Source organism: Lactuca serriola, chromosome 3, assembly GCF_051521515.1.
Source record: "Lactuca serriola cultivar US96UC23 chromosome 3, Lser_US96UC23_V15, whole genome shotgun sequence".
In the NCBI taxonomy this organism is placed as follows: Eukaryota; Viridiplantae; Streptophyta; class Magnoliopsida; order Asterales; family Asteraceae; genus Lactuca; species Lactuca serriola.
In genome coordinates this window covers 57,565,619-57,637,707 of record NC_136410.1, presented here as the reverse complement: position 1 = coordinate 57,637,707, position 72,089 = coordinate 57,565,619, and the positions used below count along the sequence as shown (strand labels likewise).

Below are 72,089 nucleotides of genomic sequence, written 5' to 3'. Positions count from 1 at the left end.
ATAGGGAATTCTAGGATGCACTATTTCATAACATAGAAACTTACATTTCACAATTTGAGGAAAATATCGGATTTTCTGGAACAACTTAATTGCTTTTACAAGGAAAAACCGTTTAATTCTCAATTAGAACTCTTATGAACTCACCAACCTTTGTGTTGACACTTTTTCAAACAACTTGTATTCTCAGGAAATTACTAAACAGGTAAATCAACTGCTTTCGAGGACGGGACGCTAAAGCGAGAAATTCAAAACTTATTTTGTCATCATAATGTAATTGATTTTGAAACATGTAAACATATACTTTGGTGTAACTTTTTCAATTATATTTATGATGGTTGTATTTACTTTGAGCACTATTATACACGATGTTGTGATACTGTACATGAAATCCGCCACCCCCGGACGTTTCCGCCATCCTTGGTTTGGGGGTGTGACACCAAGTCAATGGCTTGCTCCTTCGGACGACACCCATTTTACCTAATTTGTCAATGTAAGATTTGATTTTCAGAACATGCGCACTTACAGAGTTTCCATCTTGATTTTTACATGCCAATAAGGCAGAAGTAGTCTCATATCTTTTAACTTGAGGAAAATGTGACGTTAGGAGAGTCACAAGATGAGGAGGTGGAAGAATTGACGAGATGATGTCCAGTTCCACCATTAACCAAAGAAAGGAAAATGTTTTCACCTTAAATCGAATGTGGACGACCATCTCTTGAAGAACGAGGAAAAACATTTCCAGAAGAGCAAGGAAAAACATTTCTAGAAGAACGAGGAAGACCATTTATATCTTCATAAGACATTTAAAGTGGGAGAATAGAGAATTCAAGTTAGTTTATTTTAATCCTTAATTATTAACCCATAAACTAAATTAAGTCTAGGATCCATATTTTCGATTCGAACTTTGAAGAGGGATGCAATAGTCAAATTGCAAATCTATTTTAGGTAGGTAAGTCTTTTACCAATTTCAATTTTATGAAACTCATAGATCTTTTGAGATTCATTAAATCTTATTAATGACATGTTTAATCTCGATTATGCTCTTAGCAGTTGCAACTGGGATGTCGAGGATCACAATTAAGATGTGAATAACCATGCAAACATGCTTGACAACCTCACGGTTATTTATCATCTCGAATTGATGTGCCGGTAAATCACACATGCTCCATCAATAATGATATTTTTTTTTTATTTTTCCATCACCTCAACTTTATAGTCCCAAATTATTGTTCTGGTTCGCCATGCACACTCCACTAACAACATATAAATAGTGATATGTGTTTTCATGGATTAGCATACACTTCACATTTTTCCTAATGTAACTAGAGTGGGATTTATAAAAGGTTTATTTACTTTATAATATCATACATTTAGAGGTTATGTCCAATCAAACCTGTTTGGCTAATGACCTTCCACCATACAAGGGAGCGGTGGGTGAGAGTAGACACCCATTCAACGGTTATTTTATAGGTTGTCATCCTTATCCCCCCCCCCCCCCATTAGAGTATGGCTTCGTGAATGAGGCATACTATTGGTTTTACTGACTTATCATATACATATAATATATTAAACATTTAATCATATATAGTATAAGATGTATTTTAAAACCTTTCAAAATACAAGGTTTAAATATTAATTATCTAAATTAATCATATAAATAATTAATCAATTTAAACTTATCATGGATTTATAATTATCTTTTAATTAATCTTATAATTATTTTTATTATTAAGTCCATAAGGGATAATTCAATTTAAATTAATCAAATAAGGATATCTCCTAGGGATTTTATTTAATCATCTAAAGCATGAAATCGGATTCTAACTGGTTTCTAGGCAGATAATTACCAAATAACAATCACATAAATCAAATTAGGCAAGAAATCCCGAAATTTTGGATTTATATTGAGTTCACGTTGTGACATATACATGTCACGTTGTGAGCTCAGTCTGCCAGATTTTTTTTTTGTTCAATTCATCTCATGTATATTCAATATTTGATAAGCCAAAGCTCTGATACCACTGATGAATTTTATAGAATACAATATCATGTACAATGCGGAAAACACTTAACAATAAGAGAGTACATGCATCCTATAAAGATTTTATGTCATAACACTTTGAAGACAACATACTATGAACAACAAACTAGTATAAGCCCTAATATTATCATAATCATGGGGTTAGGGTTACATACATTTGATTTGTTGTAGTAAACAAATCACTTCAATCTCCTTGTAGTGTAGGTCTTGGAAAGCTTAGCACCAAAAGGATGATGCATTTAATGGCTTACACCTAAACCGTAGAATTAGAAGACAAGATGAGAGAGGAAGGAGAGTAAATTTTCGTTCATATGCTCCTTGGAAAGAGTGGTCATAAAAATTGATGACCAAGGGATCATATTTATAGTTTAGGTAACTTAGAGAAAAAGCAAAATTTGAATAATTAAATAATAGATTTAATTCCAATTTAAATCATTTTCTTATTAACATCCATGAGGCTTTTGGAAACTCTAGAAGGGCTTCTAAAATCGTCCACCCCTTGGATGGTTCTAGAATTGCCTATTTTGTTCAACTATTGAACAATTATTATTCACTCTTTCACCTTTAATTAATTTTAATTAATCCCAAGTTAATTCCAAATTAATTCTGATTAACAAATAACTAATATTAATTGATTTTTCGTTAATTTATTAATCATATAATTAATGAATCAATCATTTACAATTGATCTCACATTAACTTATTTATCACATAATAAATTAACAAATCAATTATCTATTTCTAATTAATATATTAATCATAATATATTAACAAATCATTTCTTACTATTTATTAAACACATAATAAACTAACAAACATATCCTCTCTCTCTCTCTCTCTCTCTCTCTCTCTCTCTCCTCTCTCTAAATGTCATTATTACAAAGTTCTAGTTATGAGGGCAACCCAAAAAGGATTTTGCTTCTAATTAAAAGAATATACCGGTTTAGTTATTGACTTAGACATCTTAATCCAACATGGCCAACTCTCGGTCAAACAACACATTGAGATTTTCCAACCGCTCCACGAATATTTACATTCTTTGTACGTGAGCACAAACATATTCTCCCTCCTACAACTTGCATGCCATAAGAGACTTGACCACTTCATAACGTTCTTTCCTAGCCGCCTTTGGAAAATTTTCAGCAAGGTCAAGGCACACTCATAGGGCTAGTAGTCATCATAGAACTTCTGGAGTTCTGGCGTCCTGGTGGCAACCATGATGCAATCAAATTTGGTAGCGTCATTAGAATACTTGTTGAAAGAAACTATTTCTTCAGGAGTAGCAATGGATTGATCGATTTCAACAAGAGTTTTTTCGAGAAGTTATTCCTTGTTCTCGTATTGAAGAGTCATCTTCAGATTCCTCATCCAGTCCATATAGTTTGGACTAGTGACCTATTCTTTTGACATAATCGATAAGAGAGTGATTTTGGAGCTTTAAGTTGAGTTTTGAGTAGCAGCAGCAGAGTCACTGTTTCCAAACATCTATAATAAGAAATAGATAGTTTTAGTTAGTTGATATAAATCCTTAATATTTTAACTCAAATTAATATTCAAGGCTAGGATCCACAATACAATTCACAATTATGAAGAGGGATGTCGTAATCTAATTACAAATTTATTAAGGTAGGTAAAACAATTCACCAATTTCAGTCTAATATGAAATTCCTAAAGCATTTGAGATTCATTGAGTCATATCAATGATATGTTTAATCTCAAATTATGCTCTTCATTTGTGATTGTGATACCGACGATCACAAATAAGATGTGAATAATCATGCAAACCAACTTGACAACATCATTCATCATCTCGAATTAATGTATCGATAAACCACACACGCTTCATAATAATGATAATTTACGATTTGTACCACCATTCGACTTTATAATCCCAAATTAATATGCCGCTTAACCCCGCACGCTCCACTAACGACTAATAAAGAATGATGTGCGTTTTCATGGATTAGCATACATTTCATATTTTTTCTAAAGTAACTAGAGTGCGATTTTTAAAAGATTGTATTACTTTATATCATTATACTTTTAATCAGAATATGTCCTATCAAAGCCGTTCGAATAACGACCCTCCACCACACAAGAGATCAATCGGTGAAAAGGACATACATTCAATGATCATTTTATAGGTCGTTTCTCTATACCCTCTTTACAACATGGTTTCGTGAATGAGACCTACTATTGATTCGACTGACTTTTCTTATACATATAGTAATTAATCTTATAATACATATATAAGGGTGTATTTTAAACATTTAAAAAATTCAAGGTCTAAAATTAATTATCTAGATTAATTGATTATTTAATTAAACATTTAAAATTAATTATTTAACCAATTAATTAATTAATCATTTAAATCATTTATGGATTTAATATTTATCTTTTAATTAATCATTTAATTAAATCAAGTATAAGATCCATAGGGATAATATTAATTAAACTCATAAAAAATCATTATCTAGTCAACGGTTATCTCATAATATTTAGGGATTTTATTTAATCATCCACAGCAGCAAAATCGAATTTTAGCAGATATCTAACCAGATAATTACCAAATAACAATCACATAAATCAACTTAGGCAAGAAATCACAGAATTTTGGATCTGGTCCATGTTTATGTCGTGACAGATACACTGTCACGTCGTGAACTCTATTTTGCGAAAAAAATTGTTCAATTCAACTAATGCGCGATCAATGCAAGACATACCAATTAGCTCTGATACTACTGATGGGTTTATTAGATTACACCAAAATGCTCAAGCGGAAAATTACTTAACAATTAAGATTGAGCACATGCAACCTAATAGGATCTATGTCTTCACATTAAGGCAACATACTTTAAATAACAAAACCTATGATGAACCATAGTAATTTCGAGAATCACAAAGTATATTTATATACCTTAAACTTGTTATAGCAAACAAGTTAGTTGATTCCATCCTTGTAGACTTGAGAAACGATCACAAAGTAGTGTCTCGAATGGTTTGTACCCAAACCCTAGCAACAAAAACATAAGAGGATAAAGGAGAGTGGTGCGAAAATTCGGCTCTTCTAATGGAGTATCTGGTGGACGAAATCAAGGCATCTAACGGGTCCTATTTATACCTGATAAGATAACCCTGTAAACCATAATCCTGAATAAAATAATATTATTTTAATTTCGGGTGGTTATCCAGTTTCCTTTTCTTAGAAGGAATATTCCAAACGCCCTTTTAGCATCTCCAAAACTATCTACCCTAGTGGAAGGTTATGAAATTCCTTTTTGTTCAAATATTAAACAATTATAGTACACTCCTTATACATTTAATTGATTCTAATTAACCCAGAATTAAATCCTAATTAATTCTAATTAATTCTTAATTAATTATTACTATTTCAAATTAATATATTAATCATATAATATATTAATAAATCAATTTCTCTTTCCAAATGTTATTCTATTCAATTACTAGTTATAAGGACAACCCAAAAAAGATTTTAATTCTAATTGCAAGTTATACCACTTTAGTTATGAATTTAGACACATTAATCCAACAATATGTGGTATTTTGGAAACTTGTTAAGTTTTGTGTTTACGATTTAAGTTTAAATATTTCAGTTTATTCTGGTAGTAATGAGAATAGTACGACGTGCTTGCATGACATCCTTAGATATGTTTTGAGACTTCCATACTTTTTTTATATTATTTTGATACTCTGAATACTGTTTCGAACCAAATAGTGTTTATTTGATCTTTGAGAATGATATTTGAAAAAATGATTTTGATATTAAATGAAAATTTTATTGTGAAATTTAGGATGCCACAATTTGATATCGTTGGTTTGGTTTGAATGATTCAGGCTAGCATTAAGTGGGTTTAAACTTAAACCTAATACTTTGAGAATCAAAAACTCAAAATCCAATTTCTTTTTGTTATGAATCTGAAACTTAAATATATGCTTTTGTTATAAATATATTTTTGATTGTGACATAAATTTAATCCAAAATTAAATTAATATAATCCAAAGTTCTAAAATTTATAAATATGATCGAATATACAATTATTTAAAAGTTGGATAATTTCCTATGTTTTTCAATACTATATGATAATTATTATGATTACGTTATACAAACATAACATAACTATACTTTTGAAATCATATAATTCTTTTATAAGCTAAGTCTATTAAATAATAAGAAAAAATATAATATCAAAAGAAAAAAATAAATCTTATAATCCACATAAGCCGGTCAGAATCTTTACAAGACCATTCCTCCTCCATATCAAATGACACATCAACAGTCCCGAGTCCCAAGTCCCAACCTATCTCCAAAATATCTTCGCAACTGGGCCCCACAATCTTCACCTTCCACCACACAAAATTTTGTTTTTCAAAACAACTCGATGAAATCATGAAACCCCCTCTTGTTTCTCCAGCCGCATGACACGTGGCATTGCCTCTCTCCCATTATTGTCCACAAGTTCCGGCGGTGCAGATTTCTTTTATTCATTGTGTTTTCTATGTCAAAAGACTATTCTACCCTTATACCTTGATGCAAGAAACTTCCTTTCTGTCCACCATCTTATTTTAATCCAATTTTTGAAAAGTTATTGTAGATCAAATACTTAAAATGAGAGCCGTTTAAACTAATTTAGAAATTAGCTTTGGTAGTTTGGTAGTTAATTGTTAACTGAAAACTGTAAATTTTAAATTATAGTTTTTATTTATATAAAAGTGATTTACAAAAATAGGTGTTAGTTTTAAATGTATAAAATTAGTTAAAAACTGAACTAAATATCTTTGAAAAGTTAAAATCTACGAAGATAAAAATATAACTCAAGTAATTAGTTATGAACTTCTTAAGATAAAACAACAATATACATAAATAACCATGAGAGACCATTTGTTTACATATCCTAGTTGATATGTAGTAGTCATACTTGAAAAAAAAAAGTACTTGTCTCTTGTGCAACATTTATAGTTAACATGTTACGAAAACATTATTTCCGTTTATATGTTATTTTCTGTTGCTATAAAAAAGATCCTTTAACATTTTTGTCAAATATATTCGATTTTATGGAAATGTCTTTTATGTACTGCCAAATATCACTACGAAATACCGATCAATTCAACATAATAGTGACTTTCAAAAAAGTAAAATAAAATATAGTTTTCTAATTTATGCATCACTCTTATAGTTTAAATATGATTTTATTTTTTATTTTTAAATTTTAATTTGATAAATATAATTCTGTTATAATTTATATCAATTTAATTTTGTTGGAGTTTTACTATACTTAATTGTTTAAACCAACGGATAACCTTAAAATCCAAATGTTTTAATTAATTCTGCATAATATTTTTTATTATCTAAACTTTTTCTGACTTATGTTTTGGATTTTAGTTATTTGAAATAACAATTCAAAAAGTTACATTCCATCTTGAATGTCATACGTATTTTTTTTTTTTTTTATAGATGTGGATTTAACAATAAATTTATTTTGAAACATGTTTTGTTTTATTTGTTTTATTTTCAGTTATCATTCTTATTAATAATTTAATATTATGAAATGCGTCATTTACTTCGTTTTCCATTTTTATGGAATACAATTTAATATAGTGGCATTTTTGTTATTTTAAGTGGACACGAGGGTATTTTCAACAGTAGAAAGCAAGTTGCCCTTTTTTGCTGTTGGTTTAACATCCCATCGTCTTGCCTTTTTTTCCTCCTTTTATTACGTTACCAGGGCCTTTGAGTGTTCTTTGGAAAGAGAGAGAGAAAGAGTTTTTAGAGAGAGAAAAATTAAGATCTGCGTTTGTGTTTGTTGAAGAAGATGAAGTCCTGCGAACTTTGCAAATCTATGGCTAGGATCTATTGCGAATCTGATCAAGCTAGCTTGTGCTGGAGCTGCGATTCTAAGGTCCATTCCGCGAACTTCCTTGTAGCAAGGCATTCACGGAGCCTTCTTTGCCGCGTGTGCCAGTCTCCGACACCGTGGACTGCTTCCGGCGAGAAGCTTGGGCCGTCGACTGCGTCGGTTTGTGAGAAGTGTGTCGTTGACGCTACTTCTGATGACGATGAAGACAGAGAAGAGAGTCAGGGAGGAAATAATGATGATGACGATGAGTACGACGGAGATGAAGACGACGAAAATGAGCTTGACATGGAAGATGAGGACGGAGATGATTTTCAGGTGGTGCCGTTGTCTTCTACACCGCCTCCGGCAGCGAGTTCCTCCAGCAGTGAAGAATTTTCTAATAGCGATAGAGGCATTTTAATGAAGCGAAAACGCGAGAATGTAGCAGATCTTTCCTCAGAGGTATTAGAATTTCTATCATTCCCTATTTTCTCCGCAATTTTTACATAAATATGTCTTACGCGTCATTTGACTTACAGTTCATATTATGAACCGATGGAGTATAATTAATTCAACAGACTCAACAAGTTGCAAATAATCGATATGATTATGATTGTTGTATTAATTTTGGGTGCTAATATGTCGTTTTTTTGAAATCAGGATGATGTGGATTGCTCATCGGTTCAGAAAAACCAGCGTACGGCGGAGGGTAACAGAGTGACATTGCATCAGTTTTTCCCTTCGAGTTCGGAGGCGATCGTGGAGAGACTTAAGAATTTCCGGCACCGGAACAAGATCTCCGGCGATAACAAGCCTGGACCGGCCGTTGACGTTAGTAAAGCAACGAGAGCCGTCGGATTAGACCTAAACGCATCCGCATCAGCTTCTGATTCGCCGTAGTTGTAGTGTAGGTAGAAACCTAATTAAGTAAATGCTATTATTGGCTAACAAGTAAACAACAATACATCCCCACAAATTAGTTTCGATCAGATGGACATAACCATGGTTTTATTTAGGTTATCAGTAGTGATTGATTCAACAAATTTCTTGATTACGATTTGTATTTTTTTTTTTTTTTTTAAAACTTTGGAAGTTGTTAACGAGGTTTCGGTTGTCAAATGTTGAATCTTTCATGCTCAACTTTGACCTGTTGGAATTTTTTTTTCTTTGTCTATTGCATCTACTCCTCTTGACGTGTTTGATTTCTGTGATATATTTGACCAAAATCATGGACTAATTTTTCTTTAAATCATATTGTCTCTATTTTTTTTATGTATTAATGATTTAATGTGTTAAAGCCAAAATGTTGGGCTTAATAGGTTAAGGGCTGTTTGAAAGTTGATACTTGACTCAGATTGAGTCAATGTCGGACTTGATTTGTATCATAATTCATAAGTATTATACCTTAAAAACTATTGATTTGATTTGTAGCAGTTAGTTGGTTAAAAGTTGAGTAGTTTTAATAGTATTAAAAAAATGTTATTGTTTATGGCTAATGCAATAAACACCCTTAAGTTGACACGAAATTATCGGATTTACACAAAGTTCAAATTTATGTTCGTTTTTGCCTCAAACTTGCATTAAATTGTTCGTTTTTGCCTATTCACCGGTTTCCCTTTAAAATACCAATTATCACTTACTTAGCTGGAAGATATGTGACATTTATCTTTTAAAGACCGATTAAAACACATCTCCATCTCCATTTGATCCCTTCGACCCCCACAGTTAGTTGCAGAGTTGCTTCCCTCTCCAGCAATAAAATGACAACTTCGTCTTCAAGAGCAAGCTTTAATGGTGGTTCAAGAAGGAGGAACAAGAAGGTAATAAGATGTGACTGTGGTGATGTTTGTGGTGTATTAGTCACACGAACCCCTGATAACCCAAGACAAAATTTTTAGGGTTGTCCTAATTATCAGGTAAAAACCTCTACATTTTTGTTCTAATTTCTCCTAAAATTTTCGGGTTGCTCTAATTTTCCAAAGAGGAAAGTATGTAATAGAACCCTAATTCTTTTTTTTTGTTGTAGGTAAAAGGAGGCAATTGTGGTTTTTTCAAATGGTTGGATGAAGAACTAGGTCGAGAAATGAAGATGTCTCATACAGAGCAAATCAAGTCATTGTTAGAAGTGATATAATAGGGTTCTTAGTGGTTATATTGTTGATGCTAGCAATAGTGGTTATTAAGATGTAGCTTTGTTAGTTTTTCCTGTATTAGCAATATATCAAGGGTAATCAAGAATTGTTACATCTTTGTCATGTTTTTTTTCGAACGGTTGAATGTTACATCTTTGTAATCTATTAATGGTAGTTAATTGTTATTCCATGTATATGTTGCACTTGTTTTCTTGATTTACTTGTTAATGGTATGGTATTAAAGGTGAAGTACACTTGGTTACATTCACAATGAAAATAGACTTTACAAGAATTGAATGTAAGGATAACTTGCATAAAAGGAATTGCACTAATCAAAGTACATTGCCAATGCTTATAAAGTAATGCAATTTAAGGGTAAATTGATCTCATTAATGGTAATAAATTATAAAAACAACATACCTACCAAAAACCCTTAACATCCACAAGAAAATAAAATAAAAACACCATGGTTACCATAATTGGGGTCATCTATTATAAACCTTAATAAAATTCATCCATTACATAAGCTTTACTAGCATGTAGCAGCCATCCATTTTGTATATCAAAACATGTACCCAAAAGCCTGAAAAATATCCACAAAAGGCAAGCTATAATGTAACATTAAACAAATAGATGTATGCTGCAAGTAGTGGGTGTATACCAAAACATGTACCAAAAAGGCCTACCTATACCATCCCCACTCCCCCTATACCTAGCTAACTACTCAAAATCTACTGAATAGTTAGATTTGGAACCCCTTCCATTTTTGTCAAAACAAGGCTTCTTCAGTTTTTGCAGGATGATCCTTTCTGAGGGTTTTCTTGTCCTTGTGTGTTGTACATGTCGTTCATCATCAACATCATTTCCCTCTATATATATACTTGATTATCCTCACCATCACCCTCACCTTCATCCTCAACATCACCATCACCCTATCTATCATCCTCACCGGGACCCTCATCATCACCGTCATTTGCCTCTACACCATCATTTATAATACCATCACCCTCATTTCCTTCCATCACACCATAAACATATGGAATATCCTCAACTTCATTACATCATGTTAATCAAAATTTGAAAAATACTTATTAATAAAGGATATAAACAGTTTTATACTAATGATTAGAACTTAGAAAATGATGAAGTCAAACTAACCATCTCAACTGGTGGCATATCCTCCAATTCAAGTTGTACCCCTCTCATGCTCTCTATTTCAGCCATGCTAATCTTGCCCCAAGTAGGTCTGCTACACTTTCTAGATCCAGCTTCACCATCTCTGGGAGAACATTACTTGTATTTCCTTCAGTGAATTCAGGTTCAGGATTACCCTCATTCTCATAATGACTTTTTTCATCAGTGCCTTTAAGAATACCATCCATTGCATCTCCAACCTCATCAAATGTTTTTGTCAGTTTAGGTTCAACATCCTCAACACCTTTGTCATTATTACCTTGAATAATACCTTGAAGAATAACATCCACTGCATCTTGGAATTCATCACCTTTCTCATTATTATCTTTTGGTTGGCTATTAGCAACTTCATAAGTGCACATCATATCAACCACAATATCATCATCAATATCTTCTTTGTCAAACAAATCTTTCATTTGTTCCTCAAATCCCCTACCTTCAATATGACCATCTATACCGACATGCGCGCTCAAAGCCCCTATCTTCAATATGACCATCTAACGGACTTGGGGTTTTCTCCCAAATGGTGTTAAACTGGTAATTAGCTTTCCCGCTAAGCAAGTGGTAACCGGTTGTTTAAAAGGAAACCGGTGAATAGGCAAAAACGAACAATTTAAAGCAATTTTGAGGCAAAAACGGACATAAATTTGAACTTTAGGTAAATCCAACAATTTCGTGCAAATTTGAGGGTTTTTATTGCATTAGCCCTATTGTTTTCAGTAAGAAGTTGAAGAATTATGAGTTTCAAATGAATCTTATTCAAGGGAGATGACGTATATTTTTAACATATATATATATATATATATATATATATATATATATATATATATATATATATATATATATATATCCTACCAAAAATTTCCTTCTTATTTGATCTTGACTTTGTATAGGATATAGATCCGGTAAGAATTTTTTTTTCATAGGAAGGTAAGAAATTTTTATTCGACTTATTTTTTTGGCGAAAAAAAAACAAATGAATCACCAAATGAATCAATAATAACGTGATTCACCAAAAAAAATCTCACAAAAACATTTCGATTATTCATTTTTATGATGATTTTGTTGATATTCACTAAAATTGTCATAAAAGTGAATTTTTTTTCTTGATTTACCTAAAAATAAATCATGAAAGTATTTTTTTCGGAATTTTTTCTTGTGAATCATCTAATGATTCATCTCATTTTTTGCTAAGAAAATATGCATATAAAAAAATTTCTTACCTTCCTACCAAAAATTTCCTTCTTATTTGATCTTGACTCTATATATATATATATATATATATATATATATATATATATATATATATATATATATATATATATATATATAGAGAGAGAGAGAGAGAGAGAGAGAGAGTCAAGATCAAATAAGAAGGAAATTTTTGGTAAGAAGGTAAGAAATTTTTTTTATATGCATATTTTCTTAGCAAAAAATGAAATGAATCATTAGATGATTCACAAGAAAAAATTCCGAAAAAAACACCTTCATGATTCATTTTTAGATAAATCAAGAAAAAAAAATCACTTTTATGACAATTTTAGTGAATATCAACAAAATCATCATAAAAATGAATAATCGAAATGTTTTTGTTAGATTTTTTTTGGGGAATCATGTTATTATTTATTCATTTGGTGATTCATTTGTTTTTTTTCGCCAAAAAAATAAGTCGAATAAAAATTTCTTACCGGATATATATATATATATATATATATATATATATATATATATATAGTTGTTTTTTTAAACGAAAAACGATTCAACAAAAGCCTCATCATAATATTTCAATGGTGACCCCGAGTTCCAGTTATTTTATAGGACAAACTCACCCCCCAAGAGGATTTCCATGGAAAGCTTTCTATATAAGGAGTATAATTGAAAAAAACAAATTTAACAGATTCAAATATTTTAAATCTTGATCTCAAACCTATATGAGTATCAAATCCGATACATCAAATCCAGTTAGACTAGACATCATTTGCACAAAAGAATGTTGTTAGTATAAATAGAATTTATTTCACTTATCTTGGAACGAGAGCCTCCATTTTAAGTGATAATTCCAGCATATGTCGAAGCACAACTGATGTCCAAAAATGCAATGATCCGAACAAAATCACTATTTCTCAAATCATGCCGTAATGTACAGTTTTGGCACCATACAATATTGGGTTTTAGAATAATAAAGTTATTAACTTTATAACTAAATTTTCTTCTATTTTATACTTTTCTAATCAATTTATTTTTATATTTTTTATTATATTTGAATTTACAAAAAGAATCACGAATTTTTTTTAAGGAGATATGAGAAATTATGTTAAAGTGGTGTTGCGGATAAGCATATAGTCATTTTTGTGAGTCATGGTAAAAATATAATGAAAAGTATCGGATTGGTTGAGCAAGTGATCAAGATTATTTATTTTTTCTTAATATGTTTATTAATTCTAATACATTAATATAGCTTGATCGTAAATAATAACCATCATTCCATTTATTTTTAAGTATAAAGTTGTATTATAAAATTCATAATTGATATTAATCAGATAATTTTTAATTGATAAATATATTTGATAGATTGATTGTGTTAATTTAAAAATGTACATACGATCATATATCGTAATTATCATATTGTAAAAAAATACAAATTTAATTGCAATTTTGATTGTATTAAAGAACATTGATAGATTTGTTATTAGAAAAATGATTTTGAGCAATCAAGTAGCGAAAATAATGTAATTATCAACATAACTAGGGAAGAACCCCGCTTTGCGGGGTAGGATAGCCCAAAAAACTTCAAAGCAGACTGAAATAAATATGGAAACATTGGTTAATTTTAGATATTGTTGCAATAAATCAAGACAAGGGGTACAATGGTCATATATTGCTTGAATATCTGTCAAAAGCTGTGATCGATCCTGCAATTGCCTTTTTCTATATTCATATTGAATCCCTTGTTTTTGAAAAATATTTCCATGTAATCCATCAACGAAACCTATTTTACCATAAATCAAGAACTTCATATAAGCAAAGTGAAACTGGTACATATTGAGGAAGAACTCTGAAAGCCATTATAGGCATTTCAAGCATAAATGAATAAAAATTTACCTGTTTAAGAAGCCAGGTTTGTTCTGTTAATGCATAACGTACAACTTATACCAACAGGTGTAATGAGGCTTGAAACTTTGGAGGCACTTTAAGTAAAGGATCTTGAAAGTTAAGCAACTTTGGTGAAACAAATATACAGTTAGTCATATCAAAAATTATAGTACATGGAAAGAGATATGGTAAAAAGACCATCCACAAAGATCTATTGAGAAATCAACACATAAGAAAAATATAAATAAATGGCTCAAAATAACCTCAATACAGTGACTAAAACAATTCTGCATAAATTAGGAAAAATATGAAACTTTGTTGCATAAATGAGAAGATCATTACATGTTGCCTTTAGACATGAAAGACAACAGCCGGGACAGGAAAATCATTTTTCCCAAATACAAAATTTCAGAAGAACGAAATTAAATTTGATTCCATTTTTGCCAAGGAAGATCATGACATATCTATGTTACCTTTTCATATTTTGATTTTGATTTGTTCAGTAAATATCACTACCACCGTCATATTTTCCTGTGCCAATTGTTGATCTACCTTTTGCTGTGACAATAAATGAGATATTAATTCTCAAAACATTCTGGAATTAAAGAAGGAAAACTGAAAGTAAAGTAAAAGAATTAGTTGAAATTAACCACAATAATAAGATACAATATAATCTTTGTTTAAATGAAACTCTCTTATCATTCATACTCTCAACTACAATACTGGTACTCTTAGCATCAAGTTGTAAGTGGTAAATGAGAAATCTCTTAGAATATCCAAAGCAGAAAAAAATATTATTGGTTTTTAATATATTTTAAATCAACTAATAAACAACAAAAAAGATTTTTTAAGCCAATGAAAGGAAAGGAACATAAACCGAACCTGGGTTTTCTTTTGTTCCATCTTGTTGAGCTTGGATTAAAACCTTCTTCTTTGGCTTTCTCCAATATTATTTGAATTCTATTTCTACGCTTAAAAATATCAGTTACTACATGTCATCTACAATACATATACCGACAGATAATTAGGTGTTTTTCAAAATCAGATATGAATATAATCAAAAACTATTAACTCACCTCCAACTCAAATGTCATTCCAATCTGAATAGCAACCTGATCGGCCCCACATTTGGACGACTCCTTAAATCAACTGTTGGTGTTCCCTATTGAAGCTGCAGACACATGAAGTACAATTAGTTTCAAAAAAATTAACATTATAATCTATATTAATTACCTTCAAGCATAGCTAGCTATTCCGCACGGCACATCATCTGGTTGCCAAGAATAAACCAATGCACATGATGCCCTCACTCTTTGTGTCCTCAGAGACATCATTTGGAGCGTCAACAACTTTTTCCTGACAACCCTGTTAAGCATTACAACTCATTAAGTAGCATACTTTTACAGATGAAATCATCTATTCCATTTTGAAATAATGTGTAATATGCTTGTACTTTCAGAAGATAATGATTTGAGTTGTAATGCTAAAGTGGAAAATATGATAATAGGAACTACTCAGAATCTCTCTCATTAATGAGAACTAAGTAAATAAGGTCAAAAAACTAAAAACCACTCCAGAACATATTTCTATTTCCACAAAGTCTTGATTTTAGTTTGATTCGTTATATATCACGGTTTCTACAAATAAATTACCTCAAACTCAAGGGTTGTCAAAATTACTGAAGGAACCCAAGGCGGTGACACCGACTGATCGACAGTGCTGGTTACCCTGGTGGATACCTTATTAGCTACAAAATCAACACATAGGTCAACATTAGAGGTTAAACGGTCAATTAATCTGATAAAGCACAGATTTTGAAGATTGGGATTATGAGGTTGAAAGGTCAATTGATCTGATAAAGCACCAGTTCCTTCCTTCTGATTGCAAACACTAATAATCATGCGGGAAATCAAGACAAAATCGATTCAATAATGTATAAACAAAAATTTAAAAACAATCAACCTTCATCATCAGTTGTTATTGATGAAAGTACGAAACTTTACCCCTAAATGTAACTTCGATCTCAATAAACAAAAGAATTGAGCACTAAGCATCTGCAGGTGTGCTTGTGCTTGTGTACAATCATCATTAAACACACCATTTTTAATAAACTGTGTGCTTAGCTGGCCACCAGAAGTCCAAAACCGACAGTGGTGACGTCAGATTCCGGTGACCATATTTTATGAATAAGAGAAGGGAAGGGAAGAATGTGAAGTGATGGTGGTTGGTAGGTTATTTACTCACCGGAACAGCAACCTTAGCCGACAGTGCGGAGGCGTTATCACTATTGCTGCCGCATAAAATGGGGTCGGAGACCTGCAAGTCGTTGGAGTTGACCTAAGGAAGTCAGATTCGATAGAAGATGAGTGTGGGCTAAAACTCGAATTATAATCCAAAATCCCAAAAACAATCCAAATAAGAAAGAAGATTTTAAAGACGAAGGTGAAGAATATACCTGAGATTAGATGGCGAAGCCTAGGTGACGTACGCTACGGTGGATGTGGGAGAGTAAGATGGTGAGTGAGATGAGAAGTGGTGGTTGGCATATGGCTCACCCTCTACACCGACCGGGAAAGGGAAGCAGATCATTGGCGGTGGCAGTGGCTTTGCGTTCGTAAAATCACCACCAGAATCAGGAAGGAGGAAGCAAATATGTGGAGCCCTAACCTAATAGAAAATATTTTGAAGGAACTGAATTGGGTAGATCGGTGAAGAGGAAGGAAGCGGTGGATACCGACACTAATGTCGTTGTTATTGGCTAAACTGGCGGTGGATTAGTGAGAGAACACGTTGTTACTTTGTTACTGTCACCCTAAGACGTAGCAGTTGTTTACATGGCTGTGACCAAAAGGAAACCCAACAAAAGAAAATAGGAAAAAAAAAAAAAAGTAACCAATGAAACCAAAGAACTGTTCATCATGTACTTGTAAATTAGTATATATGTATAATTATATGTAACTATTTATTGTATCTTAATTATTATTTAAATATTGGTTTTATATATAAGATATGTTCACTCCCCCATTGGTTTTATATATATGATATGTTCACTCCCCCACCCCTAAAAAATATGGTCCATTCCCACTTACGACTAATTTTACACTAAATAAATTTAATTTATATAGACTATCAAATGATTAAAAGTTATTTTTAATAAAATATCGATATTTTAATTATCTAATTTAATTCATGCGCAACGTGCAAAGCTTCGGCTAGTATAGATATTTGTCCATTAGCCGATGACAGATAATCGTAGTGGTTTCTCCGATTTTGATGTTATGGAGGAGTTGACTCACTTTTAACGATGATATCAAGCAACTACTATGAAACTAAATCGTAGAGTATTTTCCTGATCACCCGTAGATAGGGTTTCGAATATACTAACAAACTAGTTGTGAGACCCGTATAATATACGGGTTGATTAAAACAAAATGTTAAGTACGAACGATTAAATAGAAATTTTATTTGAATTTGAAATTGAAATAAATGAAAATCATGAGAAAAAACATGCAAATAATAAATTAATTAAAATTATATGTTTAGTGTGTAGTAAACGGGTTAATTATAACAAAATATTAAACATAATGGTTTAAACTGTAAATTTATTTGGAATTAAATTTGAAATTTAAAATTTGATAGTCAGTAGGTTTAATTTATGGAAAGTAATTAATGATATATTGAAAATGAAAATTAAAATAATGACAAGTGGAAAATAAATATATTTCAAATTATGACAAATTAACATGTGACTAATCTTATGAGAGAAGGACATGTGAAAAAGTCATTTTCATTTATTAAAGTAGATGTTAGTAGGTTAGTGTCATATTTTCTACACATCTTACCAAACAAAACGTGTATATGATTAGATATATATTGATATTTGGATAGATCATAGATTAGACAATATTTGATGTTTTTAACAAACATGATCTCTGAAATAATCAAAATAATATTTATCGAAATTTCAAACTAAGACCTTCGATTTTTAAATATTGAAATACTTATTGCCTCTTAACCCATCCTATGAGGTTGCGTATGTATGCAAATCGAGTAGTTTTTTTCTTTTATAATTATAGTATCCAACGTTAGTCGACGGAAACCATACATATATCACATGTTCAGAAATCAGAAGCATAGGAGGTCAGGAGGGTATGTGGGTGTGGTGTGGCGTTGGTAAACGTGAGCCGTCGGCAAAGCGTTGCGTGTCACCTTTGTTAGCCTTACGCTCTCACTCTCAAAACCATGAAAATGAAAATGAGACCCCACACACACAATACTCATTGTAACATCTTTTCAACTTTTCAACTTCTAATAAATTCCAAAGTTTATTATAGCAAAAACCATCCAAGTGTTTGTTCTTTGTTTGTAACATTGCATGTATGTAGACATAACATAATAATAAAATTATAGTGTGTTGGTTTGTGTGTACTGTATTGCGATTGAGATTGAGATTGAGATAGATGTTTATGTCCTTCAATTCCCAACCTTACAAAATGTAGTGGGTGAGATTAAATATAAATGTCAACACACAATTTGTTAAAGTGGATTGATGTATGGATGAGTGTTGATTAGGTTGATTCTTTCGCATATTATAATAATAATTCAAATGAAAATATCTGCTTCCTAGTATTATGATTCCTTCCAACTTCCAAACAATCAAGATATTTGTTTATTATAATATTTAAGACCAAGTCTATCGTGTCTATGTCTATGTGAGTCGCATATAATTACAGTAACAAAAAATCAAATTAATAACAAAAAAATCTGATTACTAAAAAAAATCAGATAAAAGATGATTACTTAGAAGAATAATATATTTTTTGAATTATACATATTTTGTCTTTAAGTTTTTTTCGTTCATATTTACCTCTTCAATTTGTTAATCTGTACACATTAAGTCCTTATGATCAGTTACTCCAAATAAATCGGAAACAAAAATGATTTAACAGGGTAATATATTTATTACTTTGTACACATTTAGTCCTTATTATTTTTGTGTACATTTAGTTCTTAATATCTTTTTGTTACAAAATAATATTTTGTTGTTTTTGTACACATTTAGTACTTATGACCAATTTTTTTTTTTTTTCACGGCATCATACGTGAGACAATAAGTAATAAGGTGGTCAGGGTTGATGATGTTTATGGCCACCGCAGCTGAGGTTGCTTGGCTACTTAAGACTTATGGTTCGGCTTAGGTCTTGCACGTTGTAACTATTCATATCTTCTCAAATTTTAACGATTTTTATATTCGCACGTTCGTACTTGTGGCTACAACTTTCGTTTAGATTACTCCCATTAAAAAGTAACATATTTTTACTTACGATTTTTATATTCATGTGTTCTTTATAAATGTATGTATGAACATTGTAACACCCCAAATTTTTTTCAAACTTTTTAAAACTCTTTCAAATGCTATGGTAATAAAAATCATTTCGGGTTTTAACCAAAATTTAACAAAAATCGATCCTATAAAAAATTACAATTAAAATATCGGGTGTTACCATTAGGCATCTTTACATAACCATAACAAACAAATAAGAATTACATCAATACAATAATTAAGGAACTTAACAAGTTTAACTTCGTTCTCTATCTCATAATTTCTACTTTCATCTATCATCTTTCTTCTTGAATACAACCTAGGATACATGACCTTAAAAAGAGAGACGTAAGACAATAATGTCTCATGAGCTACGTGAGTTTGTGATCCAAAAACATTAATCACATTTTACTAAAAAAAACCCTTTAATTCATACCATAAAACATTTTCTATCTTTTTCATATCATAAAGCATTTTCAATCATTTTCATACCTTAAAGCATTTTCAATCATTTTCATACATAACATATCATTTCATATCGTATGTGTCATTTCTTATCATAGAACTTCTTTTTTCCATTTCCATTTCCAAGACCAATGTGGAAAGAACAAAAATCATTCCACCAAGGAATCATTTCCAAGACCAAGGTGGGAAGAACAAATCAACCCACCAAGGCATCATTTCCAAGACCAATGTAGAAAGAACAAAATCGATCCACCATGGCAGTATGCTTATTCGCGACAGGGAGGTACCAATCCAACAGATTCTTCTAGACCTCTTTATGAGGCATCATGGCCCGGTCAATTTTCTTTTCATTACTTTCCAATTCTTTTCATTACTTGCCATTTATTGTCATTACTTTACAAGCTTTACACATTCATATGTTAGTATCAAAGTACTCATATCAAAAGTAAATCATCTATATTTCAAAATATTTCAAACACCTTTTCAAAACATTCGATCTTCCAAAATATTCTTTGCTTTCAAAAACATTCTTGCCTTCACGACACTCTTTCAAATTATCCTTTCTAAAAACATTTAAAACTTTCATTTCAAAACATTTCATATATCAAACATTAGTGTTTTATTATCATAAAATCATTTTTCCATGTAATCCAAAGTGGGAAAATGCCAACATGTACTCACCTCAATCATGAAGGTTAGATAGTCCTCTTCTAGTTCATTTCCTTAGAGCAACACTCTCAAATACCACTTATACGACAAGTAAAGATCAATCAAAATGACCAAAATACCCTTCAAAGGTTCCATTACTAAATTTTATTGGTTCATCTCATTCCTTATGCAAAAATATGAGCGTAGTTGAAAACCGCACGTAAATCCGAGTCCATATGCAAAAGTTACACAAAATTTATGTGCCATTGATCAAACGGCCCGTGTAATCAGATCTGTACAAACAAAAATCTCGAATTTTCTCAATATAACACTCTACTTTGCATAGTTCTTAAAGACCCTTTTTCTCATTCACTTTTTACCATTTGTTTAGGCTCTCACACATGACTAAGAGGCATTTTATCATCCTAAGACACCTCACTTAATTCATTAAGTGCTCACTGAAACCATTTAAGAACATATAAATCCTCAAGTTCCACTAGAAGGTTTATTAGTTTATTGTTTACTTGAATATTCCAAATATCACAAAGCTTGTTGTAACGCCCAGTTCCTGGTACGTATTTGTTTTGATTAAAGGTTCTTTTTGGAAGAGCTACTCGGCGAGTTGTAGCCCTAACTCGCCGAGTAGATGTCGAGATGGGTGCGGCCTTTAACTGATCTACTCGGCGAGTCCACGCCTGGACTCGGCGAGTAGGCCAATTAGGAGGAGACCCGAATCCTTAGGGTTTGCACCCTATTTAAATGTCCTTATAGCCCCATATCAGCCTTTATCATCCTCAGAGCGTTCCTTGTCGAAACCCTAGCCTCCATTTGTAAGTTTGAGTGATTTGTTGCCTTGTGAAGGATTTTTGGGGCACATTGGAGCTTAGAAGGAGAAAAGAAGAGTTTGAAGAATGCAAGAGAGGGAGTAGATCTGAAATCTACTTTGGGAGAAGCTTCCATTCAGGTAGTAAAGTCTCTACCTTGATCTTTAGTTCATTAGATCCCATTTTGTCCCAATTTGGTGGTTTACAAGCCCTAAAAACACCAAACTCCATGTGTTTGTGCTTAATAATCCGTAAGGACTTCAGATCTAGACTTTATGGACGTGTTAGAAGCATAAAGTTGCTATGGTTGAAGTGATTGAGGACCCCCATGGAGTGCATGACCTCTTAAAGAGTTTGGAATTGCATTTTTGAGCTTATAGGGCCGTGCATGCACGTAAAGTTTGGAACTTTACGTGTTAAGCATGCCCTAGGATCATAGATCTGTGGTTTTGAAGAGTTGCATGTCTCAGATTTGGCTCATATGGGAAATGGGTCAAGGGACTCGGCGAGTCCCAAGGTGGAACTCGGCGAGTTCTATGAATATGGCCTTAGACTCGGCGAGTTGGATGAACAACTCGGCGAGTCCTATGAAGATTTCCTGGTACTCGACGAGTTGTTCTTCAAACTCGGCGAGTTGTATGAACTGTTATTGTGTACGAAGGGTTTAAGTGTCAGAAGTCCAACCCTTCGTGTTTGCACGTAGGATTAGCAATCTAACGTGTTCCGATAGTCCCAGAAACCCCAGATCCTCATGCAGGATGTTCAGATAAGGATCTAGAAGCGAGTGGGAAGTCTGCTCGCATGGACTTGGTGAGTTGTTCATGGAGTCGGCGAGTTGTTCATAGACTCGGCGAGTTGTTCATGGACTCGGCGAGTCGGATCGCGAGCCGGTCCCATCGTCCTGAGTGGTGAGTTAAGGACGATTCAGTGAGTGGGAAGAAGGGGCTTGTAGAGTGGGACCGGATTAGTGGAGAAGGACTCGGCGAGTCGGTGCCATGACTCGGCGAGTCCAGTCAACTGGAAGTTGACCTTGACTAAGGAGTTGACCCGGGTCGATGGGAGGGCCAGTCATCTGACCTAAGGGTGTGAATGAGAGGCTAACCTATGTTTATGATTTATAGCCGGAGGATTTCTGATTCAGCAGTCAGGCGCTTAGCAAGCAGACTTCCGCAGTTACTTTCGAGGTGAGTTACCTTCCAGTAGCGGTGGGTCTACGGCCACAATGCCGTCCCACCAGTAGGAGTTGTATGTAGATGATTGTCTCTGTGATATTCATCTAGGGATTACTACTACCTGTGTTATGTTTATGTGCTAGTGACAGTAGGGGGAGATAGTCCCCAAGATATCCGGTCAGTAGGGCCGAAGGGGTAGTCATACCCAGCCATGCTAGATAGATTCTGATATTGTGATACATGTTATGTGGTAGTAGTAGAGGGGAGAAATAGTTCCCCAGTATCCGGTCGAGAGGACCGAAGGGGAGGCCAGCACCCAGATATGCCAGGCAGTATCCGGTCGAGAGGACCGAAGGGGAGGCCAACACCCAGATATGCCAGGCAGTATCCGGTCGAGAGGACCGAAGGGGAGGCCAGCACCCAGGTATGCTAGGCAATGTCCGGTTGAGAGGACCGAAGGGGTAGGTCGGGCACCCAGATATGTCTGACAATATATGTATGGTATGTGATTATATGGTATGTGGTAAAGTGGGGGAACTCACTTAGCTTCGTGCTTACAGTTTTCAGTTTTGGTTTCAGGTACCTCTTCTTCGAAGGGGAAGGAGCTAGCGCGGTAGCGGTACATCACACACACGCTTTGCTTTCCGCATCATGAGATCCTCCTGGGAATTTGTACTCTGACACTTTAATGTTTTATAAAAATGTTTCTAGACACGCAGTATCTTTTGTGAAATGATATCATCGCCGTGCCTTTTATTTTTAATGTTTTGCCATGTACTTGTTTTAAAATGAAATTTTTGGCTCGTATTTTTGGGGCGTTACACTTGTTCCCAACTTATTGAACACTCTTATAAATGTGGTCAAGCATATAAAACAATAATAAATCCCATTGTGAGTGTTTAATTTAACCATGGAATATGCAATTCCATCACTACACTTCAATGCTTATAAACACTCCATTGAAATGGTTAAGATCTCAAATTGCCCAATAACATTATTCAACCTGTATGACTTATTCCCAAATCATTTATTGCATCATTGGGTGTTGTCTAATGCATAAAACTTGTTATAACACAATCTACTCCTATATTAAGCTCATAACAACAAAGGGTGTTCAATTCCGTAGTAAATTCCCAGAATACCCTTATGGTCAAATACTCCATAAATTCAACTGCATATATTATTCAAGTCTTCATGTTTTTGCATTCAAATCATGTTATTAGTATCAAATCATGTTTATGATTTTCATATACTCATCAAATTCTCACATACAAAGGATTCCATTGTTGTCATCACACTTTCTCCCAAAATCCATACAAATCCATGTTTATACTTGATTATACCATTATGTATGAATTTGAAAATTTCAATTGGATTTGTTGCTACCAAATACCATCTAGGTCATAGAATCCAATCCCATTTCATCATCAATTACAATATCCCTAATTTTGGGTTTTCAAGGCTTCAAACTTTTTACCCAAATCAGCAAAACTATCAATGAAACGATTAGTTTAAGATTGAAATCATTGAAATCACTCAAGGGAGGTTAGAAACCAAAACCCTAATCATTAGTTCAACCCAAATTTAACATTGGGGTTTAACCCCAATCATGAACTTGGAAATAGAATTAAAGAATGAGAAGTTATACCTAAAAAGCCTTTGATTCCTCTTTCTTTTGCTTGGACATTCAAATCTCTAGTTGCATCGATCCTAGAAGCTCACGAGGCTCAAAATTTCCATTAGCTCTCTCCGTTTCTCTTAATTACGTTTTTCCCAAGCAAATGGGAGAGAAGACCCATTAACTAGCTTTGAACTTTCCTAAATTGTCACTTTTGGTCCCTCCTTGCAAAAAGGTCTTTCAAAGTAACTCCAATCAAAAAGGAAAAAAAATAGTAATTTCAGATTATCTATGAAACAAATGAAACCACAAGAACCAACCACAAAAGAAATAAATATATGTGGATTAAACGTGTAGTAACTTTGATAGTTGTGTTAAATCAATATGTTTTGGCAAAACCACATAGAATAACTGCATAATTTTGTCTATAAACAAAGTTCTAACAATTTCATTTAGAGTTATATAAGTATTTATCTTTAAAAGTTTCTAAAATTAATAATTTTTTAGCTTTAATTCTACACATTACTAGTTGTTTTAAAATTAAATGTTCCATTTTATTTGCTAATAAAGTAGTTTTAATTCTTTAGAAATAGATCAACATTGATTTTTCACCTTAACATTGCTCATTAGCAGGTTATTTGTTTTGACCTTGTAGGTTGGAAGGTGAATGGTTGAGACTCCTTGATAGTTGATAGCTATGGTTTGGGTCTTTTGTATATGTTTTTTGGTGGTATTGAAATGAAGCTCTAATGGTTAACTATAGAGTTGTAGACTAAGATTATATTTGTATTCACAATTTCACATTAAAAAATTAAATACCCTTTTATTTTCTTTCTACTTATCTTTCTATTTATGTTAAAATGGTAACAAATGTTTTAAAATATTATTAATTTTATTAAATATGACATTTGTCATCATTCAACATGTAACACCCGAAATCAGAAAGGTCAAGAAAGGAAAGGAAAAACCCTAAGTTAAAGAGGGTTGACTCGTCGAGTCCAGGGAGGAACTCGACAAGTCGGAGCGGGATCCAGGTGTAAAGCAAGTGACCGACTCGGCGAGTCGGCAAATGGACTCGGCGAGTCAGGTCTGGGTTGGGAAACCCTAATTTTGGGACTTGGTACCCTATTTAAGCATCTTAATCTCTTCCCTAGGGCTCATTTGCGGCCCTATAGTCCAGAACCAGAAACCCTAAGCCTCCATTGTTGCTCAATCAAGCTTTCTTGCCAATTTGGGTGATTTGAAGGAAGAAGGAGGAAGGCACACATTGGGGATTCAAGAATTGGCAGTAGATCCAGAGTTTGTTAGGTCTTCCAGAGCTTTTGAAGGTAATGAATCGCTACCTTCCCTCTTTTGCATATAGATCAACCTTTATCATGGGATTTGGGGCTTTTAGGACAAGTTTTTGAACCATTTCGAGTTAGAAGCCCAGATCTGAAGTTGCTACTTCAGATCTATGTGTATCTTGGCCTAGAGAATCATAAAGCATCAGTCTATGGGTTGATTGTTGAGCCCCTTTGTCTCAAACCCTAGTTTATAGTGATTTGAGCCTAGATCTCGTTAGCTACACGTAAAGTTTGCCACTTTACGTAAGGAATAGACTTTAGAATAGTGGATCTACAGTTTGGAGTTCATGCATGACTCAAAAGTCCTCTGCATGTATGTAGATCTGTATGGACTCGGCGAGTCCTTCGAGTGGACTCGGCGAGTAGCATGAAGATGAGGAGGAACTCGACGAGTGGGATGAACAACTCGTCGAGTCGGATGAAGTTAAGCATGAACTCGGCGAGTTGGAAGAACAACTCGACGAGTTGGTTGAAGATTGCCTTGGACTCGGCGAGTCTATTAGTGGACTCGGCGAGTCAGGTCGCGAAACCCCAATCCCTTCGAGTTGAGATTCGAATCAGTGAGTCGGGTGGAGATTCAGCGAGTTGGACAGGTCAGGACTCAGAAATAGTTGGACTCGGCGAGTCATGGACTGACTCGGCGAGTCGAGTCGCGAATAGAAAGACCCTGAGCATATGAACTCGGCGAGTCATTAGGTGGACTTGGCGAGAAGGGTTGACCTGGAAGGTTGACTTTGACCAGTACTTCGACTTTGACCAGAGTTGACCTTGTTGACTTTTAGAGGACTGTCAGACTAAGTGTCATATTGTTATTGGTAGCTCGGAGAGCTGGAGGAGCAGCGGCTCAGGGGATTTCGATCAGCAGCCAGAGGATTATCGGCGGAGCTCAGCAGTTCAGGTGAGTTTCCTTCCAGTAGGAACGGGTCTAAGGCCACAATGCCGGCCCGTTTAGCTAACAGTAGTTTCCAGATTTTGATCTGATGCAGTAGTTAGCATGTTTGATGCCTTCGTGGCTCAGACAAGATTTATGTGTTATGTGTTCCGGGCTACGACCCGATGCAGTATGCAGTATATGTGTGTTCATGCTAGTTGATATGTTTATGTTATGTGATGTTCAGTTAGTTCCGGACTTCGGTCCGATGCAGGGGGCAAGGCCCCAGTTAGTCCGGACTTCGGTCCGATGCAGGGGACAAGGTCCCAGTCAGTTAGTTCGGACTTCGGTCCGATGCAGGGGACAAGGTCCCAGTCAGTTTCCGGACTTCGGTCCGATGCAGGGGGCAAGGCCCCAGTTAGTCCGGACCTCGGTCCGATGCAGTGGGCAAGGCCCAGTATGTGCTTTATATGTTATTGCATGGTATGTGGTAGATTGGGGGAGCTCACTAAGCTTCGTGCTTACGGTTTTCAGTTTTGGTTTCAGGTACTCATTTTTCAAAAGAGGAGCTCGGGAAGATTGCAGTGCACACACCATAGTCAGTTAGCCTGGGAATGTTTGACTCTGATAATGAGATTTTGTTTTGAATTAATACTCTAAAATTATGTTATGACTTATGATACAGTTTTGTAAATATGGTTTTAGTAATGTTTTAAAAGAAATTTTTAGTCGTGATTTTTAGGTCGTTACAAGTTGGTATCAGAGCCTTGGTTTGAGGGATTCGGACATACCCTCGGGCGTGTCTGAACTCAAACTAAGGGATTGGTATAAAGGTTTTCAAAAGAAAAAGACAGTTTTGAAAAAGGAGTTTGAGAAAAGAAAAGAGTTTTAGGAAAAGCAAAAAGAATATTTAGAAAGTAAATAACTTGAAAAGAGAAAAAGGGTGTGGTGCATGCAATCAGCCGAGCTCAAGTAAGTACTCCCAAATTACCCATACAAGTTTATGATCATTAGTTTCAGTTTCAGTTTTATTTCCAGTTTCAGTAGAACAGCATGTTAGTATAGGACTAAGGATCTAGGAGGATGCATTATGTGCCTGCTTTATATGTTTCAGCTTGATAAGAATTTCATGCTAGTATTGAGTAGACAGTAGTAGTATAGCCTGTGTAGGTTATGCCTGATAGTATGAGCTTAGCATTGTATGCTAGTACAGTTCCTTGTTATGAGAATAGTTTTGCCTGAGTATGTTTCCTTTATCCGAATGTTGCTTGCTTTGTGCTTTGTGGGACTCTGAGTGATGGGAGTTAGCCATTAGGTGAATATGTCACATCACATGTGAACAGGGTTGAATAATCTCAGAGTGCTAGATTTGGCCCTACTGCGCAGCTCTCGTTTGAGTCTAACCATTTTAGGGATGAGACTTTTACTTGAAGGATTATCCGAGCCTCATTGCATGTGATGGTATTCAGGTGGTGGCTAATTGAAATTACGAGGAGGCCTTCAGCAGGTGAGGATTGGTTTGGGTGGACTCAGAGGTTCCCTAGGGCAAGCCTAGGATGAGAGTAGCAGAGATCAGTAGTAGAGAAAAGGGGACTTGGTGGAGTTGAGGTAACTCTTGAGGAAAGTACGGATAGATGTGGAAGGTAGTATGGGCCCGTACTACTGAAAGAAGAGGATCCGTACTCGATTCAAGAAGGGCCAAGGAAAAACCATGGAACTAGTAGAGTGTGTGTGAGATCCCTCAGCAGTAGTGTGTAAATTGATCAGGAATTGTTATATTTTCAGCATGGTGACGTTGCGCGAGATATCAGTTGGCAGTTCAGGTGCCGGGGAGGGATCTGGCTCAGGCTCTAGAGTCGGGCAGCTTGAGGATCAGATGAGGGATTTCATTTCCGCAGAGATCATGCGCAACATCATTGATCAGACTCCAGTGATTTTCAGTTCGGTTAGAGAGGCCATTGTGGAGCTCATGGACAGTCATCTTGAGGCCTTTAAGGCCGGGATAGTTTCAGGACAGATTGGGGCTCGTCTAGACCCCGAATCTTATGGAGTTCAGGGATCCATCGGGAGAGGAGATCCCATTTCTAGTTTTTGCCATCAGGGAACAGGAGTGAGTGGGGCACCCTGTCTCCAAGAGAGACCTTTGCATGATTGGATAGTTGAAGAGGTTACGCGAGCCATTCGCGAGGATCTGCCCGACATGGTTATGAGGATCACTGATAGGTTGATTGCGAAGCTTCAGGATCAGACAGCTGTTGTTCAGTCGATGGGCGGTGTCGACAAGGGAACGCAGGAACGAGAGGCGGGCAGGGAATCGGAAAGGAAGAGGAAAACGGATGAGACTCAGGAAGCCGCAGGTTCGGGCAAGAGGCCCAAGGGGTCGGATTTGAGGACGAGGAACTATCAGAGCCGCAGTCGATGCGGGAAGTGTGGTAGGACGCACATGGGTACTGTTGGATTAGTGTCTAAGCCCGTAACCATATTTGGTAAGTACTTGACCCGGTTGTGCATGGTCCTTTTGGGTTGCCTTCACTAAAGCAACTTGACTGGAGAAACTAAATAGAGAGAGAGGTTATTGTGATTTATTAATATGTTATAAGAATAATATATTAAAGGAAAAATCATATTTGTTTAATTAATATTGGTCAATAATTAATTAGGAATTAATTTTGTGATCAAGTGTAATTAATTAAACTAGAGGGGCTGAATTGTAATTATAAGATAGTTGCAAGATAGGGCAATATTTATCCTTGTTAAAGGATAGACGAATTCAAGGATAAGGATATCCTTAAAATCGTCCAAGGATAAGAGGATAAGGGTTTTTCAAGGCTTATCTTATGGTTGCTTGGTGGGCAAGCAACTAGATAAGGATAAGGACTGAAACCCTAATCTAAACCCTATATAAAGACCCCTAGTCCTTTAGAATTCGTGTACATGCTCCTAAGAAGTCCCAAGGACGAATTTCATCTCCTCCCTCCTCTATCTTAAGCCTCTCCAATTGCTTGTGGTGTTTGTGAGCCATTAGAGGCACTACACTTGTGGTGCTTGCTTTCAAGACTTAGGATTTGAAGATTTAAGTTGTTATTGCAATATAACAACAAGACGTATGTAATCTAACCTTGTATGTTAATTTTGAAAATATCAATGCACATTAGGGTTTTATTCTTGTGTTCATAATGTTGTGTATCTAATAGTGAAAACATAGATCCAAACTAGGGTTGCATGCACACTTAGGATTGTTTGTACAAAAACCCATCAGTAGTATCAGAGCCTTTGGTTAACTTGTTTTCAATTAGTTTTATTCAATTGTATGAACTTGACAAATTAGGGTTTATATCCAATAAACCCTAGGAGGCCATAGATTTTGAGATTAGGGTTTCCTAACCCTAATTTGCGAAAATCTTGAAAGGGTTTTTGAATCCTTTCCTTTCAATCCAAGCTTTCGCAATCTAGGGTTTGCAAACCCTTAGATTTCGAGATTTGCCTCCTTCCCCAAGATAAGATCCTAAATTTTATGGTTTTGGATAATCCCATATCTTGTAATTATCCTTTAATAGTTAAATATGGTAATTAAAGATCATGAATTATCCCATCCCTATTTTCGAAATTTATAGAGGGATTTAAGGGATTACGATAACTTAAATGTTTAAATGGTAATTATATTTTAGATTTAGATAATCCCTTATGATTTGATAATTTAAATTAATAGTTTAATTTAAGATAATTATTAAATCAAGAGTTTTAATAATTAAAATTTTAATTTAAGTGACATTAAATTTCGAAAATTTTAATTGAAGATTAAAACCCTAGTATTTTTGAAATGTTTAAAATACACCCTATACTATTATATTATTACAAGCTTAATAATATATATATATATATATATATATATATATATATATATATATATATATGTATAATTAAAATGTTAGTCTTACCATTAGTAGGCCTCATTCACGAAGCCGGTCTATAAGGTGGGTATAAGGTTGCGGCCTATAAAATGGCGCTTAATGGGTGTACACTCACACCCACCGCTTGCTTGATCGGTGGAGGGTCGTTAGCCGAACGGGTAGGATAAGGCAACCTCATTCTCTCATTAAAAGTATAATAAGAAATATAAAGTAACTACATGTATTTCTAAATTTTCCCAATCTTAGTTACTTTAGGAAAAGTGAATTTGATGCAGTCCCATGAAATTACACTTTGCACCTTGCTAAGAAGTTAGTGGAGCGTGCGTGGTTTACCGGCACACTAATTGGTTTTAAGCGAAGGTGGCAAAGGGTGATTCGTTGTTTATCATAGTTCGATGGAGCGTGTGTGGTTTACCGGCACATCAAATAGGTGATCGTTACAACGAAGGCACCATGTGAATTTGCATGGTAATTCACACCCACTTTGTGATACTCGGTATCCCAGTCACAAACGAGAGGGGCATATCGAGATTTAAACATGCCATTGAAAAGTTTCAATGAATCTCATCCGAACCTAGGAATTCTCAATACATTTAGAACTTAGAGTTAGGTTTTTCATGATGGAGAATTAGTGAATCGTCATTCACTTACCTTCAAATTATTTGCATTTAGATTACGGCATCCCTTTTCTAAGATGTAAATATTGTTGTTGGATCCTAGCCCTAATTTTTTCTAATTGGGTGATAACTAGGGATTCATATTCTAATCTATCTTTGTCCTTTCTATTTGTAGATGTCGAAGACAAACAACGCTGCTGATAGTTCTTTCACATTGATGAGCCTTTGTCAAAAGGTCACTTTCGATGGGACGAACTTTAGCGAATGGATAAGATACATTCGCACGATCGCTCGCTACGAGGACAAGGAGTATGTCCTTGATGAAAAGCTCGAGAAGATCAATCCAGAAATCGCTACTCCGGCTGAAATGAGTGCTTTTGAGACTCATGAACGTGATGCAACAAAGGTTCACTACATCATGATAGCCACAATGAATTCCGAATTCCAAAAGTCCTATGAGGACATGTATCCATACGAGATGCACCAAGACTTATTGGAGAGATACCACCAAAACGCAAGACAAGAGCATTATGAGATTTTCACTAACATGATTTCCGCTAAGATGGGTCATGGAGAGTCTCTTACCGTGCACCTGCAAAAGATGCAAAGGTATGTCGATCGTCTTCGCAAGTTGAATGTTGACTTTGGGGAAGACTTGGCAATCGACATGGTGCTTCACTCTTTGCCTCCAAGCTACAATCAATTTAGGATGACCTACCACATGAACAAAGAGGAGGTCACACTAAGCAAACTCTAAGGTCTTTTGAGGGTCGATGAGAGCAACTTCAAAGACAAGTCTGTTGCAACAACTCCCAATCCACCCACTGCTCTTGTCTTGGCTATTGGTCAAGGGAAGGGAAAGAAGAGGAAGGCTTCATCCAAGAACCAACGCAAGGTGAAAGCCCGAGATGGTGCCTCTTCTAGTGGGACCAAAGTTGATCCCGCTAAGCCCTGCTCTAACCCTAAGGAGGCTGAATGTCACCACTGCCACAAGATAGGACATTAGAAGAGAAGTTGCCCAGAGTACCTTCAAGCCATCAAGGAAGGAAAGATCAAGCCATCTTTCGCAGGTATATACACAATTAAATCTAACGATTCTAATCATGCTATTTCTTGGGTTCTTGATACCGGTTGTGGTTACCACATTTGTTCTAATGTGCAGGGACTAAAAGGAAGTAGGGATGTGGAGCAAGGAAGGATAAATCTAATCATGGGGAACAGAAGATCGTCGCCTGTAACCAAGATTGGAGTATATTCTTTAGTGCTTAGGAATAGTTTATGTTTAGATTTAGAAAATTGTTGTTATTCGCCAGAAATGGCTAGAAACATCATTTCATTTCATGGTTTGTTTAGACAAGGTTTTAGATTTTCTTTTAATAATGATAATGGTTCTATTTTAGCTTATCTAAATGGTGTCTTTTACTTTGAAGCTATACCATGTAATGGAATTTATGAAACTGTTATGATTGTTGATAACTTAGGAAATGATGTTTTGAATATAGATTCTTCCAATAGTTTGGATAAAGCATCCTTGTGGCATAGTCATCTTGGACATGTCAACAAGAAACGCATAGCCCAACTCCAAAAGGATGGAGTGTTGGAGTCATTCGACCTTAGGGAAGATGACACGTGCGAGTCTTGTTTGCTTGGAAAGATGACTAAGTCACCCTTCGCTGGTACGTGCGAAAGGGGTGAAGGTTTATTGGACCTAATACATACCGATGTATGTGGACCGTTTAGATCAACCACGAAGGATGGGAACCGCTTCTACGTGACTTTTACCGATGACTATAGTAGATATGGGTATATCTATTTAATCAAGCAAAAGTCAGAAACTTTTGAAAAGTTCAAAGAGTTTAAGAATGAAGTGGAGAATCAATTGGGCAGGAAGATCAAGATGCTTCGATCCGATCGAGGAGGAGAGTACCTAAGTCTTGAATTCCACGAATATCTCAAGGAGTGTGGAATAGTTTCGCAATTGACGCCACCTACGACACCACAATTGAATGGTGTGGCAGAAAGGCGTAATCGAACCTTATTGGATATGGTTCGCTCTATGATGAGTCGTGCTTCACTATCAATCTCTTTTTGGGGGTATGCCTTAGAGACTGCCGCCCATATCCTTAACCGAGTCCCTACTAAGAAGGTTGCCAAAACACCTCACGAGATGTGGACGGGGAAAGCTCCTTCATTGGCACATATCAAGGTTTGGGGTTGCGAGGCTTTCGTAAGACGAGACACTCACGACAAACTTGAACCTCGAAGTGAGCGATGTGTTTTCATCGGCTACCCACAGAAATCCTTTGGATATCTCTTCTATAGACCGAAGGACAATGTTGTCTTTGTTGCGAGGAGAGGAGTTTTCCGAGAGCGAGAACTCATAGGCCAAGAGGACAGTGGAAGGCAAATCGAGCTTGAAGAGATTCAAGAGTCGATAGATGAAGGAACCTCTACCGCTGGCACTCAACCCGAGGAGGAAACTCCGGTTGAACCAATTGACGAGTCCTTACCTCTTAGACGTTCCGATAGAGTTAGAGTTTAACCCCAATTTTATGGTTTTCATATTACTACCGAAGGGGACACGTATATTAGTGATGGTACACTAGTAAATCTTAATGAACCTAATAGCTATAAGGAAGCCATGGCAGGCCCGGAGTCTGCGAAATGGAAAGAGGCGATGGATAGCGAGATCCAATCCGTGTATGATAACCAAGTTTGGAATTTGGTTGATCATGTACACGGACGTAAGACCGTTGGGTGTAAGTGGATCTTCAAGATGAAGACCGACGTGGATGGAAAGGTACACACATATAAAGTGCGATTGGTTGCGAAGGGCTTTACTCAAACTCCCGGAGTTGACTATGAAGAGACCTTCTCACCAGTTGCGAAGATAAAATCTATTAGAGTGATGCTAGCTATTGCCGCATTTCATGATTATGAGATTTGGCAAATGGATGTCAAGACCGCTTTCCTTAACGGAAAGTTGGCTGAGGATGTTTACATGGCTCTGCCAGAAGGGTTTGTGGATCTGAAGCGTCCGAATAGAGTGTGTAAGCTTGAGAAGTCCATTTATGGACTTAAGCAAGCATCTCGCAGATGGAATCTCTGCTTCGATGAGAAAGTCAAAGAGTTTGGATTTGTACGAAGCGAAGATGAGTCGTGTGTATATGTCAAAGCCAGTGGGAGTATAGTAAGCTTTCTAGTTTTATATGTCGATGACATATTACTCATAGGAAACGATATCCCGACTTTGTAGGAGGTTAAGTCCTGGCTCGGGAAGTGCTTCGCTATGAAGGACCTCGGAGAAGCTTCTTACATTTTGGGAATAAGGATAGTAAGAGAAATAAGTAAGAGACTAATTGGACTTAGTCAGAACACTTACTTAGAGAAAGTACAAAAACGTTTTAGTATGGAAAACTCGAAGAAGGGAGAATTGCCGATACAAAGCAATGCCAAATTAAGTAAGACTCAAAGTCCGAGTACCGAAGCTGAGATAGCTGAAATGAGCCGAGTTCCATACGCTTCCGCAGTTGGCTCAATCATGTACGCTATGACTTGTACTCGCCCTGATGTAGCCTTTGCTTTGAGCATGGCTAGTAGATATCAAGGGAACCCTGGCAGAGCACATTGGATTGTTGTGAAGAATATCCTTAAGTAACTTCGGAGGACGAAGGAATGGTTTTTAGTCCTCGGAGGGAGTGATGACTTGAAGGTGCGAGGGTACAGTGACGCCAGCTTCCAAACCGATAGGGATAACTATCGTTCGCTATCGGGCTGGGTCTTTACCCTAAATGGAGGAGCAGTGACTTGGAAGAGTTCCAAACAGGAAAAAATAGCTGATTCAACGTGCGAATCAGAGTACATAGCAGCGAGCGAAGCGTCGAAGGAGGCAATATGGCTGAAGAACTTCATTGGTGACCTTGGAGTTGTACCCGCCATAAAGGAGCCCATGGAGATTTTCTGTGATAATAAAGGAGCGGTTTCCTTGACCAAGGAACCGAGGGATCATGGTAGATCTCGACATATCGACAGAAAATATCACTTCATCAGACATCGTGTAGAAGAAGGACAACTCGTAGTGAAGAGGATATCATCAGAAGATAACCCAGCAGATCCGTTTACGAAGGGACTAAGTAGGGTTAAGCACTTGCAGCATACTAGGAGTATTGGGCTGAAGGATGGTATTAGCATAGATTAGATAGTTTTAGAAACGTGTAATAGATAAATGTAATTGACATTTGATGATTAAATAAAGGAGTTTTATTTATAAGTAAAGCTACTGTCATATGTTAATTGTTTAACTATTGTTTCAGTTTTTGCATGTTTTGACTTCCAGAATAATTGAGTTTATTAGGAATAATCGAATTATTCAAATTGTCCACAATCGTTCATGTGTTGGAAGTAGATATGAATGAAGATTGTCATGAAATGGTGCGTAGATTGTCTAAATGGTATTAGACATAGCAAAGGGTTGCTGCGACGTTCATGAGTGCTTATGAACTGGTTTTGAGTGTTGGAATAAACCCACGCTTGCTGGAATCATCGTATGGAATATGATATATAAGAGGTGATCGCAAGACGATAATATCATATAGTCTTAAAACCTAGATATATGGTTTATTATTTGCTAATTGATTGTACATTGGTAATGCGAAAACGCATTGGTAACTCATTGTTATAAAACGCATTGTTGTGTATAGTTGATTATTGAATAAGTAAATGCATATAAGTCGAAGTTTATCTGTAAATTTTATCCTAAGAGGGTAGAAGAGATATCTCGGCCGCTCGATGATTTGATTTGACTTATGTACCGGGCCCGGTCAGAACTAAATTGATGTGTTCGATTAAGTTCTATGTCAAATAAATCGGAGATCGAGAAACCTAAATGCTTTACTAATCATTCCATAGAATTGTCAACATGATATCTAACAGAGGACTGTACGATCCCTTATCTAGAGGACAGGTTATTGATAAGATCAGAGTTTGACAGCATCTTTGAGAGCTACGATTGCTAATCGGGTTGCACGTTACATTTGTGGTTATTAGACTTATCCAAGTGGGAGACTGTTGGATTAGTGTCTAAGCCCTTAACCATATTTGGTAAGTACTTGACCTGGTTGTGCATGGTCCTTTTGGGTTGCCTTCACCAAAGCAACTTGACTGGAGAAATTAAATAGAAAGAGAGGTTATTGTGATTTATTAATATGTTATAAGAATAATATATTAAAGGAAAAATCATATTTGTTTAATTAATATTGGTCAATAATTAATTAGGAATTAATTTTGTGATCAAGTGTAATTAATTAAACTAGAGGGGCTGAATTGTAATTATAAGATAGTTGCAAGATAGGGCAATATTTATCCTTGTTAAAGGATGGAAGAATTCAAGGATAAGGATATCCTTAAAATCGTCCAAGGATAAGAGGATAAGGGTTTTTCAAGGCTTATCTTATGGTTGCTTGGTGGGCAAGCAACCGGATAAGGATAAGGACTGAAAACCTAATCTAAACCCTATATAAAGACCCCTAGTCCTTTAGAATTCGTGTACATGCTCCTAAGAAGTCCCAAGGACGAATTTCATCTCCTCCCTCCTCTATCTTAAGCCTCTCCAATTGCTTGTGGTGTTTGTGAGCCATTAGAGGCACTACACTTGTGGTGCTTGCTTTCAAGACTTAGGATTTGAAGATTTAAGTTGTTATTGCAATATAACAACAAGAGGTATGTAATCTAACCTTGTATGTTAATTTCGAAAATAGCAATGCACATTAGGGTTTTATTCTTGTGTTCATAATGTTGTGTATGTAATAGTGAAAACATAGATCCAAACTAGGGTTGCATGCACACTTAGGATTGTTTGTACAAAACCCATCAGGTACATGCATGCGTAGAAGTGGTGGTGATGCTGGATGTTTCAAGTGCGGCCAGATTGGCCATTTTAGCAGAGATTGTACTGTTACCATCGCCCATGGACTTGATCTGATATGTTTCCATTGCAGTCAGAGGGGCCACAAGAAGGCCCATTGTCCGAGTTTGTATACAGCAGGGCAGTAGCCAGCTCCTGCCCTTGGGACTTCAAGTACCGCCAGTGGTTGCCGAGGCCGGGCAAGGGCGCCCACGGCTCGGAGCCGAGTTTTCCGGTTGATTTCAGCAAGGATTCGAGTAGCGCTGAGTGATGGAGGTATGTATCTTTTACCTCCCTGTCAATTATTATTCATGTTATTATTTGTTATGTTGTTGCATTGATATGAATAAGTATATGTGTTGGGGGTATTATATTACCTACTTGTGACGGAGTGTTATGCCATCTGCATACCATGGGATTAGAATGGTGAATTGGAGGTCGTTCCCTCTAGATCAGGTTACTTCAGATGCGGTGACTGTAACATGTATGTGTAAGATTCAGTAGTGCCTTACTACTTGCGGAAGACATTAGTCGGGTAATGATCAGTTATATTCTCAGTAGTGATAATCCAGAGTTTTTAGTGGAGTAGCTAGCGGTCAGTAAGGAAGTGGGTTGGGGATGTGCACCCCAAACGCAGGTTCTCGGGATGTAGTCCCTAAAGCAAATATAGTTAATGATCGAAGGGTGCTCAGTCAGAAAGCAAGAAGGGTGCGGATCTGATAAGAGTTAGTTGGAGCGCTGGCAAGGGTAAACGTTGGCGGACAGCATATCGCCCTTTTAATGGAAGGAAGGTTGGGAATCCTTTCGACCAGTGAGCAGTAAGGAATTAACCGAATCCAAGTGGGGGAGAACCCTCCGGGTATACAAGGATAAGAGCCACGTAGACCCAGAATGAGTGCGCGGCCTCTGAGAAGAAAAGATAGTAGCATAGTGATTGATGGATTGAGAAGTTCAGAATTGGGAGTTCGAGGACCTTCCCAACAGTTAGTTCATGTAATCGAGAGGGTTAGAAGCTGGTTGGGAATCCAGGATTGGAGGACCACCTGTAGGGCTCAAGTGAGTCGGAATGAGGATCCTGAGAACGGTTAGCAAGAGATGCTTTCGTATTAGTAGCCAGTAACAGAGTCAACATGCAGAATTGTATAGATTCAGGAGTTGGGAGTTTGGAAACTTCCCAACAATAGCTTCTTGTATCCGGATTAGTAGACGGTTGGTTTGGGAACCAAGCCGAAGAATTCCTCGACGAAGTGCTAAGTATATCAAGGATATAAGATGTCGAGGTTGATGCAGTATTCAAAGACTGAGGGCTGGTTTTGAGAAATCAGGATGAGGAATCCCTAACAGGACTAGGGATAGTCAGGATGTCATCAGATAGTAGTAGTAGTGTTGTAAGTCTGCGGGGGTAGCCGTAGCATTCACTAGCAGTCAGAAAGTAGTAGAGTGTTGTAAGTCTGCGGGGGTAGCCATAGCATTCACTAGCAGTCAGAAAGTAGTAGAGTGTTGTAAGTCTGCGGGGGTAGCCGTAGCATTCACTAGCAGTCAGATAGTAGTAGTGGTGTTGTAAGTCTACGGGGGTAGCCGTAGCATTCACTAGCAGTCAGATAGTAATAGTAGTGTTGTAAGCCTATGGGGGTAGCCGTAGCATTCACTAGCAGTCAGATAGTAGTGGAGTGTTGTAAGTCTACGGGGGTAGCCGTAGCATTCATTAGCAGCCATATAGTATTAGAGAGTTGTAAGTCTGCGGGTGTAGCCGTGGCCTTTATCAGATTGGTAGGCAGCATGAGCGCGTTGTTGGACGCGGGAAAGCAGTAGTTCCCACCCGTTTGGGTGCAGCAGTGAGGATATGGGAATCCACGGGTTAGATTTCGGATTTCCCAAATGGTTCAGTTATGGCTAAGTCAGCAATTTGGCTATAGATCGTCACATCAGTTATGAGATCAAAGTAGCAGTGGACCGTTGGGGTTTGGGTATGTTAAGGGCTACCGTCAGTCTGGGAGCCATCATGTTGTTAGTCGTGGAATTGATGATGTCAGGATGTGACGTATGGACCCGATCGGTTGGATCGGAAGGTTGTTAGAGCCACAGTGACAGGATAACTAGTGGAAACTAGTTCCAGAGAAAGATTTCGTTCAGAAGTCGTGGGAGCGACTAAGTGAGGAGTCCTTTGACTCCACAGTTGAGTTGGAACTTAGTGTTGCAAATAACTGACGAATGACTGGAGACCAGGAGGGTCTCGAGATATTTGGGAAGCAGCCATATGTCAGTTCAGTGTTTCAGGCAGTTTAGAGTTTCAAGCATGTTCAGTATTGCAGGCAGTTCAGTGTTTGGATAGTTTCATAGTTTTGGACAGTATTAGTATTTGTGTTGGAATGCAAGTGCTGACGGTATAGTTGGTTGATTTGGAAATGGCAAGTCCCTCTCAGCAGGATCAGTTGAGCCTTCTGCCAAGTATAAGTGATCTGTAAGGATAGCTAGGCAGGTAGCTTTTCTTTCAGGATGGAAGGCTCGAGTTAGTAGGAATTGAGTAGTCAAATGAGAGGTAAGTAGGCTGGTTCCAGCAGCATCGATTCAGTATGGATGGCAGAATGGATAGAATAGTTATAGATAGTCGAAGTATCTTCAGGAGTCGCTGGGAGCGACTAGGAGATTGCGATGGAGTGTAGTGACCAGTGGGAGTCCGGTAACTCAGATATCGGCAGTTTAGTTAGACCTGGGTAGTCTCAGTGCATCTGGTAGGCAGATGAGGGGCAACAAGATTTTCAGTCGGAGGAAGTAACGCTGAGGAAATTATGGAAAAGAGAAGGATTCAGTATGTACCAACAGTAGTGACCAGCACTATGAGTGGCTAGAGTGATGGACAAAAGGGTGTTAGTTTTCTCAGACAGAGAGTTGGTGGCAGTTCGCAGGACAGTTGGCCATAGCAAACTTCGAGGACGAAGTTTAGTTTAAGTGGGGGAGAGTTGTAACACCCGAAATTAGAAAGGTCAAGAAAGGAACAGAAAAACCCTAAGTTAAAGAGGGTTGACTCGTCGAGTCCAGGGAGGAACTCGGCGAGTCGAAGCGGGATCCGGGTGTAAAGCAAGTGACCGACTCGGCGAGTCGGCAAGTGGACTCGGCGAGTCAGGTCTGGGTTGGGAAACCCTAATTTTGGGACTTGGTACCCTATTTAAGCATCTTAATCTCTTCCCCAGGGCTCATTTGCGCCCTATAGTCCAGAACCAGAAACCCTAAGCCTCCATTGTTGCTCAATCAAGCTTTCTTGCCAATTTGGGTGATTTGAAGGAAGAAGGAGGAAGGCACACATTGGGGATTCAAGAATTGGCAGTAGATCCAGAGTTTGTGAGGTCTGCCAGAGCTTTTGAAGGTAATGAGTCGCTACCTTCCCTCTTTTGCATATAGATCAACCTTTATCATGGGATTTGGGGCTTTTAGGATAAGTTTATGAACCATTTCGAGTTAGAAGCCCAGATCTGAAGTTGCTACTTCAGATCTATGTGTATCTTGGCCTAGAGAATCATAAAGCATCAGTCTATGGGTTGATTGTTGAGCCCCTTTGTCTCAAACCCTAGTTTATAGTGATTTGAGCCTAGATCTCGTTAGCTACACGTAAAGTTTGCCACTTTACGTAAGGAATAGGCTTTAGAAGAGTGGATCTACAGTTTGGAGTTCATGCATGACTCAAAAGTCCTCTGCATGTATGTAGATCTGTATGGACTCGGCGAGTCCTTCGAGTGGACTCGGCGAGTAACATGAAGATGAGGAGGAACTCGACGAGTGGGATGAACAACTCGTCGAGTCGGATGAAGTTAAGCATGAACTCGGCGAGTTGGAAGAACAACTCGACGAGTTGGTTGAAGATTGCCTTGGACTCGGCGAGTCTATTAGTGGACTCGGCGAGTCAGGTCGCGAAACCCCAATCCCTGCAAGTTGAGATTCGAATCAGTGAGTCGGGTGGAGATTCAGCGAGTTGGACAGGTCAGGACTCAGAAATAGTTGGACTCGGCGAGTCATGGACTGACTCGGCGAGTCGAGTCGCGAATAGAAAGACCCTGAGCATATGAACTCGGCGAGTCATTAGGTGGAGTCAGCGAGTAGGGTTGACCTGGAAGGTTGACTTTGACCAGGACTTTGACTTTGACCAGAGTTGACCTTGTTGACTTTTAGAGGACTGTCAGACTAAGTGTCATATTGTTATTGGTAGCTCGGAGAGCTGGAGGAGCAGCGGCTCAGGGGATTGTCGATCAGCAGCCAGAGGATTATCGGCGGAGCTCAACAGTTCAGGTGAGTTTCCTTCCAGTAGGAACGAGTCTAAGGCCACAATGCCGGCCCGTTTAGCTAGCAGTAGTTTCCGGATTTTGATCTGATGCAGTAGTTAGCATGTTTGATGCCTTCGTGGCTCAGACAAGATTTATGTGTTATATGTTCCGGGCTACGGCCCGATGCAGTATGCAGTATATGTGTGTTCATGCTAGTTGATATGTTTATGTTATGTGATGTTCAGTTAGTTCCGGACTTCGGTCCGATGCAGGGGGCAAGGCCCCAGTTAGTCCGGACTTCGGTCTGATGCAGGGGACAAGGTCCCAGTCAGTTAGTCCGGACTTCGGTCCGATGCAGGGGACAAGGTCCCAGTCAGTTTCGGGACTTCGGTCCGATGCAGGGGGCAAGGCCCCAGTTAGTCCAGACCTCGGTCCGATGCAGTGGGCAAGGCCCAGTATGTTCTTTATATGTTATTGCATGGTATGTGGTAGATTGGGGGAGCTCACTAAGCTTCGTGCTTACGGTTTTCAGTTTTGGTTTCAGGTACTCATTTTTCAAAAGAGGAGCTCAGGAAGATTGCAGTGCACACACCATAGTCAGTTAGCCTGGGAATGTTTGACTCTGATAATGAGATTATGTTTTGAATTAATACTCTAAAAATTATGTTATGACTTATGATACAGTTTTGTAAATATGGTTTTAGTAACGTTTTAAAAGAAATTTTTAGTCGTGATTTTTGGGTCGTTACACAACAAGGATATGAACATGGATGAAAATATAAAAGATATGAGGATATTTTATCTCTTTGACATTTACATGTCATGTCATCATCGATATGTATTTTTTTACTACATTTATTTTCTAGCATTAACATCGAACAATTTATCTCTTGGTTGCCGATTTTTGTCAAATGATGTTGGTGATTTGTTTCACTAATTGTTTTTAGTTGTAATTAATCGACTTGTTGACCAAAATAAATCTTGAAGAACATTGGAGTACACAACAGTTTAAGTTTATACAAGATTCAAAGTAAGGACAAAATAATTTCGGAATTGAAAATAATTTCAGAGCTGAATATGATTTCGTAATGGAGATAACTTCCAATTTTCAGAATGGATATGGATTCTGATTTTCGGAATAGAAATAACTCTGATGAGCTCCGATGAATCAGAAGTAGTTTGAACGGTAATGTTCACTTTCGATGAATCGAAACACATCGGAATAACACTGTTCATTTCCAACGAGTTGCGATGAACGAAACGTGTTGGAATAAGCTTGTATCGGAATGCGTACAGTTCGCTGTTTTACACGTCGGTTTGGTGTTTTATCCGGTAGTTAAAACGACTGTGTTTGTGTCAGGTTTGACTGTTGGTGACAATTTTGGGACACCCTTCGTTTATGCTTTTATCCGGTGATTAAATGCCCGATTTTTTTTGTGTCATTTATGAATGTAGCAATTGTCTTGTGACAGTTTTAGACATGAGACATATTTAAGCTTTCTTTGGTAGAAATAAGGATACGAACGAAAAACATACTTCTCATTCACTTTTCTTGTTTTCAAATTTCAAAGTATTATCGAATTGAGTATTTAGGAGTATCATCCAAATACTTCGATTTAAAAATATATAACACAATTCTCAAAGTTTTAAAGTGCTTTTAACCCCAAATACCTAAAAGATGATTGTCAAACCTACATCGTGGTAGGACATTTTGGATGCTACACATCTTGTAGCCATTCTTTTGTTTCGTCAGATGAGATACGTTGAGATTGACACATCTTTAATATGTTTCTATATATTGAGATTGACATGTCTTCTAGCGTGTCCTAACCAAGGAACTTCCTATTCTCCGGTTCGAATATATTCATGTAAAGTTGTGTGTCTATATCGTGTTCAACTTTAACGAAAAACGACAAGCTTGGTTTCTTCGATGGGGTTTTGGCTCACTCAGTCAGTTAGGATTCGCTTAATGTGAGTTGACATGATCCAATATTAATTACAAGATATCACCATAGACTAAATCATATATGTTCTTATTTGGTTACTAAAGTTATTAAAAAAAACATTGACATGAAAGGACTTAGGACTTTTTTGTAAAGAAGGAGAAGTAGAAAAGAAAAAGAAGAATGAGTGGAGAAAGATTGGTTAGATGTTTGTGTGGCCATAAAATCAACAGATTCTCTCACCTCTCAACAACTTCTATAAAGAAACAAAAAGAATTTAAGACTTTATTAATTGAAATTTTCCTTTCCTACATATAACGACAACTTGTGTTCAAACCCATCTACATCTTCCTCTTGATCCACAAATATATATTTTTTTTAAAAAAACATGCAATATAATATTTTAATATTAACAGAATATATATTATTAAATTCTATATCAAAATCAAAGCTTGTCATTCTAAAATATATTTTATTTTTTTAGATAACCAATATTTTGCCAAAAAATGAATAATTAGCGATGACATATTAAAAAAAAAAAGATAATTGGTTAAGGCGGATGGAGTCGTTCATTTTCCGTAGCAGATAAGGATGCTATCGTTGGTGCAACAACTCTGTGTCTCAGGAATTTACAGAGTTACATATCAACTTATCAACTTATCATTTTTTTAGTGATGTTTTTATTATTATTTTATAGGTATAATTAAAATTTATAAAACATAAGAAAACCAATTTATAAGTTTATTGAATTTTGATATTAAACAAGTTAATTCAAATATTTTTCTTTTAGTTTTTTGTGATGTTGCATAAGTTAAGAGCATAACTAATGATAATTTCTTTAAAATATTTGTACTATTTGAAAATCATTTTGTAGTTCTTGCCCATTCTGATTTTTATATTTCATAGCAATTTATTTTACACCATAGTTATAATTATATATTATTTTAATCTATTTGACTAAATATACAAACTAGTTTGAATATTTTGTAGAAATTTTATCATAAAATCTAATTGTTATTTTTTTTTCAAAATGATAAAAAAAATAAAGATTAAAAAACATTATTACACATACTATTTAATCGTTTTCTTATATGTTATAATATTAATATTAGTACGACCTAACATTATTTTCAAAAAAAGTATGTCGTAGACTAAAAAATTAGAAAATCATACAAGGATAATTTAAATAACATATGAAAATGATAAAGATACGTTAATAAGCACCTTAATTTTTACCATTGGCACAAATTTACAACAAAAAGTTTTTGATTAGTAAAAGGTTGGTGCAAATCTGATGTGACAAAAATAAAGTTTTTGAAATGTTAACCATTGAAAATAACAAATTGTTTTAAATATGAAATTAAATTATTTAAACTATGTAACTATTTTGACATTTTTCAAATCTAAAACCAAATTTATTTTCTCTTCTTTGAATTGTCCACTCACTTCCAATTTTCAAAAAAATCCTTCTCGACCTAATGTCTCTTCAATGGTAGTAATACATTTCTTTCAAAGTATTTAACTTTAAGTATACAGTCAACAAATCCACAGCAATGTACAACTTTTATTGCATGCGATACAAATAGATACTAGGAACAATAGCAGAAGAAGATTGACTTCAAAACTGTAAACCTATAACATTAACATGCCACGTGGCATTCAAGAAAGTCTTATGGGCTCACCACATAATTGATGTATTTCATTTTCAAGTGTTTCTAGAAGTTTAGCCTTTGTCCTCCTGTATATCCAACCTTCACCATTTTGATCCCAGTCAAACCTGGAAGGACCACTGCATGCATATTAAGTCAACACATGTTAAAAGACAAAAAAGACCCTGCCCAAAAGTAACCCTCATCTTCACTACTAGATATTCAATTATAGTTATAGGAGAAACTCAAACATATATAATCTATGTAGTAGTATATGTTCCAACTTCCAACTAAATATTCAATTGTATACCGTTTCTTAAACCAAGGGTATTTTGGTCTTTTAATAAAACACAGAAGAATATGGGAGTTGGTAGGTACCTGACAGGTGAAGACATCCAAATCTGTCTATTTGGCGACTGTTTGTTCAGCACATATGTTCCCAAATCACCAAACTTTACAGTTAAAACTTGGTTCTGTAAATTAAAATTCAAAACAATTTTTTTTTATCATAAATAATTGATCAACATATTAAAGAAAATTAACTTATTATCATAAGTCATAACTAACCCCATAGTCTATGTCAAAACCATCAATGTCAACAGAATCACCATACTCCTGTTATGTTAAATAAGGTTGAAAAACAGTCGATTATCAAAATGCATGATTTTTAATTCTTGCAAATTTGAACATGGGAATTTTTTTAATGACTTTACACCAAAAATATTACCTCTATCTTCTCTAATAAATCATGAATTGTTGCATCGGCTAGTTTGTGAAATTCATCCTCCTGTAGCAAAGAACTGCATGCATATAGGTATTATTATTAGCCTAATACTAATTTTTTAAAAGTATCAGGTTGCAAAATGCAATTCATTTGATTGATTTGTTTATTATACCTTCCCTATTAATTAGATGCATATAAAAAAAGTAAATTTTAAATCAATGGTTTAAGATGTAGCAGTTTCATGAACTAAATATCACTTTTTTTTTCTAGTATACTCCATCCACACTAGGATTATATTAAGCAAGAAGTAGGATTACAATTACATTAAGAAGTTCAAATATATAGTTGATCACACATATGTAAAATAAGCTAAAATTACGAACCTGTAATCAATGGCAGCAGGTCCTTGAGAAAGAACTTGGTTCAAATTAGAAGTCTGAGAGCAGAAATCTCTACTACCAATACGACTATGGTTATCATTATATGAAAGGGAAGAAGAAGGATGAAGAGCAAAACTCAAATGTTCAAGAACTATTCTAGAATTTGAAGAAGACGATAAGAAACGTGAGTGGTTCTGTATGGAATTGAGAGATGTGGATAACCTTCTCAGGAACTTTGAAGAAGAAGAAGCCATTTTTGCTTTTTGGTGGTTTTGAATTCAAGCCTCAAGGTGTATATGCACCAACACCTGATTCTGATAATGGAAGAAGATTAAACATATCAGAAGAGATGCATGTCTCATTAGAAAGAGGATTAAATTTGAGACACTATTGCGATAATGGGAACAGCTTAAGTCTATTAAACATAACAGAAGACTTTTCGGTTGTCTCCAGGGAGAAATTTGATGATATGAGAGTCACCTACAACAATAATTTTGAAAATCTAGATCTTCTTTTCATAATCCAATCTACTCAACAGTGCAATATTGCTTAATAGAATCGAATGGCTTATCCAACTAATCGAAAGGAGAGAGTAACATAAGCCATGAGGAAATACCAAGTAATTTTTCTGAACCTAAAGTTACTCAATGATCTAACGTTATGAGCCTCAAGTTTGTAATAAATTTGTTAGATTGAGATTCAGATGGATTTGCAAAGATAAAATAGTAACTGCTGGGGTTGGAATGTGCATACCTTAAAAGTTAAACCGGTGAATCCAACGCCTCTCCAGTCGCTAGCGCCTTCCTGCCGACGCCTAATAACGGAGCTGGTTCGCCGGAGAGTGGAGAAGGGAGACAAGAGCTACAGAAAGGTATTCGATTGTTGACAGTAAAGATTAAAGAATTAGGGCTGAACAATTTAGTTTTGGGGATTTTACTCATTTTAGATATAAAATAGAAAATGAAATTAAAAGCTCCATAAGTTGGGCTTCTATTATGTAAAACTAAAGACAAAACAATCCGTTTTTATTTTATGTATTTTCACAACATTTTTCTTACATATTAATTCATTATTATTCTTTTATATCTCTTTATTAAGCAATACTGAAACGTATTCTTTTTTCTTTATTTCTTCTCTCTAGTTTCTGCACACTACTTTTTTAACTTTTGTTTTCTCTCCAAGAACTTTGTGTCGACGGATTACAATTTTAAAATTAAAAAAATAACATTTTTTAATTTTATTTTAGGTATTCATTAAAATGATCAAATTGAGTTAGTGTTAGTATACCAATATGACCAATTGATCTAATCCAGTTAGTTATTACCAAATAATTATTACCGATTGTCTAACACATATTTAATTGGATTCATCCAATTACATCCAAATATAAATCTAATTATAACTAACAAACATACCGTAAATATTTTAAAAACATACAAATTTCAAAATTTACTATTTAAAGATTCAAAATAAGCAAAAAGAAAAAAAAATGCTAGAAAAAATAAATAAATTTGTTTGGCAATAAGAGTTTTTAACTTTTAGTTTAAACAAAAGGGTGTTAAATTCAAAAACTACTTGAGTGTTTAACAAACACATTTTTTATTGTTTTTGCAAATTGAATTGATTAACTTTTTTTTTTTTAAATTATGTTTCTTTTTATATTTTACAAATATATTTTTGATAAAACTTCAAAAATGGTCCCTGTGGTTTCCGAAAATATTAAGTTTAGTCTCTAAGTTCAAAAAACCTCACAGATGGTCCCTGTGGTTTCAAAACTTTTAACAAATGGTCATTTTCGCTAACTTCGTTAGCTTTTGATCGTTAAGTGAAGGACATTTCTGTCTTTTCACTATTACAGGGACCATTTTTGAAGTTTTGCCCTTATTTAAGAAAAAGGAAAAAAATTATTATTTAATATAGAAAATGTCTCTCTCTCTCTCACTCTCATAAAACACACCTCCTCTGGTTCCTCTTTATTTGATCGTAACAAAGAAAATAAAATACTCTTTTGAAGAAAAGCCCTAAACCAATCTAGAACACCATTGTTGGACAGCTTCCAAAAACCATCGAATCGCCACCTCATCTCCAGCCTCCGCCACCAGAGAGCACGTTTTGACTCCCACCCCACATATTGATTCATCATAGGTTCATCATCAACAAATTCATTACCATTGTGATTAGAATCAACTGTTGTACAAGTGAAATTGATGCTTTTAAAAATAAAGAGTGATTGAATTGATGCTCTAAAGATAGAGAAGACAAGTTCTTAAGATAGGTTAACTGATTTTAGGGACCAAAACTTCATGGATTTCGAGCTCCAAAGGTTGGTTGAATCCAAGACGAGTGAAATTGATGTATGTAAACAAGTTGAAGATCTACATGTATGCTTTTCTTTTCCCTGCAACAATATGTGATTTCTATTGGTTTAGAGTAAAACAATACAAAAATACCCCCTTTTCCCCCTTTGATTTTGGGTTTCGGGTATAAATGAGAATAAAATTTGAACAGAATAGAACTTGAACAAGGAAAATGGGAGATTATAATAAGGAAGACGATCTGGTGGTGGATGTCACAGTGATTGTGGAAGCTTCGATGTTATGGAGTAGAGGAATAAGTGTGGTATGTGGTGGATGGATGGTGGGAATAGTGATGTAGAAAAACGATGAACGTGATAGGGGTCGGAGATGAGGAGATGCGATCTGAGCATTTTTTTTTTCTAATCTCACCAAAACCAAAATCTCTATAATTTGAGTTGTAGTTGTGTGATGTTGATTATCAGTTTGGGGTTTGATTTTGGTGGTAAGAGTGTGAGTTGAAGAATATGGGATGGTGTAGGTTCTGTGTTTGTTTTTATCCAAAACAGGTGATGATAATCAAGCGTTCTCCTTCTTTTTGTTGTAAACATTTGATAAGCTCCATTGTTCAACTTTCAAATGGTGAAGCTTCATCTGGATTATTTTATCATTGTATGGAATTTTTTTGATTTATTGGTCTGTAATAAGATAAAATTTCATATGACAAAATTTAAAATGAACTTTCAGATGATGTTAATTGTGAGTGAGAGAGAGGGAGAGAGAGAGACCTTTTCTATATTAAATAATAGTTTTTTTTCTTTTTTTTTAAATAAGGGCAAAACTTCAAAAATGGTCCCTGTAATAGTGAAAATACAGAAATGCCCTTCACTTAATGGTCAAAAGTTAACGGAGTTAGCGAAAAATGACCATTTGTTAAAAGTTTTGAAACCACAGGGACCATCTGTGAGGTTTTTTGAACTTAGAGACAAAACTTGATATTTTCGAAAACCACAAGGACCATTTTTGAAGTTTTGTCTATATTTTTTTACATGTTTTAAAAGTTTACAGTTATTTTTGTCCATCTATCAACTCCCACATTTCAACTAGTTTTATCTTATATCCTTATTCATAGCATTTTTGGGATAAATATGGGTATGCAAAAATCAAATCCAAACTAAGGAAAGTATTATATGACCGAAAAAACAATTTAGAAAATATACATATAGAAAACAAATTAATGATTAAATGTATATAAAGAAAAAAAATTAGTAACTCAATATATACATAAAAACTTTCACTAGCTGATTATAATAATGTTTTTTGAACGAAGTCCAATGATAATTTTATCGATTATATTTTTATTTTCATTTTAAAATCTCAAACAAACTTTATTTTATCATTCATTTATTTAATTGTAAAAAGTAATAACATTCTTCAGTTATTTATAAATAATGAAATAAATATTTTATGAGATACACGAAGACCTTTAGATGAAAGTTATTCCAAAGTTTTTATTAATATGAAAAATAATAAACATGTTTTAAATATATTTAATCAACGATCTACAAGAAAATCGGCATGGAAGCATCCTAGATTTTTGACTTTGGTAACAAATTTAATGAATTTCTATCGTAATCACATTGCGTCGAATCTGATGCTCTTATTCTAACAAACTCACTCATCGCCGTACATCTTCCCTGCAAATCTCAGCCAACCATTGCCAAACCCTTTTTCCTCTCATAATCAAAACTCTATCTTTCCTTCAGCCTTCACCGCTGCTATTTATTTTTTCATATTCGTATTCCATTCTTTATCTGCAAAAAGCTTAATCACATATCTTCAAAATCATCGATCTAACACCCTTCTCCCATAATCTTTCACCTTTTTCTATCACCCAGCCTTTTTATAAGAACACCAGACCAACTTTAGAGGAAAAAAGAACTTGAGCTTTTACGACAAATCTGGCTATAAAGAGGTTAGATCTTCAAATATAATTTCTCGGTTTTCTTCAAATTCTAGATTGCTACATGCTTTTTTATTACGTTATAATTGTATTCGAATTCGACGCGGTTTCCCCAAATTCTGGATTGTTCATGGATTTATTTCAATTGATTCAATTTCAAAATTGTGTGTTTAGGTCATGTTGTTATTGTATATATCCTGTGTTTTCTTTCATATCGTAGATTGTTTTTAAGTTTCCTTCAAATTTTGTAATCCAAAACTGTGTGCTCTGGTTACGTTGTTATCTTATATAAACATCATCTCCAAAATTCTATCTTTCTTTATTCCGATTATCAGGGTTTCTTACTTTTTAATCATACATGTGGATAACATATCCAAATTGTGTTTTTAATTACCAAAAAAAGATCGATAACATGTTGATGAATCATGTACCTAACATGATTTTGCTTGCATAGGGAGATTCTCTAATTTTTACGAAATGCATGTTTTGTTTCACATTTTGATTACATGATTCATGTAATTAGATGGTTATGGTTCATATATCGGTATTAACCATCGTTTTTGTCAGGCATTTTTTGTCTCTTACGCATGTCAAAAAGTGGGATCCAATAGGACCCAAAGGAGTCGTTTCAGTCTGGCAGCTACAACAACTTCAAACAGTTCTCGCACCACTAAACAGGTGTGGGTTGAAAATAACAATGAAGGAGGAGTGATTCCACTTTGCGTTTTGAGAAGATCAAGATCATCACACATCTGGAGATTGAGGCGTGTTTCAGTTGGCTTATCACTTGACTACGGCTAACACCACTCACTATTTCTCAATCTCAACTCAACTACTTATATAAACCATCTTACCTTTGTTTCAATCTTTTCATTCCATCTTCATCTTCTAGATGTAGTTGATCACTGAGTTCGTTGTCTGTGGCTATACATTTGACATATAACTCAGTATAATCCAAATCAACCCAACCCAACCCAACCTTACCTAACCAGTTCCAACAAGATGTTTCGGTTTTCATGCTTTCATTCTCCCACTCATGCTCAGAAACCCAAGGTGAGCTTCCCAATCTTTTTGTAACTCTAATTACTTCAATTAGAGGCCCCATGACATAACATAACAGATTGTACTGTGTTGTGTTTGGCGTGCATTGGACTGGGACTGAAACTGATGTAGTAGGACAAAATTTGCAGCCTTTTGTCGTACCCAAAAAAGTGGGACATGGACTCGCTCTCCGTCTCTCGTCTGTGCAAAAGACGAAAACACCCTCATCATCCTCATTATTAAAAATAACCTTAGAAAGTTTGTCCAGTCCATTAGCATCCTGTCTGGTCCCGTGTAACAAACGCAGACAGGACCAGACAGTATGGGATAGGACATGACTCGACAAGCTTTTCAAGACTATTTTTGATAATGAGGACAATGAGGGCGTTTTCGTCTTTTGCACAGACGAGAGATCTAGAGCGGGTCCATGTCCCACCTTTCTGGGTAGGACAAAAAGCTGCAAATTTTTTCCTATTGACATCAGTCTCAGTCTAATGCACGCCAAACATAGTATAGTCTGTATTGACCATTGTATCTTTCTATATTATGTAGAAAACGGTTCAATTGCCTACGGAAGCAATGCAAAAAACATTGGAAGATTACCATGTAAAGCAACCGAAGAAAGATCCTGTCTCTTTAAAAGAATCTCCTGAAGGCAAAAATGCTACTTCATCTCCCTCTTCCATGGTTCAAGATTGGAAATCTGAAGGACTTAAAAGCACAAATGACAACTACAGTGAAGATGGACACCAAATAAAAACAATGAGGAAGAGTGTGTCTCTAGGAACCGGCCTAGCACACTATCAAGACATGCCACCTGGCGATGAGTCATCATCTTCTCATAACAATCATAGTGATTCCGGAGGTCAAAATGACGAAAAAGAAGAGTATCATAATGCTCAGTCTTCAATTTCTCCTCAGATAAGTTCAAATTTGGTTAACCACACATCGGAACTTTCGCCGGAAAATTCCGAGATTCGATTTTCTGGCGAAGGTACCGCCGGTTCTGGCAGCCAGACACCACCGTGTACTACTCCACATGCTATTGTGAAATCAAATTCATTGCCATATTTGCATTCGGATCACTCAAATGTTGTTCATCAATCTCGATCTTCTGAGGACTTGAAGGCATTCGATTCAAGACCAGACAATTCCGATAACAATTCCGGCGAAATCTCGCCGGAAAATGACAGTGAAGGTCATGATGACAAAATTGATGGTGATGATGGTTATGACTATGTGGGTTCTGCAAAAGACTGGATTGTCCCTGCGGTGGATGAACTAGGGAAGGGTAAAAGCGTCCAAGAAGATTATTCAGATTGTCGGTGGGAGGAATTGCCTAATGAGGATTTCAAGATTAAACGTATTGAGAAATGGGTTTTGGATCTTCAACATTGTTCTTCATTGGAAGAAACAAATGTTGTTTCGGACATTATTGATCAACATGGGCAAAATGGTAAAAGTGTCGTCTTGGATCCCATGGCAGCTTCGAAAAATGACGCAAAAGCCCTTTTGGGTATGGATGCTGCTAAGAGATATATTTCTAGTTTGGGTGCTTCGGCCACATCAGCACAGCTTTCAAACCATGGATTAGTTGTTATCCCTTTTCTCAGTGCTTTCACAAGCCTTCGTGCACTTAATTTGTCAGGAAATTCAATAGGTTTGAATCCCAATCATTTACATTTTGATAACATGTCGTCTAATTTCATTTATTAATGATATTATTTGTTTTTTTTAGTGAGGATAACTTCAGGTGCACTTCCTCGTGGACTCCATATTTTAAATATTTCAAAGAACAGTATTTCCACCATTGAAGGTCTTCGAGAACTCACTAGGCTACGTGTACTTGATCTTAGCTACAATCGTATTCTCAGAATTGGACATGGTATGTAATATTGTAATTTCAAATTATTTCTTATTAGAATATTGTACTTTATAGGACAATGTCCTAATTGTGCAAGTCTGTGTGTTTAAAAGGTCTTGCATCGTGTTCTTCATTAAAAGAACTGTACTTGGCTGGAAACAAGATAAGTGAGGTGGAGGGTCTACATCGTCTCCTAAAACTGAATGTATTGGATCTTCGTTTCAACAAGCTGTCCACCACAAAAAGCCTGGGCCAGCTTGCAGCTAATTACAACTCCTTACAAGCAATCAGTCTAGAAGGCAACCCTGCTCAGAAAAACATAGGAGATGAACAGCTGAAGAAGTTTCTACTTGGTCTTCTTCCTCATCTTGCTTACTTCAACAGACAATCAATTAAATCTGGTACCATGAAAGACTCGGCTGACCGAGCTGCCCGGCTTGGGATTTCTGCTCATCAGATTGAACGTGGGGTAAGGGCGGAATCGAAAAAGTCAACACATGGAAGGAAAAGTCAACCGGCGGTGGGTCGTGGGCGGCATGGGCGGTTGCCGCCTAGTGGGGTGAAGGTGACGGGTGATAGGCAGCAGCAGTTTCATGATGCGAGTACGAGTCTTTTGAGCTTTATGCCGGATCTCGCGATGAGAAGAGCTCATAGTGAAGGGTTGTTGAGAGCTGTTTGAGATTGGAGAATAATGGAAGTTTGATGATTTGTATGTGTTTTTTTGTTTTGGATTTGGAGTTTGGAGTTTGCATTTGTGGTTGTTTATTGTGATATGATTGTTTTCATTTCTGTTGGTTTGGGACAACATTGTTTTGTTTTATTTGGATTGGATGATTGTTTATTTATTTGATACTTCTGATTGGAAATCAAGCATTGAAAATTGAAAATTCTAAATATATTTGTTTAGAGATACACTGACTAATTAGGGATATTTAAAAAAAATGAATATATTATGTTGTGAAATTAAAGTGTTTGATCCACTTTTCATGTGTTCATTGAAATGACCGTTGGGTCCAGATTAGATTACTGTGTTCTGGACTACAATTTAATCATGTTGGAGGCGACAGATTATATGACAAGATGCGACAAAATGATTTTGGAGTTCTGGACTGAGAAGTGTATTTCAGGACAGTTGCTATTGTAGTCCAATTTGTGTCCGCATAAATGTTGGTTAAGGTTTACACATACTTATATTTACCACCATGAATAGAAATGATCTAAAACTAAAAATGAAAAATCCACGAAGAAAGTTTTGTTAACTTCCTTTTCTAGTGTTGTAATCTTGAAAAAACCAATCCTGAAACATGTACATGTATCTAGTGTAGTTCAAGTTACATTAATATTGTTATGATTGATTGACAAATAATTTGTAGATTCACACATTTCTAAATTGCATGCGACCATTGAATTTTATAGTGAGTCCCCTGTCCTCTTAAAGGGAACTACTTAGGCAATATCTCTTTAGCAGTTTCCATGAAGGAAAACAATTAAATTCTGCCCCTAGAGCCTAGACTAAAACAGGCTCGGCATAACATAGTATATGAAAACATGATTCTAGATTTTAATGAGGCCAGAGGAATGTATTGGTCAACGTGCTGGAATGAAAATAGTGTTCTCAATCTACAATATTTTATGTGAAAAACGGCAACATTCTGGTATACTATGTGGTCATACAATAAAAACAGTGCGTTCATTAAATTTTAAACAGTCACCATTTCGTTTATATATATATATATATATATATATATATATATATATATATATATATATATATATATATATATATATATATATATATATATATATATATATATTTGTTTCACGTATACTGAATAGAAATAATGCATCATATACCAACTCCCTCTATATGGGAAACATCAAATGAAGCGAAGGTCGTTAAACCCCCTCCGATGGAGTGTGAGAACATAAGAACCATTATTAGCGATTGGATTAAGGATTTAGATGGCCAAGATTATTCCATCTAATTTTGGTAATTAAAGAGGATAAAGGATATTTAAGGAGAGAATGAACCTCAGAGCTTTACTTCAATAAACCAACACCTTAACTAGTAGCTCTCCTATTTGTTTTGTGTTATAACTGAAGGGATGCATATATATACATTTTATAAAAAAAAAATTAAAAAGATTCGTAAACAAAACTTACACTACCGAAATTTTTTTGAGGGGTATCCTGGGCTACCCCGGGATCCTCTTGGATCCGCCTATGTATACAAAAGGGTATATTCTTCTTATTGGGTTGTATAAACTGAAAATAATGATATGTCTAACCCGTAAGCCAGATTCTTCATCGTTGTCATCTCAAACTACCATACAAGTGGTTAACGAAAAAATTTAGAAAGATTTCAAGAATCTTCAAGCATTATCACCGCATGATATTTATTTCAAAATACATGTTATACTATTACTCAATTATATTGAAGAACTTGAATACATATAATATAAATAAAAAAACATAATTATACATTTATATCAAATATATTAAGTTAAAAAAACATTTTATCAACAGCTAATAATAAAAAACTTATCAGTCTCATGCTCGATGAAAAAAAAAACGCATTGTGAAAAATAACTCGTGTCATAACGCCCATGACACGTCTTTACCAACTTTTGCACCCACCACTCCTAACATCATCACCATAGTTGTTTTCGAGATTTCAGATTTGAATCTTGCCTCAATGGCACGCTTGATGCGCTTTTTTTTTTTTTCTAGCTGTGATTATATGCCATGTATGTTTAATCTTAATTAAGTTTTCTTATATTAACATCTAGTTCACGAGTTTTAGCAAAGAAAAGAGAAGAAGAAGAAAGAAAGTAAAGAAAGAAAAGAAGAGAAAGAAAAAACAAAAAGAATTATATTTTATGTTTCCGAGTTAAAAAGAAATAAAAAGAAACTTAAAATTTTTGTTCATTTTCGTCAAATACTTCCAAATTATAAAGAAAATTAGGAGATAATTTTTTCTTTCAATTTCTTTCAACTTCCATCTTTTAATAAAACTCCATCAATTTTTTTTTTTTATTTTTTCTTACTTCCATCTATTCTTTTATTTCATATGGTTAAATTGAACTCGGAAACAAGATACATGAGATTTGATTAAAACGAAATAAAATGTTTATAATTATAAGACTTACGAGTATTAATTACAACATTCAAGGATAATTTTGTTTTACTTTTATTAAGCAACCAGTTGTAAGACTCATGTATTATATGAGTTAGTTTTAAAAAATTAAATATAAATGTCAAATATTTGAGACTTTGAATATATAAGAAAATAAGAAAAATAATGAATTACTATAATGTAAATGTTTTTTTATCTTTTAAATTTAAACAGATAAATTAAGTAAAAAAAAAACTAATGAACTTTAATTTTGAGAATTTGAAATAAATAGGTAAGTTGATTAATATTGTAACTATTACATTAAAATATTATATGGAATTTAATAAAATAGAAAACTCATAAAATGCCATATGGAAAAAAAAAATTAATTCAAAACAATCACAAATGATATTTAACAAATTGAATAAGAATGTGATATAGGAAAAAAAAAAAAACCTTTCATTTCATTTATTAGACTACTTCCATTGGGGGGTTTAGGCAATCAGCTCACCAATTTTTTAAATAAAGAAAATATAAATTAAATGATTAATGGTGAACTAGGTCATCACCACAACCCCAACTCACACTTGCTCGCTCCATTTTTTTATATGTCATATTCTATTTTTTATTGATTCGTAATTTATACATTAAATATTATCTCAATAAAATTAGCAAAACATACTAAATTTTATAAAAAATAGTTCTTTTTTAAATAGAGTATAATATCGATATATTTTATATTTAATTTTAATTTTTTATTTATAATAAATAGTTGGTTTGAGTTGGGTTGTTAATGGGGTGAAATTTTATTGGATTGGGTTGCATAAATAAAGGAAGAACAATTAATTTTTTAATAGAAAATTTGGGTTGGGTTGGATTGCTGATGAGAATAGTCTTACAGTAAAGATTGTGGAGTAAAGACAACATTGCAAAAAATGGTCCCCGTGGTTTGCAAATTTCTTTGGATAAGGTCCAAAAAAAGTTTATTAGCAAAAAATATTCTTATTTAATAGTTTAGTTGTGGTTTTAGTCCTTATTTTGTTAACTTTAACATTTGGTTGTTATTTTTTTTAAAACAATAATTTTACCATCAGGAACCATTTTTACAGTTATCTCTTTTTACCAAATTACAAGGACCATTTTCTTCAATTCTTCTTTTTAAATTTATTGAATTATTAAATATTAATTCTTCTTTCTTTTTAATTTTATTGAACTATTATACATTAATATTTTTTTTATTTTATTTTTATTGGATTAATTTTTTTATCGTATTATAGTTAATTCTATTTTTAATATATAATTTTTTATATATTAATAAATATTATATTATTATATTATTAATTTATTTTAACTATTTTTAAAATTTTTTTATTGGATTATTTAAAAAAAATGTTATTAGATTTTTTTATTGGATTATTGCATTTAATTTATTATAATCTATATATGATAAAAAAATATTTTAGTGGATCATTAATTTTTTTAAATGTATATTATTAATTTTTTTTAATTTATTGGTTCTACCAGAAAGTCTTCGAAATACGCAAAAGCACTGTATCCCATTATCGAAAATTGTAACGCCTGTGTTTTCGGGCTTGCCATTTTTAGCAATGTAATAGTCTAGGTTAACCTTTATAACCCGTTTTGAAATAATAAGAGTGTATTATTTGAGTATTATGTGTTTTGTGCTTAATTGCTTAATTATGTGGTTTGATTAATTAAGAATAAAAATAAGCGTCAAAATTTAAGTGTAAAATAAACTTGATATCTTTGGATAATGTTGTAGTGGTTGAAACGAGGTTTCCAAATATATATAGAACGCCCAAATCTGACTTCGTATGAGGAAGTTATGATTTATCGAAGTTTTGGCTTAGCGGTATGCAACCTGAAATACTCGATTTGAGATCGAGCGGTTTTTAGCCGAAGCAATCTAAACGAGAATTGAAGATCTCGTTGTTGGTATCAAAGCGATAAAAAAGTTAAGCGAGAACGGACGTCAAACGAAGAAGTTATGAATTTATAACGAAGTTTTTCTGTCCCGGCCTATTAAAACTAAATAATAAAAATAAAGTTAAAATTAGCCAACGGAGTCTAAACGAAAATTGTAGAGCGTAGTCTCACCTTCGCGTGGATATAAAGAACGTCGAAAACGGAGTTCGTATGAAGAAGATATGAATTTCCGAAGTTTATTAAATAATTAATAATTAAATTTAATTATTAAATCCTGGTATTATCCGAAGACGAGTCATCGGACTCATCCGAAGTACGCCCCGCGTACACCGAGGTATGTCGACATTCGCACTCGAGTCTTCGGATACGTAAACAATGACGATTTCGGACCAGTACGCCCCGCGTACTCCGAGGCTCCAGCCTCCTATAAATAGGATGCGAGGGCAGCCGACTCCTTTTCTATTTTTCTCTCTTCTCTCTCCCGTTTTGCATCGATTTGCGTGCCAGAAATACCCCGAAGCCCCAGTATTATTCTCGAGCCCCGAAGCAAGTCTCGAGATCCCGAAGATCCCGAGAAGTGCGATTCCCGAGCCGAAGCTCTGCCCGCGAGAAGTTCGATTTTTGTAGAGATCTTCCAGATCTGCTGAAGAATACTACTTCTGCAAGTCGTAGTGCTGTCCGATCATCTTCTGATCAAGTGAGTGTATACTACCTTTCATAAACACGATAATAATACAAGTATGGTTTGAGTGTATTAAGTATATTGTTCTTTATATGTGTGAGTGTGTAGTTACTTTCTTCTAACGCATAATTATGAAGTATTTTATATGGAATACGTATTATGTGTATAATTTTGTGGTTATGTGTGTGAATGTGTATTCACTTTCTTCTATCTCATAGAGATGATTTATTCTCTATAAAATACGTGTTATGTGTGTGTGTCTCATCTGTTATGTGGAATATGTATTGATTAAAGCATGATATACAGTTTTTTTTAAACTATGTATAAAATGTATATTTTTATCTACTAATATGTTGGGTAGAACATGGGTAGATAGTTGATGTGTAATAAACATATGAGAGGCCTCGTTGTTGTTTGATTAGTCATCAAGCGGAGTTTAGATGACGACCACAAACTTTTCTAAATAGTCTTGTGGAACATTAGCAGGTTCGCCACCTGTAGGTGTTAATGAACTTGGGTGTTCATTCGTTGTATGTTAGGGGTGTCAGACCCAACAAATAAAGGGGTACGATAAACTCCTAAGTAACACTACTCTATTGCACTCAAAAGTAGTACAAGGCAAGTAGGGTCGATCCACAGAGACACGGGACAATCAGTCTATACCCTTTTTGCGTAAGGTATTTGTTCATGAAAGATGAAAGAAAAAGGGGGATTTGATTTGCAACGATTAGACAAATAAAGTAAAATCACAAGTAATTGGCTAATGAGAAAATTAAATTCAGATATTATAAAGACTCCAACTTCATGTATGACACTTCAACAATGTGAATCCAAGATGACAAGACTTTTGTTTCATTCTATCTAAGTTGGTACTTGAAAGTGTTAACAAGCTCTAACACTTTCCATTCACCACAATAATTAACCAAAACAAGCTCTTTGATTAATCCTAACCTTACTAACCTAATCTAAACAAGCTCTTAGAATTAGATTGAAAGATTGCATGAAGCTTTATGTGAATGTTCCCAACAACACCCAATACTCCTCACAAGCTTGGGAGTGTAAAAGTGTATGAATAAGATTTACACTAAATTCATTCAATAGATGTCAATTTAATGCTTGTTATCTGTTCAATTTCACAAAACAATTACGGATTTTGTAAAAGATATAACCGGAATGAACTAACCCTAATTCAAATGGCCAATAAGAATCACAGTTAGAATCAAACATTCGATTGAAGCAAAATCAAATTCATTAGATAGAAATTAAGAACAAACATCAAGTCATATGATTAGATTCACAACTAGAAAGTCAAAACATGAGTTGGAGAAATTAGAGTTCTAGCCACACATGACTAGAACAAAACCAGAAATCTAGAAGATGAATTCAAGAATTAAAATGCTTACAAATACGAAATCAAAATGTTTCCAAATGTTTAATGGACAATCCTTGCTAAAAACTTCAACTCCTTCTCCTCCAAAATGCCTTTTTTTTTCTGCCCTTCCCCCAAAATGACCTCATTTCCCGAAATAAGAAAGGAGGAAAAACTGCCAAAAAGACAGTTTTTTTAAGTCGAACACGCCCCGTGTCGATATAGAGTAAATAAACACGAGCCGTGTTGAGTGTAAGTAAGATGCTCAAAAATGCCCAGATAGCCCAACACGCCCCGTGTCCATATAGGCTAAATGAACATGGGTCGTGTTCATCGAAGTCAGAAGATAAATGCTTGATAGCAAGACACGCCCCGTGTTGGTTTCTAGGGCAAACCCAACACGCCCCGTGTTGCCCTCTGAATGCTCGGCCAAACTTGATATTTCTAATTCTTCCGATTCTCGTCCCATCGTCCCTCCATCTTCATCAACGCTCCCTAGCACCTCCAAAAGCGCGCTCCAACCCCCGGTTCACCTGAAATTGACATAAAAATGTGCAAATAAGGTTGTTCAAGAAATTAACCTAGATATGCTAAAATGCAATAAAAACAACGAAATTACTTTAAGGATATACATAGAAAATGGGCTAAAAGTTGTGCAAAAAGGGTGCACAAAATGCACCCAACAGATCTCCCCAAGCTTAGACCTTTCTTGTCCTCAAGAAAGATCAAGAAACAGACGTAACGGGACGATTTCTGGATGACAAAAAGAACTTAGAATGAAAAGCGTGTGAAGGGTCCTAAAGGCTAACAATAAATGCATGCAATGTAATGCAATGAAAATTTTAGGTATATACAAAATGCATTTGAGAAACAAAATGAAACAAAAGAAAGAAAGATTAAGAACAAACACAAAATATGTACTTTTGTAACTAAATAAAGGTACGATCAGACTTTACATCAATGAGGCTTCGATCACTGATACATTGGCAATCATCCTATTTCCTTCCACATATCACAGACTCTCAGAGTGAGGAAGACCTGAAACGGTGTAACACACTAGTCCAACCAAAGTTTTATTTAGACTTTATACCTTACTAAGCTTTATGGGCGAAAATAACATAGTTCGGATTTCATGTCCTTAAGACTAGATGGCCAAGAATCAGAATCGACGCATCCTTAAGAACCCGTTACGGCGAATCAGCTTTCGCTGAAACAGCGAGCCCACCCGAAGGGGCCCAGCTCCTATGCTTTCTCTTTTTTCGAGAGCCACAAGTATCATATCACATAGTTCTTCATTTGCCAGATTTGACTTGAATTGGCTTTTGATTTGATTGAACTTTGATTTGTACTTCGTTTTGAATTTGGATTCTTCAATATTCATTTTTGGAATTTCTTTAGATTTCTTCGTTTTCGCATTTGAGAATCTGCTTAGGGTACTGGATATGACAGTTGTACCCTTCCTTCTTTCTTGACTGTGTGGGTCTGATACTTAAGCTCTCTGTTACCGCGGGGGTAACGCATGTCAACAAATAGGTTCGTGTTCTGTGGGTTCAGAGTTGCCGATAAAGATTCTTTTTAAACATTCATAAGCAAATCGTCCTAAAGCTGTTATTACCGCCCAAAAGCGTTTCAATATAAATTCTTTTTATTATCTGAGGCTAGGGTCTCGAATTACGGTGTTTGGGTCCCCTAGTTATGACAGCTGATTCTATGCTTCCGGTAACAATCCGGTTGCTTCGGTATTTTTCATTTCATGGAGCAATTGTATGTAAAGAGTGTCATCATCTCGTACTTTTTTTTTTGAAAAGATGCATGCATGAATATGAAATGAACCTAGTGTACAACTCTACCCCTCCCCAAGCTTGAATATAAGCATCATCCTCGATGCTCGGAAAGGGGGGAAACAACCTAAAATGGAGGTGGAGGAGGGGGATAGTAGCTGGGGTCGCGGGTCCAAGCCCAGAAGTCCGCCTCCTGTTTGCGCTGACGTTCCTGATCCTGAGCGTACTGAGTGGTGAAGGTGGAAAAATTCTGGGTCAGGCTTGCAATATCTTGCTGGTAGGCGTCGAGGCGGGTATGGATTGACTGGAATGCATCCATATACTGCTGATGATAAGGTGGGGTTGCAGCAAAATGGGATGAGCTGGCACCTCCGGTGGGAGAAGCATGGCGGGGCTCCTCCTCCTCATCATCATCATCATCATCCGCGTTGTCTTCACTTTGCTCATCTATCTCGGTAGAGTACGAGTGGGGGAAGATGTATGGAATGATTTGCCAGTCGGTCATGTGAATGGGATCTCGGAAAGCAAGAATGTCTTTATTGTCTGGTGTGATGAGGAGCTTTGGATCATGATTTTGACCCACGGTCCAATCGTGTGTGCCATCGCTTTCCGAACGGAAGAGTCGCATGGACTCAAGGACAGTAGTGGTGAGATAGGGCTCACCCGGCAGTGGCTGATGGGGACCGGGGTATGGGGCTCGGACTTGGGCGCTCTTGGCGAGCATACTGACAATACCCCCGCAAACAAGTTTTCCCGATCGGGATGCGCTTAGGCGGAGGAGCTTGTGGCACACAAATCGACCATAATGAGGAATGAGATATTTCTCGGGATGGGTCATTGCATAGAGGATTTTGAGTTCTAACGCGCTGATGGTGCTTCGCTCCTCTCTAGGGGCGACGAGCGAAGCAATGATTCTGTGGGCCACCTTTATCACGGGATGGATAAGTGATGAGGCTTTGGCAGCGCTAGAGACATAGGGGTGTTGTCGGGTAAGTTGAGTCCACCATGTGGCGTCATAGAATCCTTGAATTGGATCGGTAGGGCCAAATGTGTTTTCCGTTGGGGCCCCCACAATGGCATTGATTTGATCCAAAGAGATCTCATAGTCTTGATTCATTAGACGGAAGTATAGGATCCCATGGTCCAAAAAAACGGAGGATAGAAACTCAGCTGTTGGGACTTTATAGCTGAATTCATGGACCCTCAACAAGCCTTGCCACCCTATATTGCGGAACATGGTTTTGACTTGGTTGTAAACATGCAACTCTTTTAGGGTTGAAGCATGCGCAAATTTTTGAATGGCATGACCCCGTTTAAGGAATGACTCAAGTTTGCCCTGTTGAATTGGGCCAAGACATAAGACGCCGTAATGAGACGGGTCGATTGGGGGTGTTGGGGACCTAGGTGGAGGCGATAGAGATCTAGATGAAGGTGATGGAGATCTAGGCTTCCGACGGCGGGCAGATGATTTGGTCTGTCTTGGTCTTTTGGAAGATGTAGCTTCCATAGTCAAGTTTGGGACAAATTTAAAAGTCAATGGATCAAAATGTCAAAAAGTCAACTATTGACGGGTCCAGTCAACTTTGAACTTGGCCACTAAAAATTTCGCGGGAAATTTAGTTTTCAAAGATTTCCAACTAAGAATCAAGTCCAAATAGATCACAATTTCAAGTATTTGACTCAAGAACACAAAATTCAAAAGTTAGGAGTTGGAAAGAATTTACCGAATCGTGTGTTGGAATGTGTTGTTCTTGATGGAGAAAATCTTCCTTAACCTCCCCAAGCTTGCCCCTTTCAAGATTGAGACACTAAAACACCAAAATCAAGTGAGAATTTTTAGATCTAGGGTTTGTCAAAACCCCCAAATCCACCATTAAAATGCAAGAAAATGGTGTTTAAGATGGAGAAGATGAAGTGTAGATGATGAAAATCAAACCTTTTTGTAGATGAAAGCCAAAATCTTGAAGAGATTGAAAGGTTTTTTATGAAAATCGGACCTAGGGTTTTTTGTTGGGAGAGAGGGGCTGTTAGAAAGTGAAAATGGGGGTAAATGAGGTTCAATCCCGATTTTTTTCTTTAAAAAGGAGTGTAACTGACGCGCGGACACGCCCCGTGTTGCCCTAGCCCAATTCGACACGCCCCGTGTTGGGGGTTCTATGCTGGGTTACAGACGAACACGACCCGTGTTGGGTCAAGGCTAAAAGCAAACACGACCCATGTTACTCTCTGAAAGAATTTGGGACTTTTTTGCATGGACACGACCCGTGTCATTTTCAGGCCAAAATGGGACACGACCCGTGTTGGTCTCTGTAAGAATTTGAGACTTTTTTGCATGGACACGACCCGTGTCATTTTCAGGCCAAAATGGGACACGACCCGTGTTGGTCTCTGTAAGAATTTGGGACTTTTTTTCATTAACACGGCCCGTGTTCCATTAAGGCTAAAATGGGACACGACCCGTGTTGGTCTCTGGATGCTAATCCCCACTTTTTGAATTTTGAAAATTTCCCTCTCTTGGAAATGAAATAATTTTCCACCCCAAGGTCCGTTCTTTTGGTTTGAAAACAATGACAAAACACATTTGGAACACTAAAAAAAAACATAAGAATGCAAAGAACGAAATGTTTTAACGAAAAATGACGAAAATACCCCCGGGTTGCCTCCCGGTTAGCTGCCCTTGTTTTAGGTCGTTGGCTCGACTTTGTCCCCCAGGTGTGCTTCATTCATGGTATGTGGGGTTCTCCAACTCGTCTACCTCTTCATTATTCACCTCAAATCCTTCATAAAACGGCTTCAACCTGTGACCATTAACTTTGAATGTTTTACCCGTTTGCTTGCTCGTGACTTCCACTGCACCATGGTCAAACACCCTTGTGACCACGAAAGGACCGACCCATCTTGATCTTAACTTTCCTGAAATTAGCTTGAATCTTGAGTGATAAAGTAACACCTTTTGTCCTTGTATAAAAGTCTTTCGGGAGATTGCTCTATCATGATATGCTTTTGTTTTCTCCTTATAGATCATGTTACTTTCGTATGCATCATTCCGAATCTCCTGTAGCTCTTGGATATCCAGTTTCCTTTTATTTCCTGCCTCATCTTCACTCAAGTTGAATTTCTTTACCGCCCAAAAAGCTTTATGCTCAAGCTCAACTGGGAGATGGCATGCTTTACCAAACACAAGCCTATATGGGGACATACCAATGGGAGTTTTAAAAGCAATGCGGTATGCCTATAAGGCATCATCTAGCCTCATGCTCCAATCTTTGCGGTTTGGGTTGACCGTTTTCTCCAAGATACTTTTGATTTGTCTGTTTGAGACTTCTGCTTGTCCATTGGTTTGGGGATGATAAGCTGTTGAGACTTTGTGTGTCACTCCATATCTCTTCAAAACAACTTCTAGCATCCGATTGCAGAAATGGGTCCCGCGGTCACTTATGAGCGCCTTTGGTGTGCCAAACCGTGAGAAAATTTGTACCTTAAGGAAATCAACCACAACTTTGGAATCATTAGTACGGGTGGCCTTAGCCTCCACCCATTTGGACACATAGTCCACTGCTAACAAAATATAAGAACAACCAAAAGAGGGCGGAAATGGTCCCATAAAGTCAATGCCCCATACATCAAAAATTTCACATACTAGAATAGGGGTAAGGGGCATTTGATTTCTAGAGCTTAAGGATCCGGATTTTTGGCACTTTTCATAATGTGCGCAAAGTACATAGGAATCATGGAAAATAGAAGGCCAAAAGAATCCGCTATCTAAAACTTTCCTAGCTGTCCTTTGGGGTCCAAAGTGACCACCACAAGCATAAGAATGGCAAAAATTAAGGATAGATTGTACCTCTTTTTGCTCAACACACCTGCGAATTACTTGGTCCGCACAGTACTTCCAAAGGTAAGGCTCATCCCATATGTATCGTTTGGATTCTTTTTTGATTTTGTCTCTTTGCCAACGGGATGAATCTGGGGGAAACTGACTTGTGACCAAGTAGTTGACGATATCTGCATACCACGGTGCTTCTTTGGCTGCAAATAGATGCTCATCTGGAAATGTGTCACAGATTGGTATACCATCTTCGGGTGATACGATGCGACTTAGATGATCCGCAACCAGATTTTCCTTTCCACTCTTGTCTTTGATCTCAATATCGAACTCTTGCAAAAGCAGCATCCACCGTATTAATCTCGGCTTTGAGTCTTTCTTTGTAAGCAAGTGCTTTATGGCTGCATGGTCTGAATATATGATCACTTTAGTTCCAAGGAGGTATTATCGAAACTTCTCCAAAGCAAAGACAATAGCAATTAACTCTTTCTCTGTTGTGGTGTAGTTGCCTTGTGCCCTATCAAGGGTCTTTGATGCATAGTAGATGACATGGTGTGCTCGGTCAACCTTTTGTCCCAAAACTGCCCCAAACGCGGTATTGCTAGCATCGCACATGATTTCGAATGGGAGATCCCAATTTGGCGGTTGAATAATGGGGGCGGATGTCAACAAATCTTTCAAAAGGTCAAATGCCTTTTTGCATTCATCACCAAACTCAAAATCAGCCTCCTTTTGTAGAAGTTGACACATCGGCACCGTGATCTTGGAAAAATCCTTTATAAACCGCCGATAAAAACCTGCATGGCCAAGAAAAGAACGTACTTCCCGAACATTTGTCGGTTATGGTAAGCTCTTAATAATATCCGTTTTGGCCTTGTCAACTTCTAAACCTTTTTGGGACACCACATGTCCAAGTATCAAGCCCTTGTCAACCATAAAATGGCATTTTTCAAAATTAAGGACTAAGTTCGTGTCAATGCACCTTTGTAAGATTTTGGTGAGATTTTGCAAACATTCATTAAAAGAGTTTCCATAAACAGTAAAATCTTCCATGAAAACCTCTATGATATTTTCGACATATTCTGAAATATGCTCACCATACATCTTTGGAAGGTTGCGGGTGCATTGCACAAACCGAAAGGCATGCGTCTATACGCAAAGGTGCCGAAGGGACATGTGAATGTGGTTTTCTCTTGGTCTTCCGGGGCAACCGGAATTTGATGAAAACCAGAGAAACCATCAAGGCAGCAGTAGTGGGATTTCCCAGCCAATCGTTCTAACATCTGATCGATGAATGGCAAAGGGAAGTGGTCTTTGCAGGTGGAAGCATTCAACTTCCTATAATCGATACAAACTCTCCACCCGTTTTGCACACGGGTGGGTACCAATTCCCCTTCGGAGTTTTTGACAACGGTAACTCCAGCTTTTTTCGGGACTACTTGCACATGACTCACCCACTTACTATCAGAAATAGGATAGATTGCACCTGCATCCAAGAGCTTCATGATCTCCTTTTTGACCACCTCCATCATAGGTGGATTCAACCTCCTCTGTGCTTCACGGGTTGGCTTGAAGTCCTCTTCCATCAGTATTTTGTGCATGCATAATGATGGGCTCAACCCTTTTATATCCGCAATAGTCCAACCAATAGCCTCCTTGTATTTCTTCAAAATTCCAACTAACTCTTTTTCTTCTTCTCGTGCCAGCTTGGTCGAAATTATCACCGGTAGTGTCTCTTCCTCTCCAAGATACCCGTACTTGAGATGGTCGGGAAGAGCCTTCAACTCAAGAGTCGGCGGTTGTACTATGGATGGGAGAAGTTTCAGATTAGAACTTTTTAGCTTCATGCGGGGTGGTTCAACTCTCATGGGTTGTGCTTTCTCCAAGGAATCAATTACTTCGATCAATTCGTCTTCCAATATGTACTTGTCAGCCAACTCTTTAATCCCTGTCTCATCAAAGTGTTTGCTCAAGATGGTGGTTAGTACATCTTGGCTTGACATCTCAAAGCAATCATTAGTACATGAATCAATAACATCTATGAAGTTTAAAAAATGAATATCGCTAGGATAACGCATGGCTTCAAAGATATTAAAGTTAATTACCTCACCATCGAACTCCATTGACAAAGTACCATTGGCTACATCTATTTTAGTTTTTTGCGGTACTCATAAAGGGTCTCCCCAAAAGGATGGAGCTCGATTGTGGGGTGTTTTCATCACCCATGTCCAAAACATAAAAGTCAGCGGGAAAAACGAGCTCATTAACTTGCACTAACACGTCCTCTAATACACCTTTCGGATGTACCAAAGACCGATCAGCAAGTTGAATGATAACTCCGGTTTTTGATAAAGGTCCAATTCCATTGTCTTATAACTTGAATAGGGTAAAACATTAATTGATGCTCCAAGATCAAGCATGGCACGTGGTACAAAAAGGTTACCCATTTTGCAAGGAACCGTGAAAACACCCGGGTCGTTGCATTTTTTTGGGAGCCGCTTTTGTAACATGGCTGAGACATTTTCACCAACCTTCACAGTTTGATTTCCTTTAAGCTTTTTCTTAGATGTGCAAAGTTCCTTAAGGAACTTAGCATATCTAGGAATCTGTGTAATGGCATCTAAAAGAGGGATATTGATTTCAACCTTTCTAAACATGGCCATGATTTCGTCATCTTCCCTTTCCTTTTTGGTGCTTGCCAGCCTTGAAGGAAATGGAGCTGGTGTGACTTTCACTTCAGATTCTATTAGCTTCTTGGACTTTGGAGTACTCTTATTTTCCTCTTCTTTGACAACTTCTTCCACCTCAATCTCTTTCTCTTCTTCTTCTTCTTCATCCGGCATCCTTGGACTTTCATAGTTGTTCCCACCTCTTAGTGTAATTGCACACGCATTGTGTTTTGGGTTCTTCTCTGTTTGAGAGGGTAGCTTGCCTTGCGACTCCATCTTACTCACGGACTGAGCAAGTTGTGATACTTGTTGCTCCAGGCTTTTTATGCTCGCCTTGGTTTCTTGTTGAAAGCTTTGAGTACTTGTGGCAAGGATTTTTACTATGTCTTCTAAGGACATACTTGAAGAACTTGCTTGTGGAGGGGGTTGTTGTGGATGCCTTGGTTGGAAATTTTGAGGTTGGAATGGTGGTCATGGTTGATTTTGAGGAAATGGTGGTCTTGGTTGATATTGATGCGATTGATTGTGCTGGTAATTCCCTTGTTGATTGCCTCCCCACCCTTGATTATTGTTCCATCGCTGATCACCTCTTGGTTGCTCATAACCTCTCAGATTTGCCCCCGAATAGCCTCCCATGACTTTCGCTTCTTCATAATCTTCCTCTTGAAGTTGTGGGCACATATCGGTTGGATGCCCCACTTGGGTGCAAATACCGCACGGGCGGGGTGTGGGCTGCACACCTTTGTCTTTGGCCAACATCATGACTACTTTCGTGAGCTAGGACAATTGAGCTTCAATCTGAGGAGTTTGTACTACTTTTACACCCTAGGGTGCATCCGTGTACCATTCTTCATCATGGCTTGAATGTTTGGAATCTTCAGCCATGTTCTTGATTAGATTTCGGATCTCAGTTGGGGTTTTATCGGGCAAAGATCCACCACTAGAGGCATTAAGAAGCCTTCTTTCCATTGGAGTCATTCCTTCAATGAAATATTGGAGGAGCTGGTACTTAGTGATCCCGTGCTTTGGACAACGAGCACAAAGTTTCTTGACTCTTTCCCAATATGTGTGGAAAGCTTCTCTTTTGTGTTGCTTGATTCCGATAATTTCCCGTCGTAGGGCTGAAGCTTTCATTTCGGGAAAATATTTGTCCAAAAACAACCTCGCAAGGTCCACCCAAGTAGTCACCGTCCCTGGTGGAAGGTCATAGAGCCAGTCTTTGGCGGCATCTTGCACTGCAAAGGGGAATGCCCTAAGCTTAATCTGATCCTCCGTGACATTGTGTGGTTTCATACCCACACATACTACATGGAACTCGGTGAGGAACTTGTGGGGATCTTCGTTCTCCAATCCTATAAAAGTTGGGAGTAAGTGGATAAGCCCAGATTTTAGTTCCAAGTTGGTGGCGGCTGGGTATGTGATGCAAAGAGGTTGTTGAGTCACCTCTTGTCTTGACCATTGACGAAGAGTTTGTTCGGGTGGTGGGTTTGGAGGACCTTGATTCCCTCTAGGGTTATGTGCCATGGCTTGAGAATTGGTTGTGGTTTTTGTAGGTGAACTGTTTAGGATATTATGAATAGGTGAAGAGGGTGGAGTGCTATTTATGGGTGAGGCTGTTTGTGGTGAGAGTGATGGGCTGTCTGTTTCTGATGCGGATACACTTGAGAGGGGTATGTCCTCCCAAATGTTGATGACCGGGGGATTGGATGATGAAGAAGTACCGGAAACCGGTTGCCTCTTACGAAGCTTGGCTTGCTTCCTTAACTTCTTTGCAGTCTTCTCTATCTCCGAATCAATTGGCAATGGTGTACCTGTACGAAAAGATCTAGGCATAAACAATTAGTAACACCATGTCCCCGGCAACGGCGCCAATTTGTTAGGGGTGTCAGACCCAACAAATAAAGGGGTACGATAAACTCCTAAGTAACACTACTCTATTGCACTCAAAAGTAGTACAAGGCAAGTAGGGTCGATCCACAGAGACACGGGACAATCAGTCTATACCCTTTTTGCGTAAGGTATTTGTTCACGAAAGATGAAAGAAAAAGGGGGATTTGATTTGCAACGATTAGACAAATAAAGTAAAATCACAAGTAATTGGCTGAATGAGAAAATTAAATTCAGATATTATAAAGACTCCAACTTCATGTATGACACTTCAACAATGTGAATCCAAGATGACAAGACTTTTGTTTCATTCTATCTAAGTTGGTACTTGAAAGTGTTAACAAGCTCTAACACTTTCCATTCACCACAATAATTAACCAAAACAAGCTCTTTGATTAATCCTAACCTTACTAACCTAATCTAAACAAGCTCTTAGAATTAGATTGAAAGATTGCATGAAGCTTTATGTGAATGTTCCCAACAACACCCAATACTCCTCACAAGCTTGGGAGTGTAAAAGTGTATGAATAAGATTTACACTAAATTCATTCAATAGATTTCAATTTAATGCTTGTTACCTGTTCAATTTCACAAAACAATTACGGATTTTGTAAAAGATATAACCGGAATGAACTAACCCTAATTCAAATGGCCAATAAGAATCACAATTAGAATCAAACATTCGATTGAAGCAAAATCAAATTTATTAGATAGAAATTAAGAACAAACATCAAGTCATATGATTAGATTCACAACTAGAAAGTCAAAACATGAGTTGGAGAAATTAGAGTTCTAGCCACACATGACTAGAACAAAACTAGAAATCTAGAAGATGAATTCAAGAATTAAAATGCTTACAAATACGAAATCAAAATGTTTCCAAATGTTTAATGGACAATCCTTGCTAAAAACTTCAACTCCTTCTCCTCCAAAATGCCTTTTTTTTTCTGCCCTTCCCCCAAAATGACCTCATTTCCCGAAATAAGAAAGGAGGAAAAACTGCCAAAAAGACAGTTTTTTTAAGTCGAACACGCCCCGTGTCGATATAGAGTAAATAAACACGGGCCGTGTTGAGTGTAAGTAAGATGCTCAAAAATGCCCAGATAGCCCAACACGCCCCGTGTCCATATAGGCTAAATGAACATGGGTCGTGTTCATCGAAGTCAGAAGATAAATGCTTGATAGCAAGACACGCCCCGTGTTGGTTTCTAGGGCAAACCCAACACGCCCCGTGTTGCCCTCTGAATGCTCGGCCAAACTTGATATTTCTAATTCTTCCGATTCTCGTCCCATCGTCCCTCCATCTTCATCAACGCTCCCTAGCACCTCCAAAAGCGCGCTCCAACCCCCGGTTCACCTGAAATTGACATAAAAATGTGCAAATAAGGTTGTTCAAGAAATTAACCTAGATATGCTAAAATGCAATAAAAACAACGAAATTACTTTAAGGATATACATAGAAAATGGGCTAAAAGTTGTGCAAAAAGGGTGCACAAAATGCACCCAACACTGTACTCCATCCCCCTCATAGTTGCCTTATTTGACTTATATTGCTGAGGAACCCCCGAAGCATGTGTAGTCGCCCCGATAAAATATTCTTAGACTAGGTCCTTTATGTTAGTTGTCTTAGGGACACAAAGTGAGAATAACGGGAATGGGTAATTGGGTTATTGTTGGTTGGTGGAAA

At 36.3% G+C, this 72,089-nt stretch overlaps 3 protein-coding genes and 2 long non-coding RNA genes across 7 annotated transcripts; 2 read left to right on the top strand and 3 right to left on the bottom strand.

Annotated features, from left to right (window-relative positions):
* The first annotated feature begins 7,768 nt into the window (after positions 1–7,768).
* On the top strand, positions 7,769–9,036 carry LOC145092359 (uncharacterized). Its single transcript, XM_079030285.1, has 2 exons — positions 7,769–8,358; positions 8,557–9,036. The coding sequence occupies exons 1-2, from the start codon at positions 7,873–7,875 to the stop codon at positions 8,794–8,796; spliced, it is 726 nt and encodes a 241-aa protein (XP_078886411.1). The 5' UTR covers positions 7,769–7,872; the 3' UTR covers positions 8,797–9,036.
* Positions 9,037–14,008: 4,972 nt separating this feature from the next.
* LOC145094451 (uncharacterized) lies at positions 14,009–14,376 on the bottom strand. Its single transcript, XR_013703354.1, has 2 exons — positions 14,325–14,376; positions 14,009–14,211 (listed from the first exon to the last, which is right to left on the bottom strand). It is a non-coding gene; the product is annotated as an uncharacterized LOC145094451 (long non-coding RNA).
* A 2-nt stretch (positions 14,377–14,378) lies between these two features.
* On the bottom strand, positions 14,379–16,810 carry LOC145094450 (uncharacterized). 3 transcript variants are annotated; one of them, XR_013703352.1, is made up of 8 exons: positions 16,771–16,810; positions 16,560–16,652; positions 15,968–16,062; positions 15,549–15,680; positions 15,392–15,486; positions 15,198–15,314; positions 14,789–14,873; positions 14,379–14,441 (listed from the first exon to the last, which is right to left on the bottom strand). It is a non-coding gene; the product is annotated as an uncharacterized LOC145094450 (long non-coding RNA). The 3 variants fall into 3 exon arrangements; XR_013703351.1 differs by lacking the exon at positions 14,379–14,441 and having other exon boundaries at positions 14,569–14,873; XR_013703353.1 differs by lacking the exon at positions 14,379–14,441 and having other exon boundaries at positions 14,569–14,873; positions 16,560–16,631; positions 16,771–16,808.
* A 27,882-nt stretch (positions 16,811–44,692) lies between these two features.
* FH (frataxin-like protein) lies at positions 44,693–46,879 on the bottom strand. The gene is made up of 6 exons (XM_079030284.1): positions 46,718–46,879; positions 45,968–46,278; positions 45,588–45,660; positions 45,428–45,475; positions 45,239–45,333; positions 44,693–45,000 (listed from the first exon to the last, which is right to left on the bottom strand). Exons 2-6 carry the CDS (start codon positions 46,216–46,218, stop codon positions 44,871–44,873), a joined length of 597 nt encoding a protein of 198 aa, XP_078886410.1. The 5' UTR covers positions 46,219–46,278; positions 46,718–46,879; the 3' UTR covers positions 44,693–44,870.
* Positions 46,880–49,943: 3,064 nt separating this feature from the next.
* Positions 49,944–54,020, top strand: LOC145092357 (uncharacterized). Its single transcript, XM_079030283.1, has 5 exons — positions 49,944–50,233; positions 50,789–51,274; positions 51,815–52,922; positions 53,001–53,147; positions 53,240–54,020. The coding sequence occupies exons 2-5, from the start codon at positions 51,224–51,226 to the stop codon at positions 53,803–53,805; spliced, it is 1,872 nt and encodes a 623-aa protein (XP_078886409.1). The 5' UTR covers positions 49,944–50,233; positions 50,789–51,223; the 3' UTR covers positions 53,806–54,020.
* The last annotated feature ends 18,069 nt before the right edge of the window (positions 54,021–72,089 follow it).

Bases quoted from the DNA above. Each gene is read 5' to 3' on its own strand.
- LOC145092359 (XM_079030285.1), top strand. From the start codon at position 7,873: ATGAAGTCCTGCGAACTTTGCAAATCTATGGCTAGGATCTATTGCGAA. The intron at 8,359-8,556 runs GTATTAGAATTT...TTTTGAAATCAG, and splicing joins TAGCAGATCTTTCCTCAGAG to GATGATGTGGATTGCTCATC.
- FH (XM_079030284.1), bottom strand. From the start codon at position 46,218: ATGGCTTCTTCTTCTTCAAAGTTCCTGAGAAGGTTATCCACATCTCTC. The intron at 45,661-45,967 runs GTTCGTAATTTT...ATATGCATGCAG, and splicing joins CCTGCTGCCATTGATTACAG to TTCTTTGCTACAGGAGGATG. The intron at 45,476-45,587 runs GTAATATTTTTG...TTAACATAACAG, and splicing joins ATTTATTAGAGAAGATAGAG to GAGTATGGTGATTCTGTTGA.
- LOC145092357 (XM_079030283.1), top strand. From the start codon at position 51,224: ATGTTTCGGTTTTCATGCTTTCATTCTCCCACTCATGCTCAGAAACCC. The intron at 51,275-51,814 runs GTGAGCTTCCCA...TATATTATGTAG, and splicing joins CTCATGCTCAGAAACCCAAG to AAAACGGTTCAATTGCCTAC. The intron at 52,923-53,000 runs GTTTGAATCCCA...TGTTTTTTTTAG, and splicing joins TTTGTCAGGAAATTCAATAG to TGAGGATAACTTCAGGTGCA.